The sequence below is a fragment of the Merops nubicus genome, unplaced genomic scaffold (genome assembly GCF_000691845.1).
Source record: "Merops nubicus isolate BGI_N331 unplaced genomic scaffold, ASM69184v1 scaffold422, whole genome shotgun sequence".
Lineage (NCBI taxonomy): Eukaryota > Metazoa > Chordata > Aves > Coraciiformes > Meropidae > Merops > Merops nubicus.
In genome coordinates, this window is record NW_008591333.1 from 18,499 (window position 1) to 85,677 (window position 67,179).

At 39.1% G+C, this 67,179-nt stretch overlaps 1 protein-coding gene across 1 annotated transcript; it reads right to left on the reverse strand.

Moving 5' to 3' along the window:
- Positions 1 to 26,048: 26,048 nt before the first annotated feature.
- DISP1 (dispatched homolog 1 (Drosophila)) lies at positions 26,049 to 59,481 on the reverse strand. The gene is made up of 7 exons (XM_008950208.1): positions 58,976 to 59,481; positions 42,592 to 42,621; positions 38,630 to 38,753; positions 37,263 to 37,390; positions 36,726 to 36,823; positions 34,547 to 34,644; positions 26,049 to 29,693 (listed from the first exon to the last, which is right to left on the reverse strand). Exons 1-7 carry the CDS (start codon positions 59,479 to 59,481, stop codon positions 26,049 to 26,051), a joined length of 4,629 nt encoding a protein of 1,542 aa, XP_008948456.1.
- Between the last annotated feature and the right edge of the window lie 7,698 nt (positions 59,482 to 67,179).

Here is a 67,179-nt window from a genome sequence, read left to right on the forward strand (position 1 = left end):
GCATGGGTCTTACATCCTGTATATCCTCTTTCATTCTTGCAAGATTTTTTAGTTGTTGCTGATAAATAGGATCAGCAAAACTACAGCCTTGACTGCAATGGAATAAGTTGAAGAAGTGACAATATGAAGATTTCCCATACAGGCAAATTTATATCAGCAGTCCTTAGAAGGCCTCTTCTGGTTTTGATTCCTTTAGGCTGCTTGTCAGTCTCCAAGCAGGCATCTAACACCTTTGGGATGCCTACAGCTCATTCTGCTTTTGGATACAAGCACTTTTGCATATAGAGCTATTAGTTCCCTGTTTTCTGTTTTGCCCTTCACAAAGATGAGTGAAGCACCTTGGTCTTCAGTCTCACTGTGCTGCTTCTGGCAGCCACCAAACATTCCATATACCTGGAACAGAACGGCAGGTGCTGCTCCACCAGTATTTCCTTCAACTAAGCAAAAGCTGCAAAAGGCAAAGTTTAGAAGCCAAGATTTACCTGGAAGGCCACTGTGAGCACTGACTGGAACTACAGAGAATGCTGGATGCCAGGCAGGTACCAGACATTTTAAATTCAGCCTTGTAAGTCAACCTTGCATCATATCTAGGCCTTACTGTTGGGCCAATCCAACTCCTGCATCATTCCTTCTTGCTCTTGGTACAGATTGACAGGAGGCTTCTCATCCCTTTCTAACCTTAACTATGCTTTCTGTATTCTGTATATACAGTGCAGTGGGTGCCAAAAATAAGCCTACATTTCCTTTCCCAATGTGCAAAAGTCTGTATAGGTATGACATGAGTTATTTCATAGCGCAAAGACTATCTATTCATAGCGGACTCTGTTTGTTTCAGATGTGGTTTTCCTTCCTTTTAGATAGCCTATTGTTTGTCTTTTCCATTTGTATTAAAAATAAAATCTTTGAAAACTGCAAAGTAAGAGAGAAAAATATATTTCTTCTGAAACTAACAAGTCTCCAAACAGGAAGGTTAGCTTTTTCCTGTTTAGACATTACATTCAAAGAAAGGAAGTCGGGATTTTCAATGATAATAATAATTACATGGTATGTAAACATCAGTAAGTATCAAAGAAGGCTTCACTCTTTATTTAGTGTGTCCCAAATGCTACACTTCTGCTCAGAGTATCTTGATCTTTACCAGTTCACCAGCCTCTTACATCAGTGGATTTATAAGCAGTCATTGCACTGAGCTGATCACCTGTATGCCTGCTTCCACAGCGAAAGAACAGCATTATCAGGCTGCCTCAAGCCTGCATGGAGAGCAACAATGGAGAGAAGTGGAGCAAACAGAGAATCCTCATACAAAAGAGCAGTTTGATGTGGCAGGGTTTTTTTTTTGTGTGTGTCACGACAACACATACCAGGTTGTGTAACCTTTTCATGTTGCCAGCCAAAGCTAAGGACTTCAAGCCATGAAGTCTGTTGACACTGCTCCTAAAAATTGAATTGGCAATGTAATTTCAGCCTTGTGATAGGTTGCAATATTAAAATATAGATATTGGGCACATGTGGTACCTTGTAATAGTGAAGCTAGAAGTGCTTTATAAAGATAAGTTTCCTTTACTCTCTCCTCTTTAAAGATGGAAGAAGAGGCTGGGAGAATGAAGCTACGTACCTTTTGTCATGGGCAGCACTGGGAAGGGACCTCAGGTTTGGCAAAGGATAAGTTATTAACTCTGTTTGCTCTGTTTTGTGGGAGATTTACAAAGTGTGGTTTTATTACTTTCGAAACTAAAGTCTTGCATTTATCTGCAGAACTAATTAACAATGTAAGGTCTCCACTTAATGTGCCACCAGTTTGCCTGTGTGGGGCAGAACTAGTTTTACAGGGAGGAGAAGGTAGCTGAAGATTCATTGAGGGTTGCCAACTTGAGTGCCAGTGATTTTGGGATGATCTGAGGGTACTCAGGACAGGAGCAAGAATTCACTGGGCGTTTCACTGGGAGCTGATAACACTTCTCAGGTAGCCATACTAGCTGGCATTTCTGAGGAGGGTTTTCAGATTGAGAACAAAAGGAAAAACAGTGGAGGACACATGGCCTAGTCCAGGTAAAGATGCACCTGTAGGAATTCCAGCAACAGAGCAGGGAGAATAGGGAGAAGCCAAAGTACTTTTAAACACATGAATTTTCTTTTGAGAACTCTTAAGAGATACTATTATTTCATCAATGATCAAGAAAAAGCTTTGGAATGACCTATTTGGATATGTTGTTTCAAAACAATGAAGTCTAAGAATTTGATGTGAATAAGGGGAAAAAAAGGTGAGACAGCTAATGGTAGTAAGTATAAGAAATGAACAAACATATCCCAACTATAACCTCCTTTTTGCAAAGATCTGATGTTCTGGAATTTACTCCCACAGCTGCTCATCAGAAAGGAAAACCCCAGGCCCATGCACCTAGTCTTTGGGATGGTGAAAAATGCCGGCGTGAATAATTTATTTTATTTTAAGAGTCTTAGCACCTGCAGCTCTCCTGACATTCAACATTCCTGAAAAACAGGCCTTGAATTTCTCACTCTTTTCCTAGGAAGAAAGGCCATCAAACTGCAAAGTGAACACATTCCAATGGCTCCTGTTGGAAGCATCTTGCAATACTCAGTTTAATTTCAAACTTCAGCTGCTTTCTAACACCTTTTTGTAACCTCCCTAGTTCCACACTGTCAAACATCCCTGGACCATCTTTTGTTGCAAATGGATTTCCACCGAGGAAAGGAGCATCCCGTGCTGCTGACACGTATGCTGCATGGCAGGAATGTGTGTGCAATTAAATATGAGTTAGGAAAGAGCTACAGACCATTTTACCGAGGTATGTCTACCATACTCACTACCCAGATTTCTGAGAAAACTGACGGATTAATCACAGCCCTTCCTCATGTCTCTGAAGTCTGGGCTGCACTTTCCCTGACAGAGGCACGACTTTTTAAGATGCTAACTCAGCCTTCAGCTGTAGCAGCCAGTGCTGCCCCTGACAGACCTCATAGCAGAAGAGGAAACAGAAGTTCTTGTGGAATAAAGAGAAATCCAGAACACAGTACCTTTACAAAAATCCCTTGATACTCTTCAGGGACACATCCAGCAAGAGACAAATGTAGAATGTCAGCTAATACAAAGCTAGTGGTATTTCACTTAGCTCTGTCTTTATAATACTTTATCAGGAGTAATTTGGAGTGACTTGATGGAGAACAGACTCAAGCTGGGAACAACAGAACTTGGTTAGTTTAAATAATGACGGAATTTCTTCTTTTCTGTTCCTAAAACTTGAGACATGCTTTAGAAAAGCCCATGCAGTTTTATGCCCTGTTTTCTATTTTTGTGCAGTTCTTCTAGCCTGGGTTCTGGCTGAAGATGGAAACAAATCCTTTCATGAAAGCAAAGACAGGTTGAAAAAGATCTACAATCTGATTTGAAAGAGCTGAAGAACCCAGAGAAGCAAAACAACTACCAACAACAACAGCTGTGCGAAAATTATATCTGAAGCTAGCAGGAGTTTCCAGTGTGAAGAAAGAGGAGCTGCATTACCAAAGAGTTGTCCCTGCCAACTCCCCATCTATTCGTACAGTAGATGCAGGGACTAAATGAAAGGTAAAGAATGGTATGAGAGGCCAATAACCTGAAATAAATGAGACAAATTAAACTTTTCAAGTCTTGTGCATATCACCCTCATCATGCCTCACTTCTTCATCTTTTTTGTGAGGGGACTAGCAGAAGCCCACTACCCTAAGGGTGCTGTAATTGTAAATACATTAAAATTAAGAGACATTTAACCACCATGCTGATGGAACAATGTAAACACAGAAGACAGATAAGGCCTTAACTTTTTTAAACTTAGCCTCCTCTAAAAAGAGGAATCCATAGGCTTCCCCTATGGAGGTGGAAGTACACTGGCACTTGTCTTCACACCCAGGAGAACTTTCACTGAGGACAGACGTTATTCAGTTTTTTTGCTATAACTGGAAAAATCTTTCCTATTTAGCACAACTTATGAAAAGAAAATAATGTAGCTCACTAGAAAGTGGGAACCCACTCCCCCTGGGTGTTCTTCCTTTTGAGTATTTGCTCATACTTCTGTGGTCGTTTTTGCTAACAGTGTCCTTTTCATCAATGTTCTTCTCTGAAGAGACTCATTCATAATATTCTCACTTGGGTATACACACATTCACCCCTTTGACACTTCAGAAATCCGCAGTTCCATTCATACCCCAGCACACACATCAGAAGGCTGTTTAAAAAGCCCCAGGAAGTTTGCTCAGACGTGCTATTTTAGGAGACTTGGACTGGATCTTGGAATTTTACAATATTTAGAGGATTTGGCACCGTGACTATTTCCACACCAGGACGTGTGTGCCGTCAGAACGTGTACCATACACCTCTTGAATAACCTACCTGCAAGCTAAGAGACAGAGAGGAAGGCCTATAAAATGCTTGAGAGTAGCCATAGTAAATAATTTGGGGAAGACCAACCCAGTCGGCCAGCAGCCTGACCCTGAAGAGAGAGGCAGGCCAGGGGCCAGCTGGCCAACCAAAATGCACACGCTGGAACCCCTCCGCCACCTGCACCATGTCCTGCAAGGAGGAAGGGCCACAGGACTCAGCACGTGTTAAGTCTGCCTGAGGATGGGTTATAACATAACTCAGTGTTAGCTGAAGAACTAAACTATCTTATTTGTGTCCAGTGCTATGAAGTGTGTAGCTACAAACCTGATACTTCCTCTGCACAACTCCACTACAACAGCGTATGTGGTATGGCCCTAAAATCGTCAGAAGACAAAAGGGCTGCCCAGTCATGTAGAGCCTAAGGAAGAAGAACAAACAAGATGCTGCTGTTTTCTACACAGCTCCAACATGCTGGCAGCTGCCAAAGACACCTTTATGGCAGAGGTGCCCAGCAATGGTCCATCCTGCTGATACTGCAGTGGTTGCCAGACTTAAGAAGCTACTTAAATCAAAACTTTAAACAGAATGAGGAGGTGGCAGTGGCCAGTCTACCAGCTTCATCCTTGTCTTTCAACAGGCAACCTGGGACACCTACTCACCAACTGTCCTCAAGGAGCAGCATCAGGGACACTGTTCATATATAACAATTTTTTCTGCCACTCAGTTAATCTCCGTGGGTTCCTTGCAGGGCCCAAGTTTTAGGAAGGATCCCATGACTCACCTCAGTTTGCATGTACTCAGTATTTGCAAGCCCTCATAAAAGAGGCCTGGCACTATAACTTAGGATTGTCTGCAGAAAAATTGTACAAGTAGGTAGCTGCAAGTAACCACTGTGTGTGGGCTGTTCTGCTGTCTCAAATTTCAGAGAAAGGTGGTGGTATTTCTCATATGTCTGTCCTCTCATAGGGCCAGGCCATTTATCAAGAAACTGGCCCATACTTCACGTATATGAGACATTGCAATGGCTGATGAAATCCACTGAACAGACCTAGAAGCTTGTAGAAGCACAACAGCAGCTCTTCTCAGCAAAGCCTCACCCTTCCTTCTGCCATGCTGTAGATTCTGCTGCTTCTCAGATGACCTCAGATTACAGAGTTTTTGACTTAATAACTTACTACCCTCTGACCTCAGCTTTACCCCTTTGAAGGAAAAAAACTAAGCAAGAGATGCTCAGGAGGGATACAGCTTGTACTTCACATACAGAAGGAGCAGCTTTTCTTTCAGTGACCCTTTGGTAGCCCTTACACTCAGGTTGGAGATCTCCCCACATCCTGTTGACTGTATTTCACTGGGATGACAAAGCTGCACATCCTGCTTGAACCTATGAACCTTTGGCCAGACTCGCATCTTCAGGGCTCCAGGATACATGCATTAATAATGCCTGATGAGCTATCATGATGTGCTTGATGCCTTAGTCACCAAAATTCAGCTTTGCACAATATCATTCTGTTCTCTGGGGACGTGTATCTGAAGCCAGAATCTTTGCTAAAAGCTGCTATGCTACAAAAATACCATCCACAGCAAAACCAGCAGAGATTTTAGACAGAAGCTGTTGGATTCATTCCTGCAAAGGCTAGAGATGTATCAACCCTCAGTTTTCAAAATAGCATCTGGGATCAATGCAAACCTCTGTCACAAATGGCTCAAGGTGCAAGACTCAGGTTTGCCTCCCACGGAGCTCCAGCAGCTGCACAGATTCCTGACAGACTGATAACTGTTTATGCGGTAGTAAATATTTTCATACTCCATCTATTTATACTTTTATGTCACTACAGAATTATTTATATTTTTTTAAAAATCAAAGATACTAGGGAAGCTGTATAATTCTGCGTTACTTCACAGTTTGATAGAGAAAACAAGACCTAGGAGGGTAAGAGTCTGAGAAGTGAGATGTGATTGCTTTAGCAGGAAGGTTAATTAAATAAAATTCCTCAAGATCTAATCCCTCCTGCCTAGCTCCCACTTGCCTTTTGTGACTACTCTGCACGTTCCGATCTACCCACTGAGAAGTCCTTGCGGGGGATAATGGTTGCAGCCTGCCTGCCCTATATCCACTGACTTTGAGGAGGATGGGAAAAACATCTTTGAGCAATTTTGTCTTCAGTACTAATACACTCACTAGAAATAAACCAAATCAGTAACATGGTGACTGATTAATGGGTCCTTTGGCTTTGATGAATCAACTGAGATGAAGGCCTGAGAAATATATAGATGGTTGTAAACTGCCTGAATTGGGTTTGAGAAGTCTTGCATAATTGTATTGCAATAAAAGGAGAACCAGAGACCATAAGGCAGAATAAAGTAAAAGGGCTTGAAAATCAGAGAATTCTAGAGAAAAACAAACAATGCAGAGAAAAACAAATGGGCCTTTTACATTTTAAACAATCTAAGATCTGACCCAGTTTCATCAATAGAAAGATACCCAGTGAGTTCCATAAATCTTTTAGCTTAAAAAAAAAAAAAAAAAGGAATTTTTACTACATCTTCAGTAGGTCACCACAGCAAGAAGTATAATCTGTTTTCCAAAATCTTAGCCCTTCTTGAGAAATTTTTAAAACAGTATAAGATCTTGATGGGGAAAATCATATGATCTCAGCACTGGACCAAATTCTGATTTACAGCATCCAAAATTATCAAGATTATTTTTCTGCAGATGTGGCCTTAAGCATTATGCAGCTGCCTACGAATTCCACATCTATAAAGGAGAAGTTACAGAAAGGGACCACCGTGGTGATTCACTGCTCTCAAATCTCCCTTATAAAAGAGATGTCTCTATCCCTTCTCAAAATATGAGTCACAATTTTCTGATGTGCCCTCCAATTCTCAGAAAATAGTGTGTGTATAGCATCACAGTAGCTAATGGTTCAGGAATTGCAGGGTTTCTTTGAGAAGCAGAAAGGGCTGCTACACGCAGGTTGCAGCAAATATCATGACCCCTGGAGAGAAGACATCCTTATGGATGAACATGGGGGTGAGAAAACAAAGATAGAAGGATTGCTCTTGACAAGGCACAATCTCTGTGTTTTCCCTGTGACAACCACAAACTTCCACAGTCATAACAGGAATTCATATGGTAACAGAAGCTTGTCAATATGTATTTTAAATAATTCCCTGGTTTTGACTCCTCCAGAAAGCTCTTCAAAAGATGCCTCAGCAAATCGTCAGTATTTAGAATGTCACTAAATCAGAGTATCAAGCACATGGGGAAATCAGCTACCCAGGAACTGTTCTCAGCAGGAGTCACGAGCAACATCTGCCCTGGTACATTACCTTCTCCATTAGCCTTCTGAAATTAGATTTGACTTTGTGAAAAGGAGTGTGCAGGTACCCTTGTCAGCTCTAAAGGCAGGAGGCAGGAATGGCACTTTAATGACCCACTTAAAAGTAATGAAACAGCCATTTATCCTAATTGGAGGAACACTAATTATATCAGAAAGTGGCACTCTTAGATGGCAGAGTGCAAATGCTATCTAATCAAACTTAATGAATAGGTAAAGTATCCTGACAGAGCATCTGTGCATCGCTCACACATTCCTGCAAACAGTAAAATTAGCCTGTAGGGAACTGATCTGAAAATGGAGGTTTTAAAATGGAAGGTTAATTATGGTAGTTGAGTACGTGTGCTTTATCTAAAACCAAGTTCACATCATGAGCCTTAAGGGATGTTTTCCTTTTGAAAGAAATGCAGTTAGTTGAAGGGTGGCTGAAACACGTGAGAATACCCAATGTGGAGGGCCTGTGGTAGTTACTGGGCTCATGTGAGGGTCTCCCAGTCTGCAGTCATGGGATAGAAGGAGGAGGTTCAAGACAGCTTTTGAGTAAAGCTCCTCACCACTGCTGCTAAGCCACAGGGGTAAATCTTATGCTGAGCTGTCTCTGTTTTCTCTCTAATTGGCTCCCAGCGAGCAGAAGAGAGAGGCCTCTGGCACTGCTGCTGGGAGGGAAAGGTCAATTCCAGCGTCTTCCCAGCCAGTCTGGAGTGCAGCAGAAGCTAAGTGTATGGCTGGCATGAAGCATCTCACATCCTTCAGCCCTAAGGACTGAAGGGCTGCTTACTCCAGGCTCTGAATGAGGTCCCCTTTGCTCTGCATTATCCAGGAGAAGGGGGTTGGCTGGGAAGGGACATGAAACAAGGATCAGTGAACAGGTTCCAGAGAGCCCAGCACTGCTGGAAGAGGAGGTTGTTATTACAGGGGAGCTGTAGGGGTCTTGCCTTCAGCAATCACATGGATAGACTAATGCATTTGTACGGAAGTGAGCTGGGCTCTCTATGAGCTGTTCACTGATGGGACCCCAACAGCTATGAAAAAAGAATAAAAACTTTGTCACCTCTTTTAAAAAAAACTCTAATGAGGCATAGCAGTGAATTGACAAAATTGAAACCTCTGCCAGTTAAAAAAGCTATCAAAACTTCATCCTATGAACAAGATACAATGTTAAAGTCAGAAAACATTTACCCTCAAGCTACATTAGTCAGAACCTTAAAATATTAGCAGAATTGGGTGCATGGAAGCCATGCGAACAGCACTGGTTTTATATACTGAAGATGCCAAGTAAACACAGAAGTCTTGACCAAACAAATACTGCACTGACAGCTCAGCTAAAAAAAACCCAAACAAACAAAAAAAAACAAGCAAGCCATGAGGGATGTAATAAAACTCCAAGCAAAATGTGTTCACAGCCAAAAAAACAAAACCAACCTCAACAACTCAGGATAAAAAGACATTCACAACCTCTGAATGCTTACTGAGATTAGACATAAAAGCCTCTTCAATTTATCTTGACTTGTACTTTCCTCTTAATGTCAAAGGGTACCCTGCCGCATAGGGAGATGTTTATACCCTCTCATGGGAAGCCAGAGGCTTCAGATAAGGGAGTGTCTTTGGAAGAAGAGAGCTTTAAAGGCTCGGGAAGATAGCCTTTATTATCAGCCAACCCTCTATTAGGTTGGTGAGATTCCTGTTTGATTTGGCTGCAGTCTCTAGCCTCAAGTCCTGCTCCAGCTTTTAAAATAGAACAAGATCTCCCAGCAGCTGAAAAAGGGTAAAGGGTGGAACATGTAAATAGCAATTAAAGCAAAAATCTTGTTTTTAAAAAAACCCGCCTCTAAAAGATACTCTGCTCTTCCTTAGTGGCCAAGATTGGCAGGCTGAGAAAGCCAAATGTGCCACACAAACCAGTTCAAGCTAAATGTAACTTGCCCAGCTATTTCAAACTACAGACAACAACATAGTCTTGACGTCATCCTTCCTTGCTCTCATCATCAGAGCCAATTCAGCCAAAAGACAGACTTCTGGACTGGGATACATGAGTGCTGGGGGCTGTCCTGGCTTCCCCAACAACCTGCTAGGTAATTACCTTGGGACATCTCTATTGCCTTACCTTTCTGAAGTATTTCTGAGAGCTATAAATAAGAAGTTCTGGATTAGGTATTACTATATGTTCTTATTATCAGCTGTTTTTTTTTTCCATGTAGGCTGGTAAGACTACATAGAAAAAGAAGACAGCTCAGCAAGCCCAGCTTGGTTTGGGGAATAAGAAACCCTCATATCCTTCCTTACCATCACAGAGCAGCCCTGTCTGGCCTGTGCTTCACACGAGCTGAGTGTGCTCAGTTCCCATTTACCATTCATGTTTTTCACTGTACTGGTATAAATCATGACTTTCTTGTCTCTCAGCATTTCAATCAATATATAAAATGTCAGATCAGATAACTGGTACACTCTCAATGCACACTAATGTAATTTCATAATGCGATTTCATTTTTCAGAAAGAATCAGAGAAGCTATTACTGGAACAGGAAGGACTGGGTAATCGATCAAGGACATTTTAAAGGCAAAATTATTTGACTTTTGAGTACCACATTTGGCTTTGGATTATACATGAGTGGCTTCTGTGACTTCCACTCCATTTGCACATGCTACAAACCAAAACTATTTCCAAAACCTAAGCATATATAGAGCTGACATAGGACAAAATGGATTCACAGGATGGTGAAGTGCCAGTACCTTGAGAGATTGGTTAAGTCATAGAAGTTTTTCAGCATCTATAATTTCTTTTTATATAGCGTCAGTATAATTTGCAAGAAGTCATGCTCCAGCTCATTGTTTTCTTTTTTGTTTTCTTTCTGACATACAGGATGAATCTAAGCTAACACGTACCTCCAAGTCTGACAACACTGTATAGAGATCTTGAAGATCTCCAAGGTATGAAATGGAATCAACTACAGAATTCTGGAGAATAACTAAAGAATTCATATGGGGGGGAAAAAAAAAAAAAAAAAAAAAAAAAGACAGCAACAAAAAAACACCAACCAAAAACCAACCAAACCAACAGAAGACAACCAACCAACCAACCCACTCCAGAATTCATGGTATTGGTTTGAGTCTGTGGTCCAAGAGAAGACAAATCCAAACATTCAGTCAGGAGCCAATCTCAGCTCTGCTGGCTTTGGAACCAGAACCGTGCAATGACAGGATGAAGTTCTGCTCAGATCTCTGCACATTTCCTCTCAACTTGCTCATGGCCATATCATCTCATCTGTGTGTCAGGAGATGATGAGATGTTTCAATTTGCTTCGTAGGGAGGGAGGTTTGGTTTAAAATTTTAAGAAGTCATTGCACTGCACAGTTACTCTTATAATGCCCTTAATTTCCAAGTACCTGTGCTAAGCAAAATAACATGAAGTTTCTGTGTGACGCATGGAAATGAGCCAAGAAGCAGAACTAAATACTCCTGAGATAGACTAATTTGAGATTATAAAAGAAGGAAATTGCAAACCAAAATTAAGGTACATAGCAAGGGAAATTGGCACAACACTGTATGAACACTTTGATGAGAATCAAAATCTCCGAAATAACCTCACTGAAACCAGAAAGTGATCTCTGATTTTTTTTTTTAAGCACTCAGAGGCTGTGGGGATGCCAGCACTTGCAAAATGTAACTTTTCCTAAGAGAAAAGAAGAAAAGAAGATGAAGGATTCCGGAGATCCAAGCATCTCCACATAGGAAGTTCAGCAATATGGGAGAAAGTCACTTTTCTTCAAGTCCTACAGTGCTAAAATTAACAGGCTTTCAACCTTCACTGGAGCTGGACTTCATCTGTGGTGTCTGTGTGCAGGGATTCATGTTGCCATGCCATTAGGCACACATGGCAGAGCTGAAAAGTCTGGGCAGATACTGATTTTAACCAAGTTACCTGAAGAAGTCAGTGCAGAAGGTGACTTTACCTCGAGGTGACAGAGATAAGACAGATACCTTGGAACTGTTACACGGAGGCAACTTCATGTCAGCCTGTGCCTTAAAGCAGTGAGGGTTATGTGGGCAATCTGACACAGGCATACCTGACATTCTTTCCAAATTGGAGTGAAAAGACCGGCCTGTGATTTATACAAAGGGGAGACAAAGCTGCACAAAGGCCAGGGGCAGGAAAGAGATCAAAGTTCTTAAACAGAACAAGCTTATTCTTATCAGATTGAGGCTTTTTTTTTCATTTCAGGAAATATTTAAAATATTAATTCCGAGCAAAAATCTTACCCTCAGAATCATCTTTCTGAAAAATGAAAGCTTGGATTAAAGAAGCTACAGTTTTCTTGTCTCTTTTGTGTGGTTGATTTGCTTTATCACTTTTCCTCTTTTTTCACTTTTTCAGTAGCAAAATAGAAAGATTTAGAGAGAAAAAATTTCAAGCAGCCACAAAGAAACCTGGACATTTTCTATACAAATGCTCTTAATTTCTATACAAATGCTATTAATTTTTGAATTAATACAGCGTTCATGCTGATGCAAAAGCCTTTAAAGTGAAAGCACTTTTAAAGATTAGTTTTCTACCATAGTTACTTCACAAGCTCTAAAGTAACACTGTGAGTCTTACAAAGCACTTCTGACATTTCAAGATTTTCTAACTGCACTTGAATAAAATCATAATAATAACAACAGCTTAAACAAAGATCAGCCCTGGAGGTCTGAGTCTCTGGATTCGGGTATCACCCAGCATCAGTTTGAAAACAAAGACCATAACATGACTGATTATTTCTTATTCTCTCTCCAGCACCTCTTTTTAAAGACAGCATTTACATGGGTACAGGGCTCACTGGTTCTTATTCCTGCCTAGTGTTCTATGGCAAGCAGGACAGAACTAGCACTAGCTACTGCCAATCCATGGCCAGGGACAGCTACAGACAGTAATTTCAAGGGCTGATAAACTTGGTCTACTTCTTTAAATGGCTGAATTTCTTGTATTTGTGTTTCTCTTAAGAGTTTTCTAGTTCAACCATATTCTGAGGTTTTCACTTAAAGCTCAGGCCTCCCAAATACTGAGATTTCTGACAACTCCACACTCATTCCAGGCCTGTGATTCTGTTAATTCTCTCCAGGCTGCTGGAAAGACAAGGTAGAACAGCAGTCAGTCAACAAGACACTCTTATTTTCATCTCTCATGCAGCTGATATCTGAGAAGAACATCTCAGTGAGGCCCTAAGGGCAGCAAGGACTTTGATTTACTCCAGAAACTGCTTTTAGACAAGTTGCTCTCTTGGCAAAATTTAGAACAAATTCTTGAACTACAAAAGCTCAGGGAAGGTTTTGACTTCCTGCCTCACTTGAACAGACATTGTTTGCACTGTATTTTCTATGATTCGCCCCTCCCCAGCCCCCTAGCAACAACACTTAAAATTTCCTGATAGCATGTCAATACACCACGTTTAAAGACTTCATTGTTCAGAATATCAATAATTATTACACAAACACAATATTGAAGAATTATTTCAAATCCTCATTAACTTCAGTGCCAAGAGGAAGAGGAAACTAGGGCAGGAAAAACTGCAATTGCTGTTATGCATTCCCAGTAACATCAGTCACACCGCATCAATACACTGTCTTCCTTGTTCTCCATCTCTACAGCTCGGATATCCTCTGGCAGAGCCAGCCCAGAGAACAAAAGCTGGATTAGACTTTTGTATGAATAAGAATAGTATCTAATATTGCCTGAGCTAATGAAAAATGTCCAAAGATATCAACCGTCATGCTTCAAGGGGATAAACTGATCACCAGCTGAGGTCAAGAAAAAATAGCTTCCCCACCCTCATCCACACAACGCTCCAGTGTAATCACGGTGGGAACACAATGAGCATCTAAACCTTTTTTTGAAAGAGCTGCAATTGGAAGCACTGGAAAGAAAACACTTGACCAGACAACTCACTCACCTCAAAAATTCCTATAGCAGTTCAAAAACTAGGCAGGGTAGCAATCCCAACCAAGGTAATAAATGAATTTTGGCTCTTCTCTTGAAATGCTGGCAGATGAGCTACATATGGCTGTTTGCTACAATTCATGCCAACACATTAATGAATGCCTGTTAAGGCACTATACTTACTTCACAGCATATTGTCTGCAGAGTCACCAAGGACCCATATTGCAATTCTGCACACGCTGTTTAATTCTAGCTGTTTGAATCACTGGTCCTGCAAGGTCAAACTACCTTCATAAGTCTGGCAGGTCTTCCTAACTCAACTCAAGTGCATTAAAGTCCACTACTCAACAAGACAGTAACAGACACTCTCAGAGGCAGATGTACAACTTAGGCTCAGCTGCCCTGTCTCTACATATGTCCCTTTTATTCCTTGTTCAGCCAATATTAAATACACCTCTGAGTAGCTAGTTCTGTCCTTGTTTTATTTACCAGACAGAAGGAGAATTTATCTGGCTGCCAGTATGGTAGATTTTACCCATCACTGGAGAATTAGGCTTGTCTTCTTCATACAACATTTGAGTAAGAATTATCATGCAGTCACAGTGGAGATGTAATTTAAGAGATGGTGCCTTCTTCTGGCCCTGTGCAAATTCTGAATCAGGAGTAGTTAATGTGTATATTAATTACTTGGCTCTCCCTAATTCTTGCATCTACTCCTCTCTGGTAATATCCTTGGCTTCCACAGTTGGCCTCTTTGTTATCCGTAAATCCTGGAACACCCACAAAAGGCTGGAGAAGCAATACAGAACTAAAAATGCTGGACAATCAAACTATCTGCCTTATTTTGGCATCCTTTTCACTGTTGCCCTATCTGTAATAGTGCAGAAATAAAATGGATACCATGTAGTGCCTGGCAGGGCCTGACCTCTTGAAGGTCAGCATTCATTAGGGTAAATATTTTAGTAGAGAAAGGGCAAGTGGAAGAAGTTTTAGTCATACAAGAATAAAGTTCACAATTTAAGTACCCAAGTATATGCCTTCTAAGGAAGCACTGAAATGTATCCTCAGGGAATTCTGATTCTAGATTCATCTCATATTTTTAGAGATTTTTCCTTGTCAACCATCAAGAGAATTGGTTTGTCTGGGCTGCCTGTCTGGTGTGCATCAGCCACAGTCATACATAGATTAATATTCAGCTTCTAATGTGGCTGCAGCTTAATCCATTTATTGATTTGAAAACTAGATCATTGCCTTACACCGGTATTGAAACTAACTGGGAAGCAGCAGACAGCAGACTTTAGAGGCCCACTGTGGCCTGAAGCATGGGGAAGGCTGGCGGGAAAGCAATCACACGCTGTCCCCACTGAAATCTGTGCATCATCTTCAAACCCAGCTTTAGATACAACAAATCACAGTAACACAACCTGGAGGGGATGAATGAATTGGTATAACGTGGCCAGATGCTGTGTAAGAGAAGAAAGACCAAACATTCTTAGAAAGCTAGAAGTGAAAGACTACATTTTTAGAAACGTGTGAACCTTAGCTTCCTCAAGTAAAGTATGCTGATGTATCTCAAAGCTTCAGCTGGCCTAAACACCATAAGTAAACACTGTAAGAACAAGATCTGTTTGTTTTGGTTTTTTTTTTCAGTGGCCTCAACCATTATGACCAGATCTAGCCTTTAAAGAAATCTGGGATTATGCCTGCTTATTTATTTTATATTTTTATACACACAGTTGCATATAAGTATATGATGCTGGAACTTTGCCAGAAAAAATATTTCCCACTGGAAATTACTCACCTCATTTCTTCTTACTAGAAAGGATGACTGTAAATTCCAGGGTCAGAGAGGATTTCTTTAAAACCTAAATCAAATGATGGTTCCTATGTGTAAGTAGAGAGGTGTGTGAGAAAACTGCTCATCTGTAAGAACAAGAATAGATCACCTGTATTTCCTAGCCTCTATATTTACACACTGGAAGACTGTGAACTGGAAATCCAGTATTTTAGTTTAAAGAAAAAGCAGAAAAGATTTATAACTTTTTATTAATATACATAATGCACACAAAGAATTACTACCAGGTGTCCTTGGTGAGTGCTGTCTGCTGCCATATACTAAAACCCACACCTTCTCCTGTTAAAACCTACACAAACAAACATATAGGAACAACAGATTAGTCAACTGAATTAAAATCTCCCAAGCTAGCACACAGCTGATGGTTGACTGTTAGCAAGAAGATGAGCTGTATTTAAAGCATCAGCATAGGGAAGACAAGAGACAAGCTGAGCTCAGAGCACTGAGCCCAGGGACTACTATAACCACTGATTCTACCCTATCATGAAACAGGTAACCAGTTACCCAGGAAAGGGCTTCCCAAAAGGCAACTACTAAAGACTATTGTAAAGGATAACTTCCAACAGAAGTCAATATTGGTTTATGGCTTAATTTCCTACTGAAGACCACACAACAGCAGAGATACATGTGGTGGCTTGGGTACTGAAGGCAGGTTCAGCAAGCCAGGCCAGAGCTTGTGTTGTCCCAGCTCAGTTCCTCTGGTGGCTAAGGGGAGCGGGGCAAGTATCTCAGGTAAGACTGCCAACCCTTTCCTTTGCCTGGTCAAATAAAAAGGTTCACAGAAGCAAAGTACCCCCTTTGCCAAGCTTGCTGCCTCAGAGAGGAAAGAAATATTTCACCTGTTCCTGTGCTTGTCCAACTTCCCCACATTATTCCAGTTTCAGGTTTCAATATGCTTGTACATTAGTTAACAGGAAAGAAAGAGACTGTCGTGGATTATTAGCCAAAACAACCTCTGGAAATCCTCAGAGAGTGATGTTCCAAGTTAGGTACAATTCACTGCTCCTAAATTAAGATCTCAGACTCTCTGGACAGACTCACTGGGAAGAGACCCAGGTGCTACCAGAAAGTTGCACCTGGATTGGATGTCTGAAGAAGACAGTGAAAGTATATCTCAGATTGCTCTTACAGAGTCAGTAGCTTCCTGTCTCACACTGAATTTGGAGGTTTTCTGCAGTGACTTCAGGCAGGATGCCACAGCCCAGGATGCACATGCTTTTTCTTTAGTGGCTGCAGTCAGCTCTAGGTGCTGGTGTACTTACTGTCTGCTGCTTCCATACCCAGGCAAGCCGGAGCTCTCAGATCTCACTTTACTGAACTAATTCAGCATATGGCAAAACTTGGTAGCTGGGAGCCAAATTCTCAGTTCAGATGATCAGTGCCAGATCAGCCACTGTCCTGCAGAGAAGGGATGGAAGGTATTGAGAATGCATCTTCTGACACAGTTCCAGTTTGCTTTCCCCATTTCCCCTCCCACTGTAGGAGAGGTTATAAACCAGAGTTGCGAATAGTTCAGTACTCTGAGATACAACTTCAGACCCTCTGAAGTAAAAACAAACCAATCTGAGACCTGAAATAGCTTTGAGGAAATGTACATGCAGTCAGGCAAACCTAAATGCGAAAACATGAAGAGGCTGTGGCTTCCTCATTGTCTGGATCCACCACTTCCCTAAGGAAGGGTGGACCCATTTCCAGATAGCAGGGACTTGGGTGGAGGGAAGGAGGAAGATACTAGCAGCAACAACATCTGAACACAAATCTTTGTTCTCGTAATCTTAAAAATACAACAATGTGAAACCAGAGCGAGTGTGAAAGCTGAAGACTCCAGCAGGGCTTCACATCAATCAGGCTTTTCAGGCTGAAGTGAATCAAAACACAGGAGTGAGACAGCAAACATTAGATGTTGGGATGATTTCTGAGCTCTTGCATAGTCAGAAGGCAAACCAGGTTTAAATCCATAGCCCTTAGATTTACAGTCCACCTCAGAAGCTCACGCTGCCCCTGCGCTCTTCCCCGTCCCCAGGTGGGAGAGGAGGTTACAATACAAACAATAGCTATCTTTGGGGCAAGGCCACCTCAATGAGCCATGCCAGCTCTCCTCCATGGACAAGGGGCTCCAACAAGCAAAAGCACACAAGCAGCAGGGGCTCCTTCCTAAGCAGGGCCTCTTTCCATGCAGCAGCAACTGCAAGGACTTGAGGAACGTGAACACCAGGAGGGAGCTGCTCTCGGTTGCCCAAAGGAGGGGGAAAAACTTGCAGAGTAGCACAATGACAATGCACAAAAGGCAAATTTAAACCTGATATCAGAAAGATAAATTGCTGAGAGTTCTTATGACTGGAGACTAATCCTCGGGGATTGCATGGCCCAGTGCCCCCCTGCTGCATAGGCCATCCCACCTGCTCTGCTGCTTGAGATCAATCACTCCCTCGTGGTCAGGGAACCAGGCGAGATACAATAGTGGGTCTTATTCAAGCTCCGTGTCTGAAAGCAGGCACACAATGGCACAACTGCAACCCCTCCAAACTGGCTGGCCCCTTGCCGTATGACAATCAGCTCTTGTCCTTCAGGATTCACGTTCACACACTGCAAGGAAAATGGAGCTGAGCTGGAGAGGAGAACTTGAAGACAGAACAGAGATGGAAGTTGTCTTGAAAGGAGGGTTGTGAAAAGGGCAAGCTAGAATTGAAGCATGTGTATACAGACTTGCTAGCAATGACGTATATTGGGCTTTTGTTTTACTATTATAGGTCAACTGTTTAGTCTTTTTTTCCCCCAGCTGTTTCAAGCAGTTTTAAAGCTAGCTGTAGGCACTTTGAATAATCTGTGAATCCAAGCCTAGCATTTTGAATTTATTATTTTAAAAGCATCATGAAATACAATCACAAAGTGCTACAAATGGTAAATGAAAACAGAGTTTATATGTCCCTACAGTGCTTTTATAAAAATACTGAAGTAATGATAACGTTAAACATTAGTTTTCATAATACAAGTTTAAGACTAGGGCATATTATTCTAGATTTTATATATTTAAAATAAGCATGAATTTAAACATAAGAGCATAGCATTTCTTTGGGAGTGCCAAAACAGAAACAGATCAAGCCACCTTCTACACTTAACCAAGGTGAAATGAAAAATTAAACAAGCAATTTGTATGTCAGTAACTTCTTAGCTACAAAAATCCAAGTATGTCTCTGGAATACCAAAGAATCCAAGCACACACATGGACAGCTTCAGCTATGTGTACATAGCATCCCAAGGACTTAATTCACCTTTTGAGTTCTGAAACATCTAGGCTGGTTGAAGTTATCAGCTTCTATATTCAAGGGAAAAACAAAGTCCAGGTCTCAACCTCCCTCCTCCACTGCCCATAAAAGTGATACAAGCCAGTATCTGGCAAAGAACAAACAGGCACACTCACAATCTGCTCTTACAGATGGTCTCAGTTTTGAGCTGCTTGATCAGGAGGCTGTTCAGTTTCCATCCACAGTCCCGCCTGGCGATGGCCAAGTTCGCTGCGCTGATGTGCCCATGAACCTGTGTAACAGATGCAAAGTAGAGTACATCAGAGTTATAGTACTAAAAACTATTTGGATATACTGAGTTCCTGGTCATCTTGAGTAAGTACAAACATGTATTGCAGGTTCATGGAACGCAGCCTTTCTAGATATCACTGATTTTAAATGAAGATAATTTTACAATTCCCTAACTAAACATCAATCACCTTTTACATGCTACTGTTTGCAGCTCTGTTTAATGCTTTTTGTTCTGAGATAAAAAAAAAATTATTGTAGTCTCAGTTATTGTGATTCACACACACTCTGAAGACAGTTACACCCTCTGTATCATGTACAAGGGTATTTAAATGCAAATAAGGATTTAGGGCCCCTCTCTCTCCCACCCTGTCTTAACTAGACCAATAGAAGGTTATACATCTAAGGTACCCAGTGCTCCTACTGAGTTGTCTCAGATTCTTGCATACAGGCTTGAGGATTGTGCAGTTAAAATACATGAGTTCAAGTTGTATTGCTTTGCAGCTGCAAGTGATGAAAATGCCAGATACAGTAACACTTGAATGGTAGTCTTAATTTTGACACTTTATTTTGTTAAATCTTTCCCTGGTGCTGTTAAAATTATTTCACATATTCAAACTTCTCTGGAAAGTGATACTGTCTAGAGATGTCAGAGAACAGTTACTTGAATTCTTGTTTGATAACAGTATGCTGTTCACCAGGGACATATTAAGCTGAATGGTTTAAAAAGTCCTTATAGAATTGAGAAAATAGCAGAGCTTACCTCGTGGCTAGCCATTCGAAACCTAGCATTTTCAATTTTATGTTGTTTTGTTCAATACTTCCTGAATTGCTTCTTTTGAGTTTCTTTCTGTGAAGACAATGCTACACAAAAGAAGGTGAGAGTAAGTCATTATCTGTCATTTATGTCACAAATTTCATAATGCCTGTCTTTGTGAAGATTATACTTCTTCAGGGCTATGCCAAACAGAACACCTCCAAATCATTTAACCACCTACTGTTAGGAGTATTCAAGTTAGTGCCAGTGTAGCACAGCGCTATTTATGCCTTATTTAGTAGTGTAATATTACTGAGCAGTTAAAAAGCTGACACTTTATACTCCCCAAATGTAAACAAAGCTTCTCTAATAGGAAAGGATGAAAGGGATTATGCTACACAACTACACAAGTTGTATTTCAAAAACTAAAGAAGAAAGGGAATCAACAAATGAGAGGAAAGCTTTCCACACGCAGTTTTATGAAAACATGAAAGACAGAGAAAATTGTTTACCTTTAGTGCATATTAACATCAAAATGAGCTAAAATTGGCATGTAACAGATTCAGAATTGTCAGGAAAGAAATTAATCTATTAGGGCATCTAAGAAAAGCCCAAAATGTTAGAGTCAGACGAAACAGAACCCTAAGAAGATAGAAGAAAGGGTGATTAAGGGTCTTGGACACCTTTGCTGCTATAAACCACAAATTCAAGCTCCATTAGATTGAAAAGAGCATATACTAGGGAAAAGGTTTGATGTTCAGACATGCCACATCAGATCATTTGGAAAATATCTGGGACAATACTATAATGTATTATTGAAAACAAAATTTAAAAACATAGATTTAAAAAACAAAAAAATTCAACAGACTATTTTTTGTAAGAGAAGTGAAGGAGAGTAACTAACCTTGTACTGCAGGATGGCACCTAGGGAGCTCTTCACTCAAAGCACTGCTAAACCCATCTTGCTGTACTGCAAATCTTTTCAGCATTGAGTTAATGTGTCTTCAGTCACCTAATTCTGTTCATTTTTACCTTAATTCCACATTTAGGTAAAACATCCATGTGTTCTGCTTTTGCACATACACATGCCCCTTAGAAAATGGATTTAGGGCCAAACATTAAAAAGTATTAGGAATTCCTATGCAGAGCAAGGAACTCAGTGGTTGTGATATATCTCTGTCTTACAACAGCACAGCTCCAGTAGCTCAAATTAACTTACCTTAGATTTATACCATTGAAGTGAGAGTTGAATTACTGTCCCAGCTTGCAACACACAGGTTTTCTTATTACAAAACAAAGAACTTCCCCAGTAAGAGATGGGGAGAAGAAGTGGCTGGTACAGTTCTTGTCCCAAATGCTGCTGTTACAGTGAGTTAATTTCAGAAGACCTGCTGCTAGGGTTGGGTGAGGGCAGACAACCAGAGGTGTCACCTCATTAGTCATCGCAAGCCAAGCTGTCCTCACATGTCATTCATTTGTCCTGAAAATGATTTCAAATATATGTAAACTCAGTAATGATCTCAGTACATCATCCATCTTAAGATTTAAATGATGACATTTCCTATTATAGAATACTATTCTATTCAGAAGACAAGCCTTAGGTCAGATTTTTAAGGGTCTGACATTTCTTGGTTGATATTTTAAGTCATACTGTTTTCCAAGGATCAGGGCACTATAATATAGTCAGCATTACTGAACAGTCAGCTATGAATAAACTGCTCCCTTCCTAAGCCATGGAGAAATGTGCTAGAATTGCTATTAAGATAAATCTACAGACAGTTTTGGTTAAGGCTTTACACGGGTTTAAGAAAGTTTGTTTAGGCCTCAAAGCAAAGCCATCCATCTGCTCTAAAGACTCATTGCTGGAAAACTACAAATTCTAACACTACCATCATTGTGGCCAGCCTGCAACAAGAGAACATGTTGTCCCTGCTGCTTTTAAGAAGACAAATCAGCACCAGTTTTAATTTTTAATGGGTTGGGAACTAGACTCAACATACATTTTTAAAAGAATTTAAATAACAGCAACAACCAGCTGCTCCTCTGGAATACGTCTATCCATTCACAGGTAAAGTGACATTTACCAAAACCTAAAATATGGAATCCAAACCCAAGCTGGGCATAGTACCTGTAATATATTTCAGAAACCAACTGAAAATTACATGTCTCCATGAGGGACCTGAGTCTATGCAACTTTATGAAGTGGAGACCTTAGAAAAAACACTGGATACAAGCTGCTGAGTAAAGGGAAACAGCACAGTCAGAGTCCTTGGTGTCTACGACTACTTTGTATTCAGAAGTTATAGCATGGTAGTACCTAAAAACTGCAGCCTCTCTAAGCTGTGCACAATCTATTTTACAGGCTCTCCGGACCTCAGAGACGTTGTTCTGGTAAAGTGAGTGAACCGGAGAGCTACACAGAGGTGGAATGATTGATGCCAGGTCGATACTATGTACAGAATAAACAGTCCAAGGATAACGACGCTAAAGAGAGGGCACTTCTGCCATAGTGACACTGGATCCAAATTCATGAGTCTGTGGAGATCTGTTATGAACTCAGAGAAGTTATTGCCTTGCAATCTCTCTTCTTTCTACAGCCTGAGCTTTTTTTTTTTTTTTTTTTTTGCAAAAGGAAGTGTTGTTTCACGCTGTGGAAATATGCAATATTTACTAGCATGGTGTCCCAACTCACCGTTGTAAATCAAATGCTAGGTGTACAGGCACTTCAGCTATTATTGGCAGAAGTAAAATTTAATATAGCTCGCTAGCATGTGGAAAAAATTTAAGGTCTGATTCAATGAAGTCAGTGTGATTTAGGCCTGAATCACCCATATGCTACCTATATTAAGTAGTGTAACATTCTCGATATAAATAAAATATATTCAATTTTGATCACATTTGACATTTCTTGCAGTGCTAAAATTTTTGTTATTTGTCAACCTGTGTTTTTAGAGTTCTTGGACTGACTGCCAGGGCTCCGTTTGCCAAAATTAGAGGTGTTCCTAATCCAACGCATTTCAAAGCAGTTTTCCCACATTTGTTAAATTCAGATCAGATTTAGGTCATTGCAAGTGACTGTGAAAAGATGGATTTTATGTTTCTTAAAAAACACAATGAAATAGTAACTTAAAAAGAACTTTCATGTTACCATACCAGCTAACTACCCTTCTACCAATGCTTTGTATGAGGCTGTTGAATTCAGAGTGATTACATATTAAGCCTGGTGTGCTATTTTAAAGGACTTACAAATTATTGTACCATTTTTTGTTAAACTCGTCACTGTATTACCCACACTATAAATGTGATTGCAATCTAAACAACAAAGACCCTAAGGACAGTACAGACAACTAAGGTATCTAATATGTTACTTTTTTTTTTCCCCACAAGAGATCACTCCCACAAACAGATCACTGCCTTCTGACATAAAGTCTCTCTCTTCTCCTTTGGACAATCAAAGAAGTGACACTTTAATGTCTCACTGCACATACAAGCTACAGTAAAGTCTTTCCAAGACCTTGAAAAGCCAGAAAGCTCATCTGTCGTGTCGCAAGCTACATGTGTCACCACTGCCAGAACAATCACCAAATACCATTCCCAATTTGGTAAATACCCCAGCATGGATCACCACCAGAAATAAAGCTCTTGGCAGTCATTGATCAGTCTTAGGGATGTGTCTCAGTGGGATGTAATTGCCCTTTTTAAGATTTCTCTAAAAAGTGGAACAGAATCCCATCTCTCCTTGCTTGCTCCAAGTAGACTGTCAAAACTCAATTATTAATATTTAGTTTTTTCTCTCATGAGTTTTCTGGGGATAGACTAATGCATAGACACTTCAGTCTTCAACTGTCATTGGAACCAACTCCTCCTCTCTTCCGCTTCCAGGATTTGTACTGGCTTGGATTTTAGTCTGCGCATGAATTGACACCGATGCTGCACACACAGAGTGCTACATACATAAACATTGAACTTCTCTATTTCAATGACTGCTCTTTTTCCAGCTAAGTAATTTGGAAAGAATAATGAAGTTAGCAGAGAGCCAATGGCAAAGTCACAAAATGCAAATACAACAGTGATACTTTTCGCTAGCCAAGTACATTAGCTCATTTTAATCTTTTCTAAGAGTACATTATGTCACAACTCCTTATCTGCCCCATTTTTTTTTACTGTATCAGCCTTGAAGAACATATAAAGCTTAAGGAAAATACAACATTATCACTTACTTCATCATTATAAAGGCAGTTATTAATATAAGCAGTTGGTAGGGGTTTCCTTATCAAAATACAGTTGTGGAAAGCTGGCTTTGAAAAAAAGCTCAATTTTGAGCTCACCAACTGAAAACATCCTATGTTCTGTCGATGCATCAGCTGGGGACCTCCCCTAAGGCCCATGTCTCAAAGGCACAGCTGTGAATGACAGCTGATGTGACAGGCCCTACATAAGCATTACACACTGCTTTGGCAAGGTCTGACTGCAAGTCAATTAAACTATCATAATGTTGTTTTTATTTCAGGAACGATTTATTGCTTAGTATGTTACATACACCCCTCACAGAAACTGCACTCCAGCAGGTGCGGTGGCCAGGGAGCAAGCTGGACAACAGCAACAGCAACAACCGAGTTTATTTCTTATCCCTTTTGATTTCTTTATAGGGCTAGTACTACAAGTTTTAGCTCTTTGAAATTAATGGCCTCTGTGGTGCACAGAAAATCCTTGAATGGCTCTCTTTACAAATGTTTAGAAAGAATCTGTCTCTGAATAGAGTTATGAGTTTTAAAACAGCAAAAAGTGAGTTTCATATCTAAGAAAGAATACTGCTCAAACCACGTAAAACTATTTTAGCTTTTTCTGTGGATTCCAATTTCTAAGTCTATTCCTGTCACTGGGATGTATAAGCACCACCATCACTACTGCCAGACAAACCAGAGGGGTTTGTTGTATGATACTAATCTTCTACGTCCCTTCAATGTGAGCATCAGAACAGAGACAGGCTTTTCCTCCAGTGATACATAACACACCAAGTACATGATGTCACATCCGTCCATGAAATCTATCTTCTGTCATCTGCGTATAGCAGCTCGACACAATCAGCATAACCAAACGATTATGTGAAGAGAGATTTATCAAGGTGCATAGCAATTACGATATACTGCACGTTCCAGCTCTCAAATCCACTCTCCCTGAATGACGAGACACAGCAAGTATTCCCATGACCAAAACAGAGCTGTCAATTGAGTAAACCCTGTATTTAATGCAAATGCAACGCTTGATATCCAATGTCTTGGCTACATGGTTTAGTACAGTATTTGTAACTACATCTTGGAACTTCTCCAGTTAAGAAAACTCAGAGCAAAATATTTAACTTCATGTATTGTAGCCTTTTGAATTTACTTAATTTGATACTATTGACAGTAAGTCTAGAACATGCACATTAACTATGCCTTTCTCCACAAGATATACTTCTAATTTCCATATTTCATGGGAAAAAGATCAGTATTGCAAGGCACTCCATGTTCAATTTTATAACTAACTCCTGATTTTATATACATGCACATGGTATATACATGAACTATACTTTTCTTGTCATCACTGACAAGTAAATAATGTTCACTTACTATTGTTTCCACCTGCATTCTCTGGTAGTTAATGGTAAAATTCACATGGTAACTGCCAGAGAGGGAGGTTTAAAATGTTTTACTGCACTACACAGACGTGCAACAATGGTGGTGAAACTGCTGTTGACCTCCAAGAGCTTTTCTTTGGATTTTGTTAGGATAAATAGTTAAAAAAATTCCCAAAACAGGCTACCCTGCAGAGCTGGTCTTTCAGAGACATGACTGAACACAGTTATAGCCCCACTGCTGTTTCAAGCCTGCTCAGGCAGGAGCAGACTAAAGGTAAATGATGGACTCCAAAAACACGCCAATCTCGGTCTGCCCCAGACGTTACCAATCTCACAAGCTCTGGCTTCAGGAAAAGGGAGAGTTTCTTTGTAACGCTTTATTTCTTGAGATGGTTTATAAGGAGAATTCAAACTCTAATGCCCTGGGACAAAAACTAACTTAAGCATAATCCATTTTATGAGTTACAGCAAAAAAACCATTCTGGACAACATCAGGTTTTACAACACGTAATGGCTTTATGGCATGTGTAACGTTACTGTTCTATAAAATACATTTTTCATTCCAAAATGCAAATTCTATTTTTTTCAGGACTTTCCCTTTTAGTGTTTTAAACTTCCTCTTAAAAGAAAGACACAGGATTGCCAAGTGAAAGATTTATTATAGTGTTTTTATTAACAAACTTTCGTTGGAAAGTTCTGGGCGCATTAACATAGGAGGCACATTGGCTTCGATGTTTGGCATTTGACAGTCAACAGAATTGCACTTCACTGCGATAGCCTTGCTACAACAGTGTGAATTTTCGTGGCAACCCTCGTAGTGAGCCTCTCGCGCTGACCTGCTCAGCAGATGGTTTTTATCATTTTGGTCAGCCTTCAAAACCCGGTCATTCTGCAACGCCTGCTGATCTGTCTTGCTCTCAGCTCTCTTTTTCTGCTTTGACAGAGAGCCTTTCTTGCTTTCAACCCCATTCGCTTCTGTACCACCCTTTTCATCACACTTGCCTGCCTGCTGACAGAATCCCTTTGGGTTGTTTGATAGGCTGTTCTCACATTCGGAGCAGCGCACTATTACAGGCCCTGCATTTCGGCAGAGAAACTGTGAGGAGCTCATCACCTTTGGAACAGTTCTAATGTTTTCCTCTGGGCTTTGGTGAGCATGTGAATCTGTCCTGTTTATTCTTTGATGTGCCTGAAACTGTTGCACAGACTGCAGGAAAACATTTTTAGGCAGAGAGTTTTGCGTCATGGTTCTTTTGAGCCTTCCTTGAAGGCAACTGCAGTGGAGGACGTGCTGGACTGGATGCACGTAACCTTCAGCAGCTTGCTGTAAAGCATTTAGAGGAGCTACAGAGCTTTGGATCTGTACGGTTCCCGGTGAAGGAGAACACTGGTAACAGAAGGTGTCACTTAACTGTTGACATGAGTGTGGACTCCACTTCACTGCCACTTGCTTATATGCATCAGGACAGCTACACTGCCTGTTTTGAGTGAAAATGGGGCATATGGCGTGTTGGTCAATAGATGTCTGTAGCATAGCTGAACTAGCAACATTTTTAATGCTTTTACTCACTTCACTGTTATAGGCTGAATGCATAGGCATGCACGTGTTTTGGGGCCTGCTGCTGAAGAGCTCTGAGCAGATATGAGTTTCTTCATAAGTCACTTTCTCTGCAGGGTTACAGACACCAGTTTGTGACGCCAGAGGCTCAAGCTCATAGTGCTCATGCTCCATTTCTGGTTTTTGATTTCTGGAGTCCAGCTGATACTTGCTAATAGGAAGTGATTTATTTTGGCCTCTGCCTCCTTGGGCTCCTGAAAAGGTCTGTGAGAAGGCACTACACCGCATTTTTTTTGGTAGTGGGATCTGGCCACAAGTGCCCTGGGGTCCAAGGCATCGGCACATGCACTGGAAGAAGAACGTTGCAAAAGCCCAACTAATGCACATTATAAGCATCATGAAAGTGCCAAGCTGCGTGTATGCCAACACTGTAGAAGGCATCATCATTGCTCCAGCTACAAATGTAGTCAGTGCAGCCATTGCAATGGCGGAACCCATACGGCTTAAAGAAAAAATGACTTTTCCCTCCCGGTCGGGGTCAGGGGCTAAGCGATAAGCCACTCCATAGTGAACAGCAAAGTCTACAGATAAGCCAACAGCCACTGAAATAGTGACAGATTCTAACACATTTAGCTCCCATCCAAGAAGAACCAGAGATCCTACAGTGACAAATATAGTCCCTGCTATTGAAACTATTGCATAAAGGCTTATAATTATATTCCAAGTTGTAAGAAGCATCACACTAAATGCAACAGCAACTGAAAGACCCATGGCAATCAGAGTGCCATCAGAAAGACTGTCCTGAAGATCATAAAATTCAAGGTTACTCACAAACCAACCATTGTTAAGACCTTCAGGAGCAGAACTAAGCTCACTTGAAATCCACGAGTCCACCTCTTTGTAGAACTGATGCATTTTCTCATAAGCCAGCGTGAAGAGGTAGGTGCTTTGGAACTCCAACACCACTGCCCTGATAGTGTCATTTAGGTCAAAGCGAGGCCCTGGGGTTTTACTATCTAAATGGTACCCTGTGCTTCTTTCTAGCTCCATTATAGCTCTCTTGATACATAACTCAAAAACTTCCTGTTTGTATGGAAAGCTCCAGTGGCTGCAGCAGGGGTAAAGAGATGGCTCATCGCAGTCTTGATTTTCCATCCACTGCTTAAATGTTTCAATGAAGCAGCTTGTGAAGTCTTGTTCTTCAGTCTGGTAATAAAATGTTTGATTTCTTAACTTCTGACAGAAACGTAAAATCCAAACCTGTGAAGCGGGGCTAGCAATATTAAAACTGCTATCTAGCTGCAGCTTTCCTTTACTTCTAGGGTTTAAAGGGTCACCGTTATCCTCAGGTGTGACACCCCAGATTACTGTAATTGGCATGTGGAGCTCTTCTCCATGGTGGACACGTTCAAACATAAAAAGCTTTTTGTACTCTGCATCATATCGTTCAAATGGATGAGAAGACCTAAATACCTGAAACTCAGAGAGCTCCAAGGATGGCAATTTCATCTTTGGATTTACACACACAATATAAGCCCCACCAATCGTTAAGGCAAGGAACCAGAAAAGCCAAATATATCGAAATTTGATAACGATGCATGGCAAAACTTTTTCAAAAAATATCCTGGATGCTTCTGAGACTGCAAAAATAATCTTGTGGAACATTTGGCACAACACTGTCCAGCAGTTTTTGTTGTTGTATACCCTCTGCTGAGGTTTCTTAAAGCAGCTGAAAATATTGAGAAGATATCGTTCATGTAATACAACTACAGCAGGTAGCCATGTGACCATCAAAACATAATTGACCAAAATGGCAGTGCCAGCATAAACACCAAAACACCTGATCGCTGTGATATTGCTGACATAATTAGCATAGAAGGCAGCAGCGGTAGTAAAACTCGTGACAAACATGGAAAGAGCAGCGTGCTGCAACGTGATGCTCACCGTCTCAGAGGTTCCAGCATGAGGTTTATCAAATTTAGTGTAGTTCCAAACATCACATAAGACAAAAGCATCATCCGCTCCGATCCCGACCAGAATAATCAATGCCGTGAGATTCATGAATGGAAAGAACTCAAAATTAAATACTACCCGATAGAGAAAATAAGAAATAATCAGGGAACTAATTATTGCAAACATAGTCATCAGCGTGATAAACATGGACTTTGTGTATACGCACATGACTAATAAAACAATTACAATGGCTATGGCAGGATACACAGTATCCATCAACAGGTAATCTTGAAACAATCTGTGTTTTATTCCAAACTCAATCCCTGTGACGGTTGTTACACCATCGGAAGCGTTCCAGTTCTCAAAGTTATCTAGGTAAATGCTCATCATGCTTTCCCCTTTCTCAGTCGGAGAGAAGAGCATGCTGTACTTTAAAGCTGGTAGGACATAGTCAGCTGTCTTTGGGCTCAGAAAATCCTTGTCCACTAGATAGTGAAGGATCTGGTAAACAGCGTTGTACTTGGTACACTTGCGAGGCACATTCGTACACTTGAGCTGGTCCTTCCTTTTGGCATTCATGTCCCAGCAGTCCGGCCCCAGCGTCCCGTTGTAGTAGTATTTGGCACAGGTACGGAGCAGCTTGAGGGTGTGAGAGACATCCCGTTCTACAATTTTTTGACACGATGACCTGTTGTTCAGAATAGCAATATAGTTGCCCAGTGTCCAGCTGGGACAGCACGAAGCAGCAGTGGCTCTCTGGCAGAGATCACCAAACTGGGAATGGGATCTGATCTGTATAAAGACAGGCAAGGCAAAAAGTCCAGTTCAAAGCAATAGTCTAGATTATTTGCAACATTCACCCTCAAAAAAAAAAAAAAAATTATCCCAAATTGATGAAAATTCAGCTTACAGACCTTTTATGTTAAAATTCTTATTTCCACACACAGTTTGTGATCAGTATGCAGCAGATTAAATCAGCAGTAACTCAGGATATTGACTTGTTACAGCAGCATAAAACTGGCAGAAGTGTTAAGAATGTTGTAATTCTGCTGTTTGAAGATGCATTGTGATGGTTTTGCTTCCAGCCTGAGGACTGCTAACTCTCTTCTGCTACCTCACGCTATCTATACTACTGAAAATAAACAATCAGCCATACATCACTGAAGTTTCATTTTGCTTGGAATCACATACTGAAGTTCCTAGGAGAGGCAGGGAATTACCATCCCTAAAGAAAGGATGTGACAGCTTTACAATGACTTCCATCATCTGACCTCTCTTCTACAACCCTCACAGACTCTCATGAGTCTTTTTTAGCTCTTGTACGGCTGACAGACATTTTCCCCAACCAGGTCAGCCTGCTCCCTGGGCACCGTGTGTCCCTAAGTCACACAGGACTTCCAAGGCACAAGTACAAGATAATTCTCTTGTGGGATAAAGCATGCAAAAATAGGCCCTGCTGCAGCGAGGCAACGGTCATGCCTCTGAATGCTGCATCTACCATGGAACAAAGTCCCAAGAGTTGACTCAGGAGTGGAGTGGAGGAAGATGCAGCAGCAGCAAGGCCAGAGAAGTCAGAAGAACAAGCAGGCACCAGAGGCAAGTGCAGACAGGGCACAGAGCTGGGTCACGGGACAGGATGGATGTTGTTAGCTCAAGTGACTGCCCAAAGCCTAGGAACTCCCACCAGAGAGCTTTACAAAAATGATAGCAATTTTAACATTTTGGTTAAGGAATCTCCTTAGCTAAATGAGTGTTAATTCCTTATGTGAATATTCTTTTACTTCAAGAATATTCCAGCTTTAGTTGAAGCCAATAGGAGGCAGACTTAGCTAAATCACCATCAGGCACTTGTAGGCATAACTGAAAGTCTCTATGAAATAGAACTGAAACCCTAAAGTAACAAGGTTAGATTACGGAAAATTTCTCAAGTTGGGGAAATTCAGTCTTGATAGGGCCCAGGGGATGGAAGTCTTAAAAGCCAGAACTTCTGGCTTGCTGTATATGACAAATTAGAATTAATCTTTCAAATAAGTAGATATATGTAAAATTTCAGTCCCAATCAAGTTACACAGAATGAACACATATTAATACAGTCACATTAATAAAGCCATGTAGCTTAAGAGTTTATATGCTTGGGCCCTGAAACCATTCCCCATGCATGTTTTAAATTTAGGTGATCTGAAATACACCACTTTGTCTTTTATTTTATTTTATTTTTTTCTTAGCAAAATTGCACAGGTTTATTATTAGCAATCTTTCATAATGCAGACAAATAAACCTGCATTTGGGGATTCTCATGGCAGTCATAAAAGCTTTATTATGGACTTAATTTTGTCAACTGGTTTCTGAACAATAACAAACTGGCATTCCAAAAAAACAGGATAATTCACAGTTGATTGTTTCCAGATAAAAACACTCACACATGCAAACTCAGGAAAAAACGAACAACCTCCTAAATAAAAGGAAGCACTGGAATAGCATATCTGTATTTTTCATGGCACATCTCCAGGTTAATCCTATGAGGATATAATAGGCAAATTGGGAGGAATGGATTGTATTGTGTTCTCTATGTATTCAGGTTCAAGATGGGACAATGAAGTTTATATGCTGTTCTTCAACACTTGCTGCAGGCCATAAACATTCACTGGTAAAGTAACTGCTGCCAAAGATAAAGTAACATGAGCCAGCAGCTGGAAATGAGAAATTAAAATACAAAATCTAGCTCCGGATAACTCATTAAAATACTCCATAAAATGTTAATATATTGTAGCACTGGGCTTTGTTGGTGATCCAAAGGAACTGAAAAGGCAATTTTGCTGTTGCCAGACTTGGTCTGCCACTGGCAAAATTTTCACTTATTCTGGAACAAGTAAGGAAACTAAGCTGTGCAACCTGCACACACGCCATATCTGTGGGCAGATCCGCCCAAACGGATCTATGCAGTGACACAGAATCACAAATACAGTTTTGGGGAGATCATTAAGAGTCTTTAAATTTTATAAAATAAACTGTTTGCTGTTTAATGGGAAAACATTTTGCAACTAACAGGTGAAAAAAAAAAAAGACTGCTCTTATCCAAGTAGTAAAAAAATTAGAACATCTCCTATAGCTATTTTGTGTATAAAGTTTCCATGAAGATTACAGGACTACCATATGCTGAGCAGCTGCAGGATGGAGCCCCTAAGTGTCAGTAAAACATACAGTTAAAGTAGTTACAAGCAGATGGGAATACAATTAACACATACGGGATATATTGTTAGTTCTTACTAAAGCAAATACTAGTTGGTGCTGAAATCCTGCTTATCATCAGAAAAATAAAACTTCTAAGGCTTGCATCTCCAGAAAATAGTGTATGATTTTCTTGTCTTTGAATACAGAAAGCTTTGCCCCTTATTTCAACATAATTGTGGCTCTCAACAAGCAGGAATTCCACAACAGAAATAACTACAGCCAGAAGAAAGTCTGTAAGACCAGAAGGTCACTGAAGTCATCAATTTCTTCCGATAGCTGCAGTGCAAGTCAGCATCCTCCCTAGGGACTGGCTGCTAGCAGAACTTAGCATTCACAAGTGGGTCATATCACAGCACTTCCTGAAGTTCTAAAGCATTAGAAGTGCTTAGGAATTGTTAGAAAGTGTTAAAATTGTTTAAAAATGTTACTTTTATAATAAGCATTTTAAAAAAATGAATAAAGCTTCAGCACTTTCTGAGCACTGAACATCTAATTTTTATTTCTATGCAAAATCTAACCATAGCAACTTGTTTTGTCTGCTAACTAGCTATCATGATGCACCATCGTTCTTCTCAGCTGAGATGTTCCATTGCTATATTCTTAAATATCTAAATTACAAAAAAGATCCACAGAAACATTATCTGCAACAATATTCTCTATAAATATCTATACAATTGTGGGTGTAGCTGAAGTAGATATTTAATTTTCTGAGGTGTTCTTATTTCAGAGAAAGAGCTATTTTTATGGATACAAGATGTGTGATGTCTGAGTTCTGAAGTAGTTTCATCCTTTCCTCAGAAAGTAAAGCAGTATTTGAAACAATATATTTTTATCAGTGTGCATATAGGGAGGAAAAAAAATTCCTCAGTAATAAAGCAACCATTACAAACGTAATTCATTAACTGTCTTTTTTTTTTCCTAACTCAGACTGCACTGCTTTGCAATGCTCTATACTACCTGGGATTTACCTGCGTCAGCTGTGACTAAACTTCTACAGTAAAAGGCACAGATTAGCATCTCCTCCCTGACTCTCAATTTTCACCCTTGTAAAAGGTTACTCTCCACTGTATCCCCTGATTGACCTGGTGATATGGTTACTCCCTTGCTCAGTTCACTCAAAACTGAGCTGGGTTCATTTAAATCCTGCACTTTACTCACCTAGCTCATTCTGATTGAAAGAGATAAAGGGTAATTGCACGAGCCATCCTGTTGGTGCAATAATCTCTGACGGGGAAATAAGGAATATTTCATGAGCATGTGAGGACAAAAACCACTTGCACCAACAGAGGCCAGCCAGAACAAAATGCCTGTCAGCAGACTGCCAAGGAAGATTCATTACACAATTTTTCCCTAACATTTTAAGTGAGCAAATGCCAGCTATTAGGGAAAACAATTTGGGAATTCTCTAAATTGATACAGTTTTCTAAAAGGCAATGACAAATTGAATAGTGAAAATATTCCTTATGAAATAAATGTGCTATAATATAAAGTTAAGTATTTATGATTGTTTGTGTTTTGGAGGAGAAAAAATTTGAAATAAAAGGATCATTATTAATAGAAGAAAAACCTATATTGCTTTATTAAATACAAAGTCACCAGAATTTTGAAAAATTCATGGTTACTCAGCAGTTCAAAGGAGTTCTCTCCAGCAAGTGACTAGCTCACCATACGAATGCTTATTTCATTTTAGCCTTTGCCAGTTAACTTCCATTAGTTGAAACCGAACATCAATTTCAATCCGAGTGCTAAATTTCTTCTAACACACGTAAAAGAAGGTGCGCCATGGCTCACACAATAGCCTCTGAGGCTGGCTGTTACAATGCCTACTTGGACTGTGCAATGTACTGAGCGCAAGGAAAGCCAAGAAAAATTACTGTGGGGTCAGAGAGAAAAGGCCAAAATGTCTTATTACTCTGCAAGCATGTCTATCCCCATCTAATTAACTTGTCTATATTTCTAGCTTCCGAATCTATGGTCCTTTGATGTCCATCTGCCAACCTATTCTGAGAAGACTGAGCCTGCTTTAAGGATCCAGCTATTTCACCTGAAGGTGAAAAAGCAAGAAAAATTAATTATTTTCTGGGAAATAAGCACCAAAATCCATGGAATATTATTCTAAGAGGAAACATACTGTGAAACTTAAGGAAGTCCTTTCTGAAAAAAACCTCTTGAAGCAAGCATTCCAAAACCTTCCTTCATCCCATTCTGGATGGTATTAGTAGCAAACCCAAGTAAATTTCCATATATAATCTGATTTACAAATAGAAAATTGTTTTTTAACCTTGTCTCGCAAAGGACACAAACAACGTGAAGTCCTCTCATATGCTACTGGATGGCCATAGGCAGTGAAACAAATTTTCAAATATGCACTTCATATCTGCAAGTTAAACAAACTAAATGTCATCTTTACTTACCCTCAAGTTATCTACATTGCACATTGACTTAATTGCATTCAGATTCCATAAGTTCTCGCCTTCTGCTGATGTAAACACCACTCGTGAATAGCGATCACCTGGAATTACAGGAGGGGGGTTTTATAGATTGTTTAGGTGTGTCTGGTATCAAAGGCTCGGGCAAAAATCCCACCATTCAAATGACACAGACGAAATCTTTATCAGGTTATGGGAATTCACCTCCTTTTCAAGATAAGCTTTTTATCTGTAAGACTCAGTCCACATGAAAGTTTCGGTTTCCTTCAAGTGCTTATAGTAAATATGGCATCTTCAATACTATATGCCACTTAGAAGCTCTACAGACATCTATTCAAGCAAAATATCTTCTGAGATATGACAAACAAATAAAAATCAAAAGATCTAATCAGCCAACTATGAAATTCTTGGCACAGCATAATGGTAGCACACAGATAATAGTAATCAAAGGCTGATTTAGTAAATCACTTGGGAATATAAATAATAATTATAAAGCTGTTTCTTCAAGAATGTTTTTGCTGTAGAAGCAAATGATTGCAGTGGAAATTGTTGTGATATCCTTGAGGCCATTTTTAGGAATTCTACAGTTTAGATACACAGAGCTTAAACTACCAATTAAACCACGTTTATTAGAAGACAGCTTTTAGGAAAGGGAAGAATTACGTAGTGGCAGTGAGATCTTTAAGCATAGCTATCAAGAGAAAGATAGATACACACATAAAAACATGGTACTGTGTAACACAATATGGCACTTTGGGGGTAAAAAATATTATCACGTTAATTACAATAATTCCAAAACCCAAAAGAATTATTTTCTTCCACTGCTGTGAATGTGCAGAATCTTTGCCTTTCACCAGACCATAATGAAAAGATTCAGGGGTGGTGGTTTGTGATCTCTGACCGTGCTTTAGGACCAAGGAAACTGAAATCTGCAGATCCTGGAGCAGACAGATACCAGGAACGACAAAAATGGGTCGAGAGGAAATCAATTGTTTTCTTTACATAACTGGCTGGCAAACTTCCCCATAGAAGTGCAATTCCTTCATGACTGCCACAACTGAGACTACACAGAAACAGCAGTGGGAAGAATAAGAGTGAGACTATGCAGAAACAGTGAGCAGGATAACAGGAGTTAAATCTGCTTCAAGTTGCAGTTAATGCACAGTAGAGTTTCAAGTGCACTTCCCCTTCCTTACACAGGATCTTCTCAGTCTAATTTGGTTCTGCTCACAGAAGCAGAAATTATGACCTTGCTCACATCATCTAACTTAGATGTAAGACCATAACGTCACTGGAAAAAAAAAAAAAAATCATAAATCTGTTTTTCACCCCAGGTTTTACTGGTCATTACTCTCAGACCCAGTAATATAAACAAATAATTTCACAGTTAGATTTTTGTGCTCTGTTATCAGTCCTCACATACTGAAGTGACTGCAAAAGAGCCCAGGTCATTATATGAACAAAGGCAAGATTTACATCTGTTAATGCATGTTCTCTGCCAGAACAGGACTTACCAAAGTTTTGCAGTATGCCTTGTAAAAATTCAATAAAGACTTCTTTGTCTTTTTTGTCCTCTAGTTTAACTTAGACAGCTTCATAAGCCTCCAGTACTTTAAGGTGGGGTAGGGGTTTTTAATTATTTTTGTTTAGAGGGGTGTGGTTTCTATGTTGTTTTTTTTATGTATAGGGATTTTGTTGTGTTTTTTTTTCTAAACAATCTCCTAAATTCTGTTCAAGAAAGGACGCATGGGCATCCTTAGGATATATATAAGAAAAGTATTTTGATTCAGTTCTTTTTAGAGTTAATAGCACAGACAAAACAGAACTTCTTCCCTAGTGTGAACTAAGTGCTACCTCTATAGTCATATACAAAACACTGCTTTTACAACAAACAGCATTACCAAGAACTAATAAAAATCCAGGAAATAGAACCACTTAAAAAGGAAGCACTTTAAGTAAATACAGTTGCTTCCTAGGAAGAACCCATAGAACACAACATTTCAGCCTGATTTCTTCAAAGACTTCAGCACACAGAAAAGAAAGTGCTTGTTGTGAATACACCAAGCAAAAAATACTTTCCTAATAAAGCATACAACATACAGAAGAGCTCAGAAATCATTCAAGTGGCAGTTTTCAGCCTTCCTTGCATCATTACTCCACTTACTTGGAATATCACAAAAAAAGGTATCTTTGTGGAAGTTCCAGTCTGCTTGCCTCTTCTCTCTTTCGTAGTGATCATCTGACCATCTGTCATCTTGATGACTAAAACAGAATAAATAGTTTAAACTTACCTTAGCAAAGAGACTGTTAATAGGAGCATCCAAACAAGTCACATATCTTAATAGCTCTTTCATATGAGAAAACACAACTTTACCAATGTGACTTTGATATACAAAACCTGAAACATCCATTGACTATTTGTTTAATTTAGAGACTTCAAAGGATATGACACTGAACCCAATACTGAAAATATCAGTAATTCAAAGAGAAAAATCAATTATACACTTTTTTACAGAGCTTGCAATGGGAAATATCTAATTACACATGAAAGATCTTGAGTGTTGTAGATAATCAGATTTCATATTTATTGAAATCAGTGGTAGTATATCTATTAACTTCAGAAGGTACTGGAGCAAGCACCATGTACATACAAAAAAAAACCTCCAATAACATAAAATGTATTTTTAATACAAATTCTTACCTTTTAGCTTGCTCATCTGCATATTTGAAAGGATAGTTTGCAAGTGTTGCTTTGTATCCTGTGTTTTTCACCATGTTGTTCCATGTGACCAATCTCTGTCCTATGGCTGTCCCTCTTGGTTCAAAACCCTAGGAGCACAGCATCACAAAATTCCATTAATACTTCTCATTCTTTAGCTCAAAGAGGAAAGTGGAAACATGATCAAAGTGAAGGATAGTTTTCATTATGAAGCACAGTTACTTCAGGCATCTACTTTTAAAGATAAAACGCTTTATGACAGGTCAGACAAAATAATGACCAACTGCACAGAGTGACAAGGGATTAAGAATTCTTGCACGTATCACATCTCTCCCTCAGAATAAGATATTATTTAGTTCATCAAAGATTCAGCAGTTTTCAGAGCAAGCGCATTCTAAAAAGTCCTCTTCTGTATCTCAGTTATCACTCTCTACTGATTAAATATATAAACACTCAAGTGTTAAATGTCTTCACTGTTTCTCCAAAAATAAGGCAAATCTTGAAGTAATTTTGAAAGTGACTTTGAAACAATTTGAGTAACTTGGCTGTTTTCAAGAAACATCCATTACATATGGATATGTACAGATATATGCTACTATAATATAAAAAACACTAATAGGATCAGTATATTTTTATTTGAGGATAATATTTAAATAAAATACTTTCAGTAAAAGTCCTGAAAGTGACACATGGATAAAATAGCTCATTAAAAGTAAGAAATGAGTACAGTATTTAATAGAACCTGATAAAAATTACTTTCAGTCTTTCAATGTGGATATCATTTCATTCCCAGAAGGCACTCAGAATTCCCTTTCCTTTAATAGACACTGGCCCTCACTCTTTGAAACCTGATTTAGAACGTATGGTCTGTGCTGTACATCTGAGACTAGGATGAATTTACATTATTCAAGATACAGCAGTTCTGTTGAAGGACATATGACCTCTCAATAGTAAAATGCAGAAGGAATTTAAACTAGAGGATAACACTCTCTGATGGTAACCGCATCTTTGTATCATAGTTAGCTGCTCCAATGTCGAGACTGAAAACTTTTTTTAATCAGAGAATTACAGGGCTCTTCAACAACTGATTTCCTTCGTGGATTCATTAGTCAGAACTTGCTTCTGCAAGCTTACTAGCAGTTGAATCTCTCTGGAAACTGATTCCCAATCAGATGTGCAGTACAGGGAAAGTTTTCAGGTATATTGTCATTTTTTTCCTCTGGGGAGATCTCAATTTAAGAGGAAGGAATCAATTGCTGTACTTGCATCTGCTGTTCACTGGTATCACTGAAAAACACATCAAACCAAAAGTACTTATTTGACAGTACAACTGATTAACATCTACCTACCAATAACGGATCAGAGAAATCCGGAAGGTCTGGCACTAGTATTCCAACCAGCGCACACACCACTATCAGCACAGTGCACATGCCCAGGACCACCACCGGCCAGTCGGCTATCAGCGCAGCATAGCTACACGGAGAGCAGCACAGAAAGAAGATGTTACAGAGACAAAAGTTATACACAAAATCAATCCACACTTCTCTAAAGAACCATGTTGAAACATCAGCCTGTGTCCTTTGCCATACTTAGCAAAAATGAAGCCTGCTATCATAAATGGGTGGAAACCATTTGGAAACACTTTATTTCGACACTTCTTTTTTTTTTTTAAAGAAAACAAACAAAAAAATCCACTTTCTAGCAAATCTTCCCACTGAAACTTTCTATTCTTATATAGAAAAGCTCTTCATATCAGACTGTCATTTTTTTCCACAGGATTCTGACAAAAATGCAGGCTTGATCTTAGATTTTCTTTCTGCTGCTACAGAGGTGATTAGCTATGGGCTACCGAAATAGACACGTATGTTCTTCAGCATATGCTCAGTATTCAAAACTGCCATAGCAGTAATTTACATAAAACTTAACTTTGGGCATGGATATTAACCATGGTTGGGGACCACTAGAAAAAGATGCGTTGTTAAAAATTTAATGATAGAAAACACCACATTTTCTTCTCTGAAAGTTTAAGCTTAAATAAAAAGAAAAAATTAAAAAAAAGGAAAAGTAAATTTTAAAGCAGAACCCCAAAGAAAATATTTCTTCTATACTTAAAACATTAAAAAAAATAAATACCCAAACCCTATATACTAATGATGGATGAAATCTGTTGTAAATTCAAAGGTGCAAGGGAGTTGTGACATGATACCGAAACTAATCAGCATTGTTTAGCCTTCCAATATAACACATATCCCTGGATTTTAACTCCTAGTTCATTCTAAATTTTGAAAGTGTCAAGAATTTTTATGTGCAAATCTAATTTTCATAATTTTAATAACTCCTTTTTGTTAAATTGACAGAAAAGTATCAGAAAATAAAATGAAACCCTGAAATGTTAGTTTCTTAATAATTTTTCTTGAAGACTTGAATTCATAGAGTTTGTTTTATTGACTAATCTTGGGAGTAAAGAGATTATAGGAAGTCCCAAAAAGTTTAAAAGGCTTTAGAAAAATAATTAGAGGATATGAATCATTCTATACCGATAGTCTCTGTACAAACTAAATATTGATCAAGAAGATCTACACTCTTATTTCCTCCTCAACTTAGAGGCAATGAACCTGAAAGTTCCTAGCAGAGTGTTCCCTGACTTATTCTTTCTATCTTAAAAGATTACGGCTCTTTTTCATCTTCAGAGCAACTCATTATCTAACCAGGGTTCAATTACTGGCTCTACAGAATCTTCTGTCCCGTTGCTGAGAAGGGAGTCAATTCCCAGCTCCTCACTCCAGCAACAGCTTCCCAGTTTTCTAACTGTAAAATCAACAGCAAAGAGCAAGCTTATTGCTGATTTTCCATAGCATGTGGAATTAGGTACGGCATAGTGGTCTAAACACAGCTGTAAGGAGCAAGGCAGTCCAAAGCACTGGGTGTATCCCAGCCTCTCATTAGGTAAATGTGGAATAATTCTTACATTCTCACACAAGAGGTTAATTAGCAAAAGCTTGAAAAGAAATCTGAAGCATAAGTTTTTATTAAAGTGAATCACAAAAGGGCAGCTTGCCAAATGAGCAATCGTACAAAGTAGAAGTGAAGGGAAGTAAATGACCTAATAGAATTTTCCTATTTATAGGACTAAATGTTTTCATAAACACCAAGCTAGATTGACTAGCTATTACAGACATTTGCTCTGAAGTCATAAAAACTACACCCAAAAGATTTATTTTCCTATTCATCACTAGTGCCAGATTTACCACTTTGACATGCTGTCTCTACGCTTCCATTCTCAGCTGAGCAGCTCTTAAATTGGTTAAATTCTTCAGCCACTAGCTGTAAAATAAACTACATCCTAACCAAAGTGTTTAACATGTTCGTAAGTCACATACAGAAAACAGTGACTGCTTGTTTACATCTGCAAATCTGTCCTGCTTCTTGTATCACATACTGAAATTCAGATAAGCAAAGCTGACCCGGGCTGGAACATCAAAAACTACTAATCATGCTATATTTTAAATTTATTTGAGAATTACTTGGTGCTGCTGAGGGCTCTCACTCCAACCAAGCTGTCTACAGCCACCCTCCATCCCAAGCCATATAAGTAGCTAAAGAGATGGCAGTTATTTTACTTTTCACCCCTTCAAAAGCCGTAAAACGAGTTTAGTTACTTTTTATTTGCTCTGTGAAAAGCCACTGCCCTGACTTAGGTTCTGTGTAAATGACCACTTGCCTGAAAATGTCTAAGTTCAAGAGAAAAATGCTTAAATCAGTTCATCAGTTGAGGAATCAAATTCAGAGAGGACTTGCTTAGTGCAAGCACATCCTTTAGTACTTTTCTAAAGCAGGATAACAGCTCCTGCATTTTGCTCCTAATTAAAACTACAGTTATGCAATGAGCTGGACATATAGGTCACCTGATACATTCTCTTCCTTTTTTTTTCCCTCCAAACTATTCAAGCACTGAATGATGAATTCTCAATTACTGTGACAATGACTGAAATCTCTTTTTATGCCTCTTTCAATCTAGTTGTTAGAATGGTAGCACTACGTTAAGTCTTCTTGTACCATTAAAATGCTTATAGTTTTCTTTACCTTCTTTCCTCCTGTTTTTCACACATCTGAAAAAGGTTTTGGTTTGGTTTGGTTTTTTTTTTTTCCCCCACGTTTTAAATATTCAAAAATGCTTAGGAATACAGTGAGTAATTCAATCTATATTTATCTTGCCCATGTTGCACCACTAAAAGACTGGTTTCAAGCTATATGCCCCAAGGTGATCTAAGACCTCAGATGCTCTCTTCAAAAGGAGGTGGTAAAAAAAGATGGTGTTTACTTTTCCTTCCCATTTTAAGCTATGGGATAACATGTGGAGAATGTTAAACTTCTCAGTTCAGCACCTATATGCAGACATACTCTGTCTGAATCATTATCCAGTCTCATATAAAAAGACAGAAACATGCCATGGATTGTTTTATTATCGAAAAGAGGTCACTATGAGCAATAGATATTTATGTGATTGAATTAATATTAACAGATTTAGATAAGTCAAAATAGATATTTAGTTCTGCTCTTTACTGAAAGCAAATCTTAATGGTGGATTATGCTTTTAATGTAATTTCACTTGAGATGGTTTCTTGTTGCTGTTACTGTGGCACTAACAGTTAAGTTGCTCTGTTATTTTAATGACTCTGCCATACTCTTCCAAGCATATACAGTCCAAACCTAGTATTCCTGATTGTGTGGGGTTTCTGGTTTTAGGAAGAAGAAAAGATAATTATGATGAAACTTTCTGAACTTTTCTGTCAGGTTGTTTTATCATTATTGATGATAAAACTGAGCTGCTTCTCAGAATAACCATAAATCAAAAAGGTACCAAGTCACAGAGATTTTATGCTTGGGGAAATAGTGTATGTACACACAAAGGGAATGGCATGGATTGCAATTTTTTTTAAAAGTCATAAAATATTTGAAAAAAAGGAACATTGAAATCTGCATAACTTTTAAAATTCTGGACTACTTGTCTCCTCATAAGTAAAGCCCTTCTGTGGCCTATCCCCTGTTTATTTAGGGACCCATTGTAGATCACTTCTTCTAAATGTTGTTTGAACTTGCTGGTGCTACTTGCCCCCACAATCTCCTGCAGCAGTTTCAGAAATTCACTGTCCACTGCATAACAAAACACTCTTATCTCTTAAAATCTGCTTTAATTTGATTGCCTACTGTTCTCTTTGAACATTCCTTACTCTTCAATGTGCTTTGCCATCATCTCATTTACTGCCTTTATGATTCTGCAAACTTCACATGTGACAGTATTGGACCTTACCTTTTTGGTAACTTCAATGGTCTGGCTGGCCTAGAAGGAGGAAAAAAGAGAGCAATTGAAAATACACGAAACGCACATGTACATGCCAATTAGTTTCATTCTTCCCATACACAGAGAAGTAAATAAATTATAAAAATCAGATTATTTCAGAATATGAATTATTTTAACAGGCGTACAATCACATTCAATTGAGTCTTTGCAAACAAGTCATTCAGAGAATAATTACAGCTACAAAGACAGCTGGGTTTTCAAAAGTGGAATTGCATGCAGCTGATTTTTGGGATTACTATTCCAGAGGCTTTTCCATTTTTCAACAAGAGATCAAATAAACTAACATGATGAAAATTCGGTACCAGTGAAAATTATGACAAAGTTTGCATATGATGGGACCAGACAACAAAAATGCCACGTTCTGATGCTGCAATTCACAAACTTTCTTAACTGTCCTTTGCAATTCCATTACAAATAATCATTTTAGCCATAAATTCTGCCATAATACAGGAAATACAATGACAAAAAGTATCTACGTAAAAAAACTTTTCTATGTCAGTTTTTGTTATTTACTAAAAATCTAATATAACAACATTATTTTGATGAGGAGATAGCAAACCCAGATGCAAATTATTCTTATCTGTCACTGGTTCAATGCCTCTGCAGAGATTTTCACAGAAGTTTAAAGCTTCATTCAGTGGTCAGGAATGAGATTTGTTCTCCTTCAAAGTGTAACATTCAACACAGTGGGTTGAAATTCTAGTTCTGGGGAACCAAAACATTCTGGCATAATCATCTCAAGGTAGCTGCCACCATGCTCACAGTAGGTGTAAGCACTGCTTAGACTGTATCTAACTCCGAGCAACTGTAAAGGTGATGGGGAAATAATCTACATAAAACTGAGCCTCTGAAACACAACACAGCAAATAAAAAGTACAATCCCACACAAATCAGGTCTTAACAGGGCAACAGGCCACTTCAGATACATATTCAAAGCATCACTAACTAACACGACAGCAGAAGGGTGATGGAGATGTAATTGACAGCACAGAGTAATACAAATGTGACCATTCCTCTCATCCTTTTCCTCAGCAAGAAGGATGGAAGAACAAATGAAACTAGCAAAGCTAGCTTCACAGTGATGCTAAGCCCTTTTTTACTCTTCTACCTTCATTCATGGTAGGTCACAAACAATGAAGCACATAAATATAACTACGATGGAACATTCCATTGAAGAAATACAAAGCCATTGTATTTATTTCCTCAAGAAACGTAAATCCATTTTAATTTAAGTGTTGTAAGAGACAAGAATTCCATAGAAGCAAATTTCTCTCAGCTGTAATTCATTGCCATTTGGACATGCTCCAACCCAACAAATCAGTAGAGCTGCCAACTGGGACATGCCCGTAGGTAGTACATAATAGTAAAAACTGCTCCTTACAGCCACAAGGAAGCTGGAGAAAAGGAGGAGAGAAGCAGAATAACCAATCAGCTGTTGCAGTAACTCAACAATTAAAGAAATGTGCAGACAAGGATTTTCTGTAAAATCCAGCCACAAAAATTAAGACCAAATTCATGAAATGCCACCAACTTTCTGACTGTAGTCCAAGATGCAAAAATCTGACTTTCATAGGTACTGAACATACTCAATTTCACAACTGATGCCAAAAACTTCTGGTATCACCACAAGAGCAGCAGACTCGTCAGCAGGCAAAATGTACAGAAACCCAAACAAACTGAGTTCTGAAATGATTTTGCAACAGTAAGTTGCCTGAGACTGAAAAGAAGTTGTGGCAGGCTTGGAGAACTGTTTGCTGTCCCAGCTACAGCCTCAACCACAAATACAACCTTTCTCATCTAAAGCTAGACTGGATGATAAGGAACAAGGTACTGAAGACAGAACTCACTAAACTTGAATCTGTGGTTAGAACTAACAGGACAGGACTCTGCAGGAAGAAAATGCTTAAACAGACAAGCCCTTTCATGGACTCATTTGGCACCCACAGAATCTGAGTGTACTTCCGTGCCTGTATGGAAAAGGGAACAGACCTAAAGAGTCAGCTCTCCCAGCCCCTTCTGCAAGCAAAATGTTAGTAGACAAGCATGGTTTAAATCTCTCTCTTCAAGCTTTCCTCTGTCTTTCAGTCAGATCTCTGTAAATGTATGTCAAAACAGAGTTTCTCAACAGAACACAAAACGTGTTTTAGACAGAACTTTCAAAAATTAACTTTGCCTAATTTGGTTTACACAAAAGGTGTAAAAATACCAACACAACCATTCCTCCTACTCTCCCTTTCCCATGAAAACCAAACTACATTTCCCTCTGTTTCTTCCACCTGCAAAATATATTCAGTGGTGAACAAATGATGATGATTAAGTCCTTCAAAGTTAGGGAGGGTTAAAGGTCACACCTGCTATCAAACTGTTTTGTTTCGAAAAGCATGCATTAAAAAAAACTGTGTACAGCCGGGTGAATTCCAGCAGTGTAACCAATCCCTTGCAGCTGTTGTGATGACTCTATTATATCAGTCAATAGGAAAAGTTATCCTTGAAAACTATGCCCAAAAAATTCTTTAGTTATGCTCTAAAATACAGAAATGCATGGCAAAACCAGATCCTTCCCACTTAATTAATGCTGCTGTATCTAATTGTGAAGTATTATACTTTTGTTTAGGCAGTTTAAATAACACCACTAACCTTAAAAAAAAAAAAGTCTAGACAAAAAAAAAAATACCCTCATCAGTTTTCATGAGAAAGAAATAGTGAATTCCATTATTTTGCTGGGATAAAAGCCAAGCTGATCTGTGTATTAAATTACCTCTGTACTTAGTTCTCACAAGTTTGATAGCGGAAAGTGACAATCACAGTTGTTTGTGATGTGACTAGCACAACTAGGTTATTATATAAATTACAGTCACTGGGCAAAATCTAACACATACTCTGCAGCAAGGGGGGAGGGAAGGACAAGTTCTGTTCTACCACCAGTTACTGCAAGTCTCAGCCCCTATTCAATAGATGCTTTGCTTCATCCTGTCCTTTCCTAACGGCAAGTTTAGACCGTGCATCATACAATTAGGAATTACCTAAAGAAAAGATAAATAGATTGGCTAAATACCCCAGGCATTTCTCCACATGAAATGCATCTGGTTGACCAGCATCCTTCTGTGCAACAAAAGGAGGAGCGGTGGTTTTAAAAAGTGTTGCGATAAAACCTGAAAGTTTACTGTAGGAAATAACAAGAGCATCAGGGGGATAGCTTAGGATGCCAGTCTGGACTGGACAACTATTGCTATAACATTCCCTCGTCCAACCTAAATAAGCAGTTAACTTCAGTGTCTCTACCAATATTTTGAGTAGTGAGGTAACAGAAAACATTTGTGCCTTTGTGTACCTACCAACTTGAGCAAGGGCCGCTCCCATATGTTAAAGAACTACTATTGTTCTACATATTTTTCAATTGGAGAAAGGTGACGACTGGTGCTCCGGCTTCCTGAAGGGAAACACGTCATGCCACTCAGCCACATCCGGCCTTCAGGTTCTCAATGAAGCCAAAGTTTCCTTACAGTTAGAGCACTGAATAAGTTTTCTCATGAAAGTTGAGAGATTGGCGTGGATAGAACAGAGAGGGAGTTCAGTCCTAATTTCAAGAACCACAACGGAAAGTAAGCATTTGGAAATCCTTAGCATTGTTCAATCTAGTTTTATAGCTTTCGTGTCACGTGGACAGTACCTGGCACAAATCAATTCATGAACAAGTTCCTCGGTGTGGGACTGTCAAAATTAATTTAACAATAATAAAGTTTCAGACAGTTTACTGGTTTTGCAGTGTATTTGTTTCAGTAATCTAATGCATTTCAGGGGACTACAAACATGAATGTGTCAGGATGATAAAAGTACCTAGATATTCCAAGACATTCTTTTGCACTGCTTCTTCACAAACCTCAGTTGTGAGAAAGGTATCAATTTAAGTAGCCCCATTTGCCTCGCTCCAGAAGGAACCAATGCTAGCTGGTGCAAGAAACCCTGCAGAAGGGAGCCATGAAATAGAAAATTAGGAAAACAGGCTGCGTTTTGAAGTGTATTTTGAAGAGAGATTTTTAGCTGTTGGGGAGGAGCAACCAGACTTAAAAGAAAAAGTGTTAGCAGCATATAATCTCAATAATAACCTATAATAATAATAAACTAATAACCTAACCAATAACTAATAACCTAACCAATACCCTAAAAGGCTGAAAGAGATACTAACATGATTTTGAAAAGGCACATTCCTCCATACATTGATAATAACTTTTTTTGTTTTTTAAATCAGTTATAAAGCACCAATACAAATATATATGTTTGTACTAACTTATCCAAACAATAACTTTATAAACCATTTTAAATTCCTGTTATAATTCTGGATATTGCCCTGGCTGACCATTTGATTTCTGATTTTTTTTTTTTATGCCACTTAGAGACAATTAATTTCCATTTGACAGTGTGAAGATGTACAGATTGAAGCTCAGATGTAGAAGGGCTTTCTCCTTTTTTTCCTTGGAGGAACAACAAACCAGTTAGACTATGATCTGAAATCAATGCCTGTGGGCTACCGACCACCCTGACATGGGTCACTGCCTGGGATTGTTGTGCCTTCTTCTAAGGTGTAAGGAAATAAAATCATGGATGAATCCAAAACTGTTAGTACAGGTGCTTCTCCTCTCTTCAATTCCTGGAAGAGGTCATCTAATGGAAGCAGAAAGCTGAGCGCCCAGCAGCAATATCCATTTGATTCTGGTGCTTTGCTGGAGCTGAATCATCTTCCAGCACTGGTTGAAAGGTACCACCTCTTAGCTGGAACCAGCACAAACTGGGGAAGCACTCGTCTTCTTCATACCACTGCCTGCCATGAAGCAGTTTATTGTGAACCCCCAGCTGACTGGACTAGAAGCATCTTAAAAAGATACACACCAGTCTTTGCAACCACATTTCCTACTTCTTTGCAAGAAGTGGTCTCAGATGAAAAAATACTGACTGCTGATAAATGCCACCCCTTAGCAAATCCAGCAGAGATCTGTGCTCAGAGGCACTCAAATATGAACAGTGACAGCCAACCATAATTTCAGGGCTCAAACCCAGGCACAAAGGTAGAATGGAAATGGTCACTGACAGAAACTTGAGAGATCAGGAAAAGCCCAATTTTCCAAACAATCACTCAGAGAAAACTAACTGGTCAGGTGTCTAGTGTGCTTCATTCCGGCACTGAACTGCACAGAATTTTTAAAAGAAGCATCTAGCGTACAGCTATTTATCATAAAGTAGCTGTTACATGGCTGCAAAGGATCACTAATAGTACTGCAGATAAAACAGCAGCAGAAGGAGTCATGACAAGTGCTCCAGCAGAATGGGATCCAGAAGTAATTAAAATTGTAGACACTGCAGTAGACTTTTAACACCTTCAGTTTCTGGCAGTATGGACAAACATTGCCTGTTTCACATAATCTTAATTCAACTCTCCTCATGCAGGTATTCATAAAAGGGACGTATTATTTCTCTTGATAAAAATAACATCACATCCATGAAACCACACAGCATATTTGTGATACAATGTACTCTTTAGGACACAAACTATACCTTCTTTCGGAAGCACCTTGTATACCACAGACGTCTAAACACAGTGATACTAAAAAATGAACCATTAAAAAGTCAATAGCAGAAAAACTAATTTTGCACTCTTGCCTTTCATTTAAAGATTCACTTGAGTTAAAAATGCTAAGTTACAATAAATAGCTGTACTTACTAGGGGGGAGGAAAAATCAATATATAGACTCCCCTGTCCAGGATTATGAGGTGTTTAACCTCAATGCTTTACTTTGCCAGAGGGAAGGTATTCCCTTTGTTGGTAGATCTGGTTACAAGAAACGATAAAACATAGCTTTTTGTCATTATTACACTCAAGGATAAGCTAAATCCCTCCAGGACAGATTGAGATATGCATCATATTGTACACCTTCCATTAGAGCATATAATACAAACTTAATCCTAGCAGAGGAAGAAAATCCTCGTGTTTTCAGAATGTCATTGACCCATGAGAACAATTTTAATTGCTCTTAAATATCAGGCTAGCTTTTGCTGCTGTATCAGGTATAACACCTATGTGCTCTATCACTTTAACAATCACTGCAATCATTCAGACAACAAATCCAACAGATTAAGTTGCCAAAAACTTTTTACAAGCCTCCCAATTAAATTTTCTTCAAGTCTAATATTGAGCTCTCTCCGGAGGAGTTTTTTAAACATGTATAATTTACTGTATTTGTCTGCACTTAGCTTTACTTATTTACATGTATAAAGGAAGAACAGAGCAAACCATAGCAGAAAGATGTTGTAAAGATGACAAAGAATTCAGTTTTCTGATAAATTGCTTTTTTTAAGGTTTTACCGAAAGCAAGAAAAACTCAAAGAATTTTCATAGAATGGTTTGGGTTAGAAGAGATCTTAAAGATCATCTGGTTTCAACCCCCCTGCCATAGCCAGGGACACCTCTCCACTAGACCGGGTTGCTCAAAGCCCCATTCAACCTGGTCTTAAACACCTCCACAGCTTCCCTGGGCAACCTGTTCCAGTGTCTCACCACTCACCTTTTCCTGTTCTCTCCCACATAAAATGCCAATCCAAGGAACAATCTAAAAAGATTTTATTTTTCACTTCTACATTATCTGGGTGAGATGATCTGAAACAAACTGATATATCAAAAGCGTGAATTCTCAATGTTGGAGCTTTGCTCAACCTTACATTTATAAATTATTCCTGATAAGACTATTCTCTAAGCATAAAATTAAGCAAGATGAAAGTATTTGTAGTAAAGACACCAAAACCCAATATGTTGTCAACTGTGTTATAGATCTCAATTACCACTTTTATAGGTCAGATACCAAGCTTCATAAATGTTCTTGTCTGCTCTTCTTCTGTTCTTCAGTGCCAACTAAGGATCTGCTGTGTTCACAGCAAGTATGAGCAAATAACACTTCCCTTCTGCAAGGAAAGCAATTGTAAGGAAGGTGTTAACAATAATAAACTCACTGTCTGAGAGATTCTGGCTCTGATTTAAATTTAGCATAAAATTGTATGCTTTACTGACCTACACCAGGCACACTGGGTAAAACCAGATTCCTTGAACGTCATTGGCAAACCCCATATACTTAACTAAGCCAAGGTTTTGCTCACTTTCTTTCTGCTATGAAATTGACATTAAACTTTAATAATCTACTTCAAAAAAGTAACAGGTTGTTTTGACATCACCAAATTGCAAAGGTTAGGCTCATGACAACATACAACAGGAAAATGTCTCAGTAAAGAGATGGGAAAAGTTTGATGCAATCATAATGTCATCCTATACATACATATTTTCATTTGGAAGTTATTTTGGCAAGCTAATATCCCAATAGGATTCATTATATGTTAAATGTAAAACTTTTACATATTTATAGCATACAGATGACTTGAGATTGAAACGCTTTTATAAACATCTCCGAGGTTTGGGTTTTTAACTCCTCCCATCCTTTTCCTCTTTGCTCCATGTATACATGCAGGAACCCAGGATTTACTTATAAACTTTTCAGCTCAAGGTTCCTCAGTACCTCTTTCATGCAATACTGACTTCTAATGACTTCCCTCATATCTTCTACATGTGACTAAATATTATCAACTACTAGGAAAGCTGGTTCTTTTCCTTAATAACATCTACTTGATTCACTTGTCTTGAACAGGAATTAAATCACCTTCTCTGTAGGAAAATCTTAACAGGCTATGAAGGAGCCAAGTAAATATACACCTTACAAGGTTCTTTCATATATTTTTTTGCCCTAAGCTTTTCTCCAATGGGTGTAGGCAATTTTAAACACAGTTCTCAAACTGTCAATACGAAAATTGACATCAAACACACTTTAACTGGATTGTCTCAGCTTTAAATGGCAAAGGTTATGCATAATTTAAAGTATATTCTTTTTCCAAAAGTTTAATTGAAGCTCTCTCTATATATATTCCTTTATAGTTCTGAAGCATTAAGCACAGCACCACATATACCACTGCCTGGCAAGTTAAACAAAAGTTCTGAACTATTCAAGACAATAAAAAAGGCTTAGTAAAACACCATCATGAATCACTATTTGAAAACAAGCCAACAGCTAATTTGGAGCAGACTAATATTATTTCAAGATCCTTCACGAGTCTAAAACCATTAGTCTTTTTTCTTTTCTTGGTAATTACAGTGAAATTAACAGATATGTTCTGGGATTTAAATGATGACTAGAGTAGATTTTAGCATTTTTACTGGTGAAAAAAGTTCCTTCCTTAAAAATACTTTATTTCAAAGTTGTTTTTATTACACTTCCCAGTTGAATGGAGCAATGCAAGGTCATGGTCCCCTCTTGTATTTCTCTGACAGACAGGAAATTAACATGATCCAAGAAATCACAACATACACACAAGAAAAACTCCATCCCATGATACCAAAGAGAATGAAAGAGATGTAAAAGAGCACCTTTTTTTATCAAGGTATTTTTCCATGAAGCCTGATATCCATGTTCTTAAAGGCATCAATAATTGACACTAAGCATATGTAGGTTTGACTCTGAAGCAAGGAGATTTCAGACTGTCATATATCATGCTTCAAGTGGTACATGCTTCACTCTTCCTTTGCAGATGTAAGAATTTGTGAATCTAAGTCACCAGGGGGTTTGTTTTTGCTCTCAAAAAAACCTCCTTTGACCAGAGAGCTTTTTTGAAGATAGACAACAAGGCCTTATAATTTCTCCAAACTATTGGACTGACCATGGGGACAAATACTAGTTTTCATCTTTCTACATATTTAATCTCTTGCAGCAAATGAAAATACTGTTACTTAAACTGTATTTCACTTTGAACATATATTTTGGTGTTGAGCTGCAGTTCCTATATCTGTGAATTTACTCACTCAGAACATTGTAATTTTTAAATGATGGCACTTTAAATGACAAGTGTATTTTCAACACAACTGGAAGATTTACAAGGATTTAGTAAGCAATTACATGAAGAAGAATCTTCAGCTTATGCTGACACAGACGAAAAACTGTACTTATGCAGTGTGACATCACCTTTGGTACCTTCTGAGATTAAATTTGTTTTGGTTGCTCAGTAAGAAGCAAGCAAAAAAGGAAATATTTATCGAACACTTAAAGATTTTCAGTATTGTAGCCAAGATCCCCAAAGATGCCAGATTTCTCAGGCAGCCTCTCTGCATTTTCCTCTTGCATTGTGTTTGACTTCATTTTGTTTTACTGTTCAAGCACCACTATTTAAAAAGCATGCACATCAATTACTACTTACTAGAAGATAAAAATAACATTGAAATATCATCAGAGAGGAAGAACAAATGATTCTAGAAAGAGCTGGAGTCAGAAACAATTATGACAACTTACAAAGAACCTTCCAAAGTCGATGCTCTGCACTGTGCACTCTCCCCTTATCATAAGGAAGCCTGAAAACTTTGAAGAAGTTGGAATTCCCAAATCTTTCAAAACCCATCTCTATCTCTTTAAGAGTGCTGAAAACTGAGACTGGCCACGTTTAGACTTTTGCTCTTGGTCGTCTAGTGTTGTCTTGTTTCACATTTGAAGCTTACCACAACCTGTTATTTTAAAAATCAGAAGTGCAGGATAACTTGGTTAAAACATTCCAACAAACTGTCATCGTTTTGGTTGTTCTGCCACACGTTTTTTTCTCTTTTCTAAATATGTGTATGTAAATGCTTAGTTTTGAAAGTTGTCTCAAAACCCACATCTATTAGTCCTTTTCAGGAATGAAGACAGCTGATGCTGGTTTTCCAGTCAATTTAGTAGAAAAGAAAGGAGCCATGGGTTTTACCATTTCCCTCACATTATCAGCTTTATGTCTTCTGAAGACTGCAGTTCAAAGGTCCAGCAGACTGGTAGTTAAGTACTAGCTCTTCTGGTGTTCAAGGAAAGGTGAGGGATACAGGGCACGGGAAATTCATCTTCAAGCACACGCAGAACCTGGAGTTTGTAAATGGCAGAAACTAAAGGTCAAAATATGGCCAGGCTGATACTCAGCTGCACTCAGACCAGAGCAAGAACCTCCCGAGTCCCTTTTTCCTATTGCAAAAATGCTTGCTGCAAAGCAATCTGAAGTCCAGAGAAATACTAGGTTCTTAATTAGTACAATAAAAAGCCTGTAAAAATCCCTTGGAATTTTTTTTTTGTGGTCACTCTGCATGTCAGCCCTTTGCTTTCAGCTCTGTGCAAGACTAACAGAAAGGGGAGCACGTGGATCGCCTACAATGCACAATAATTATCACAGGAACAGTAAATTAATTAACACAACCAGAACAAACCTCTTAAAAGGTATTACACTCAGAGATAATGAAAGTCTAAAAGTCAAAGTGAGTAAAGTGATCAAAAGTGAGAGAGCACAGCTCAAATTATTGATTGTCATGAAAAACTATTTCCAAGAAAGAAAAAGAACAAGTTCATTTGTCTGGTCACATGGAAAGCTCTTCCTCCACACTTGCACAACAGAGAATCCTACATTTGGACTCAGATTCAGAAGGACGCATGAGACTGTTACACACTCCCCTTCCTTTCCTCAACTATATTGAAGTCCCCAAGTATGCCACCAGGCTGTTAATGCTACGACATGAAAGGGAGCACCTAGTTTGCGCTTCCCATGTGCCTCCAGCCTATTCATTCTGGGAAGCCATTGGATAAAGAATTCCTGTTTTAGCACAGAAAAAATGCCTTAAATGTGAGCAGAGCCAGAATTTGTACTGTTTCTGTACCAATTACTATCACATGGGAACTCCTCATCTACAGCATCAAGATACTTGCAACATCCTGAACACTGGATGAAATGATGGTGAAAGCTTTTGGTTTATAGTTGCTGAAGGTTAATAAACAACCTTCAGAAACAACCTTCAAAAATCTGACTTAAGGGATGTTTTTTAAAGATACCTATTTTCAGTCTTCTTAGGGAAAAGGATAAAGTCTCATTAATTTATACCAGTATATACGTATTTATTTTGAACAAAAGACATTAGTAGACATTTCATATAAAAAGTGGAACAAAAACATCTTTTAATGCATCAAATACAACAGAGGCTAACAACTTTTCAAAACTGGAAAATATTTAGATAGGTGGAAAATACTTTGTTTAAAAACTCCACGTAGGAGTTCTTGTGAACAGTTAATGCTGCTGAAATAAGAATATTTGAAAATACTATATACATGTGTATACATATAATCAGCTCTGCAAGCAATGCAGAATGTACTAGATAACAATTAATTATCCTTTTCCTGGAATCAAGCAGGGAGCTGTTTCATAACAAAGTCTTGTTATTAAGATTGGTATTTGGCAAACATTCCCTTACTTTTTCAAAAAACAAGAGCTTTTCTTTCTGGTTCTAAACTTTGTGCCAAATACCTACAAGGAAAATATAAAATGGGTAAAAGTCAGCTATAATGTTCTATCCTCACTTCACAGCGTTTTTTCTTTTTTACAGATCTCCTTCTAAAAGTATTAATTTAAAGCGTTAGTATCCAAGTATATCTTCAACACTGTTTAAACAGTGTGTGGCACAGAACTCCCTGAGATACAGCAGAACTCAGAATCCCAGAACTATCACATAAATCTGCAATGCCAAAACAGTTCAAAAGAAGGATTAAATCTAAGTGAAAGGAAGATGTACAATAAGTCTGGAGATATTAACGCTTTACCAGTTTCCTGACTCTGAAGTACTATGGATTTTGCCTTGCTTAGAATATAAATTGGTCTAGGAAGCAAAAATTTTGAATCCAAGCTATTCAAACTAAGGAGTCTGGTGAAGGACAAGGAGCAACATAGACATAACCCAAAATCTTAAAATTATTTAGCCAAATTAATTATTCTGTGAGACTTTAAACTGATTTTGTTTTTGTGCTCTAGTTTAAGATGACTGCATGATCATGAAGATCCTCCCACAAGTCCTTTTAGCATGTCTTTTTTACCAGAGATAATTGAGATGCTTTTCAGAACAGTTCTCTTTAATTACCTGCTTTAGCCAAAAGTGTTAACAGTATACTCTCGAAATGTGAATAACGGTAGGTGATACAGAGCAGGTCTACTCAGAGCAAGGAGTACTTGCATGAATTATTGGTTCAATATTGCAGAAGTGCAAGCCCTCCATGCACTGGCAGTTCAGAGCATTTTCCTCATCAGCAGCGCTGTCGGCGCTTTTGCAGCTCCCTGACCTCTTCTCCCCTGCCTTTTGTCTCAAGTTCTAAATTGGATCCCCAAAGAGAGGTTCCAAAAGAGCTGGCACCAAGATTAGCAAGGATACAGGTACCCTTTAACTGGTGTTTTCCCATTAAAAAAATCACATACAAGTCTGAGAGAAGCAATTCAATTTGGTACCAGAGACAACAGCCATGGACAGCACTGTTCCCCCAAGTCCTCCACAACCCTGAGATGACTTACTGAACAATCTATGCACATTCTTCCTCTTCTGCTCTTATTTATTACAGTCACAAATTCCTATATAAATAATAGGTTTTGAAAAATGCCAGGAATGATTTTAAGGGTTTACTGGCTTTACATTTCTTTACTGTCATGTTTAGATCTGCTAGAATATGCAACCTTTTGTTATTTATTTTTTCTCCTTTCATCCCACTAAACGTGCTGTTGGGCTGCATAGTTTTATTCTTCCCTTGTGACTCCTAACTTAGTGTTTCCAGTTGTCAAACATCAGTCTTCATGCTTCTTCAACTTCCTCAGATTATCAGCCTTACTTGGCTTTTCTCATTTCTACTGTCTACTGCCTGTGAAGGTTGCTGATGATTACAGAAGCAGATGGAAGCAAAGGAGGGGCAATAACCACCCACTTTCCAGTGGCTCTAAGCACCACAGGTTTCTTGAGATACACAAGTGCATTCAGACAAAAAGGGTTCCTTCAACATGAATTCTCCAAAGAGGCAGAGTAGAAAAAGATCTAATAGTACCTGAAAAGAAGAAATCATCTCATGGTCCAAACAGGTAAGCTTAGAAACTGTTTTGCAGAAAGCAAACAAAGTCCCCGGACAATTGCACTCTGATATGGAAAGATGGCTAGAGTTTCCCAGGAAGTGTTCGTGCAGTGAAGTTATATGCCCACTAAAACGCAAAGGTATGCGCACGTTTGAGTGAACTACATCTTAAATATGTGCACAACACAACACAACAAACTTTTCTCAAGGCCTTCCAACCACAGAAAATTATCTAAAAATCGTCAGAATCATTACAACCAACAGTTGACCTATTTTACCTACTTTTACAATAGATTTTTTTGCCACAATCATGTTATAAACAACCAACTGCTAAAAATATTTTCTTTCATGCTACAAGCCTTTTTTGCCAATCTAAAAAAATCACCAGTTGCCCAGCCACTCAAGCTATGATGTATAAATGACATTTCCATGTAATTTAGTTTAAACTTCAAAGCTGAACACACTACAAAGTTCCAGATCCAGTCAGCTTTAAGAGGACAGGACAAGTGCAGCATTATTTCGATCTGTCTTCTTTATAGACTCTAATCTGCAGTGATATACCAGAGCCACATTCCTTTAATATTAGGTCACGGATGAGCGTTAAGCCTTGGGCTCCAATACCTGACAAAACCTGCCATGCTGAAACAGTTGGTTACCTGCCCAGAGCTGTAAGCATTAGCAATACAGTTTGCAAAAAGTGTTCGCCCCTCTCTATCTAATCACATCTTTTTCCTCTCTCTTAAATGTAAAATTATAACAATATTTCAATGTATTTTTTTTAAAATACATAGAACCCAAAGGAATGCTATTTTGACTACACACTGAATTTAATTAATGCATTGTATCAGAATCTGCATTTTAAATAACCCTGTTAAAACACGTATGTGCTATAAAGCTGGATGATTTCCAATTAGCCTTGTGAGAAAAATATCTGGAGAAGAAGCTGTTGTGCAGATTATAGGCTCAAAATGTAATAAAATTAGAGTGTGGAACAAAGGTCACATAAAAATACCACGTAATTAAGTGTTGATCTTCTGTGTACTGAAAGTTATCTGAGAATGTAAAAAAGGAATACACATTTATTACCTAGTCTCTTTAGCATTGCAAAGTAACTACCAGTGAGAGAGTCTGCTTCTTCCTGAGCATTGATCCATCCACCTGGAGGGCTGTGTTCAGCTGCTCCCCCTTCTTAACATCTATCAATATGTTTTCATGAACAATGGCATCTCAGTATGATAAACTAGATTCACAGTGTAACAGGAGACTATGACATTTAGACAGGCCTTGTAGACTTGAGCCATTACAGAATCAGTAATTGTTTTTTATCCAAGAGAAAAGACATCTTTATTTCCATGCTAATAACACAAGTGATACAGTCAGACATATACATTGTCCATTAATTCAGCTACAGCCAGTTTAAGGAATTAAAATGCATACAAGAAGCCCAGCTTCCCCATCATGGCACAGGACCCGAGTCCTGTTTAGCACATGTTTAGAGCTGAAAGAACAGGTAACAGCTACCAGAAGCTTGGCAGCTTTTAGAAGATGGACTCATCTCATTTGCTGACCTATGAGGCATATTGCAAGTATCTTCTTGCTCAGAAAATTCAGTTGCCTTAGCTAGAAACAATTCGAGAAATGAAACACTAACCACTTGATAGGCATATGTAGAGTATGCTAACTTATCTAGGTGAGTAAATAAGTACAGGTGCTTTCCAGGTCAGATTGTATCCTTATTTTGACTGCTAACAGTCAAAGATGCACATTCATCATAAATCATTATTTATAATTTACATACATTTATGTAAAATGTACACCACGGTGCAGAAGTGCAAGATGAAAAAAAGCATCTTGGCTCAAGACCCCAATTAGAGCAGTTCAAACAAAATCTTTGGATTTGTGAAATGCTATGGAAAACATAATTTTACCATATCTGAAAGAACTTTTCACTGTTCTTTTTCCTAGACTAAGAACAGAAACCCAGATTATAGATCACAACTGTTCCCTTCCTCAAGACTGTGGAATGCAGATGAAGTTTAACAGTGTTGCTGCGCAGGAAGAAAACCCGTGTAATCAGTGCACCCATTCTGACAGTTTGAAAAAGTATGACTGACTGATTCTGTAATGGCTCAACTTCCTCCATACCTTTGCATACAAAAATATATACATTTTTCATCTTTACTTAGCATTTAAACAAGTATAGGGTGAAAAAATCATGTCTGATTGTACACAGTTCCAACAATGAAGATTTTTTTTCTGTTTGTAAGAGGAATCACTAGCAGGGGAAAGCTGATTTCCACTTTGTATTGTTATCCTTATTTTTGTTTGGTTTCACCTTAAGGAATAAAGCTTTATTCACTTTGACTTTTTCCACATTACATATTTGTCCCAGTTTGATATTCTCAGATGTTTAAAATCAGTTCATACATTTCATCAAGACAAAATCATTGTAACTGACTGAGAAATACTTCTAGCTCCAAGTTTTCCAGGAAGGATGCAAATGTTGGATGACAGAGGAAAGTGTAGCTTTTATTACCCCCTGGAAAATTCATCCAGTTTGGCCCAACTGCAATTCAGAAAGGAATAACATTGCATAAAAGCTCAGAAGTGTCTTACTGCAACAGGGAATTTGGTTTTTAGAAGTTTGCCTCTTGGACTGACCACAGTAGGCTATATAAGTTTTTCCTTTAGATTGTTGTTCCTTGTAGCTGAGACTACTGTCGCTGGAACTCCAAAGCTAACAAATACAAAGATGTAAGTTCATAAGAAGCGGAGGATAGAAAGGATTAAAACTTGGAATGACCCAAAATTTCTCAGTCTGACCATAACTTTGACATGTATCAGATACACACATTGAAAAGACATGGGGACAACTCACTGAACCAGCTGACCTGGCAAAGAAAAAACACCCAGTACACTTATGAACAGAATCCTCACAAGTATTTTTCAATGCATCTTTTTGAGGAGATGGATTTGGACTGAATTATGCAGACATAGCAATTCTTTCAGTGTTTTCTTAGGCTATCCCTGTATTGGTTTTTTTTTTCCACAGATGTACATTGTGTCTTCTAAAAGAGTTAATGAGCTCCTAATCAACCCTCCAAAAGAAGGAAACACAGCCTTTTTTTCCTCCCAGAAAGAACTCATTCACTAAGGAGCATCAACACAGCCCATACAGTCACAGCCCTGACTTGATTTCTGAAAAAAATTAAGTTGGTAATACATCAAAGATTAACTTTTAAAAACATGGGGGAAGAAATCTGATTTACCTTTCTTTAAGAATTTTTGCTCTTGTAAAAAAAAAATATATAGTTACAGTAGAGGTTCCTCATACTGAGAACGAGCAAATCATACAATCTACTTACCTTATCCTGGCTATATGTTGCTGCACAGGCTGATGTTGAAAATGGTCAGGCCACTGATGGTGAAGGCAGAAGGATGGGGAGGGCTGAAGACAGCAGGCAGGTTGATATATGGGAGTGTGTTTTTGGCAAATAGATGCTGAATACTCAGTATGTGGCTGCATGCAGCACGAAGTTATAGGAGATGGTGCTGAGCTGCCAACCACTGAATGACATTCTTGCTTGTTATTATGGCTACTTAAAGAATGATGGTATGGACAAGGGTGGCAGCATTGCGACAACATCTGCTGAGTTCTTTGGTTGTCTAAAGGCAGAAAGGACGGTTTGATTGTACCATTGAGTTGCAGGCAGCCGTTTGGACTCGCTTTTGTTCTTGGTGTTTCCTTGGATGGGAGCTGTTGGATTGCAACGTCTCCATCATTAGCCGCGACGATACCTGGGCCGGCAGCATTGGACAAGATGCTGCCATTGCTCAGGACCACAGAGTCACTGACGTTGCTCATAGCCATGCTCCAAGTTCTCGACGGGTGCACAATGTTCCTGCAGAAACAAATAAAGCAAAGTTCACAGAGCTGTGGTGTTTTCAGACGCTCAGAAATAATCATAGATTAAAATGAGTAAAGCTCCTCCCTCATCGTCATCTTTCGCAACACGAGGGAACAGAAAGGAGTCAGGCACACACTGCCAGGAATGTTTTGAAGGAGTTCTATTTGTTCAACAAAAAGTTAAGAGTGGAGTTATGTAAAAGTTCAGTAATTGATCCAAAATGTAAGCCAAATGAATAGACATTTGACAGTCTCTGGGTCACAACTAACAAGTAATGGTTGAGATGCATGGGAACAAGATCATTTTGCACAAGGCTAAGTAAAAGCCATTATTTATGAAAACAGATTTTGGTATAAAACTCTGTAACCATCCACAACTTGCACTGCAATTTTCCTATGTGCTTTGAAAGTCTGCAAGAGACAGGAGGACACAGCAGAGATTGTTTAAGAATCATTAAAATGCTGGTTTCCTAAACTCCTATTCTACGTCAAATTTCTACTGGAAACAAGGCATATTTGTATTTTTTAAGAAATTACTTGAAAATGCCTTGTTTAAATAAATCAAGCCACTTCAGCAGACTTCTGCTAGAATTTCTGGATGGCAGACTAGGTCTTTACGCAGAAGTGCAAAATGAACTGTTATGGATAGTAAAAAGAAAAAAATAAAACCATGTATTTTTCCCAAGCTTAAAAAAGAAATAATCCCAGGATGTAATTACTGATGATCGAGAAGCTCATACTTCAGAGTGACATGTATTCCAAAGGCAGTTAAGAAATACACTGTGCTGTAAAAAAAAAAAATGATGTTAAAGATTTTCTTCCAAAGTCTTGTCTTTTTCAAGCAAAATGTAAATAAGTGAAAACTATTAACATTGGAAAGCTGACTGAGAAGCTTGGCTCAAAATCAAAACTTGTCTCAGGTGATTCCAGCAGCCAATTTCCCCCCTGTTAACTATAATTGTGTTTTAATAAGATTTGAAAATAACTTGGAGATTATTATTTTGATAAATAACATGAAAGGTCCAACATTACACTTAGCTAAGAATTTGTTTCACAAGTTACATGAGGGAGGAGGGAGGAGGAGAAAAAAGAAAGAGGAAGAAATTAGTACACTAATTATGTACTATTTAGAAGAATAAATCAACACTTGCTTAAAACCCAGAATCAGTTAATTACAACTGCTTTGACCAACTTCATGTCTCCTTTTTAATACTGAATTTAATCGACAACATTCCACGTCCAAATTGCGAGGCTTGCATTACAGACACTGAACTTTGCAGAAAGACAAAACATACAGATTAAGACAGATAAGCGAGGAAGTTTCTGACTCGTTTTCTTCCCCCGATACCTTCGCTGAGTGCTCAGAGAGCTAAGCTTGCCCAGCCAGCTGAGCTATTTAATTGCCTGAATGCTAATTCTGAGCAGAAAGTGCTTTGCAGAGTGGAATGCTACCCCCGGCAGCCCCGCCCCCCCCGCGCAGCATCTCCCCTAGACATAGCTAAATCCTTCACTTCTGAGACGAAAATTAATCCTCTGCTATTTGTTCTAGATCATGTGCAGAGCCAGATGCCCTGGGAAATCACTTTCATTTAGATAACCGCTCAGAACAGAATATGCTGCTCGACGAGCGCGTTTTTTTTCCAGCCTCCAATTCCACACATTCCTGCCAGGGACCCCCTCCCCTGGCCCAAGCAAGTCAAGCCCATGGAGGACTTTCCACTGAGCACAAGAGAGTAAATTCAAGTGGCTGGCTAAACTTTGGTTGGCTTGGAAGAGACGCTCTGGTTAGGTGAAATCCTGCTGTGTTTGCACAGCCCCGTTTTCCCTCATGCCGCGGGCAGCTTCAAAGCCTGCCCAAGTGGTCAGAGCAAGAGCTGGACATCAAGGCACAGAAAGCTCCTCTCCAGGCATCTGGCAACCTTTTTAGGAATTTCTGGCTGCTCATTTTCACCTTCACTCAAGTGAGAGACAGGCTGCACGGTGACGTTGTTACATTTCTTAGTTGGACACATCCGTATCATCCCTTGAAATTGCTGTTCGTCGATCAAAGTTACTGCCCTGCAGACTGTTATAACTGAAAATAAGGTATGGAGATACTGCAAATATCTACCCCTTCAAGAAAACAGACAGACACCATCCTTTTGCTTTAAACCCAGGACATCTGCAGCGTGCAGCAATTGAGACAACACGACATAATTTTTAGTGGCTGTTTCGAATCACTTTATGAAGGAAACCAGGCGTTTAACACGCAAGGCACACATGTGCCAAACAGAGGTACAGGCTAACTCGCACCCGGAGAACCTGGGTGATCCCAGCTGACCAGCTTGGCACCCCCAGTGTATCTGTGCCCCTCGCAAACGCTGACACGGGAATTACAACTTTTGTTCCAGGCAGCCCCGCAGCCTCCGTTTAACATGATCAAAGATAAAACACTTTCTTTCCAACAGATGTAGAACCTACCTGCACACCTTTCAGTTTAAAGGCTGTCTTCAGAAAAGCTCTTTAGAATCCAGTAAATTCAAAGAAAAGGCAAAGATTGTCATCATCAGTACCGCAGTATATAATTCTGCCGTTGTTCTCATGTTGAACAGGCTATTCATGAACTATTTCAAGCTATAAAAATTTTAACAGATTAAGCTGATACATTCTCACTTCCTAAGCCTCGAGAAATTATTGAGTTCTGTCCATTTTCATGGAGTCTTTGAGCCAGGGAATGGAAGCACCTGCTTACGTTGAAGCTCTTTCAATGCCATATTTAAGTAAGACTGCTTTGCATGCTTAAGTTAGCCATCTGAATAAATATTTGATTCAGTCACAGCGAAGAAGAACTGAGACTCAAATCAGTTTTCCAGAATATGAGTTGAGGTGTACATTTTCACTTGGTTTCATAGCTTTTCTTTTTTTAAACAAATGAAAGATGGTTGATGTCACTGGACAGGTTCAATGTTACCTGAGCTTTGTTTCACTCATGTTTGAGGGTATTAAAAATTATGTTCTATGAGACCTCACGTATGTCACGCTCTATACACACAACTGCAACTCCATTGACAGCAAAACTTCACCTGCAGCTGTGACCTCAAAGTCTATTAGATTATATTCTTATTTCTGTTGTATTTTGTCTCTGCCACAACTACAGCACCTGAGAACTTACTGAGAGATGTGATAATGACCCAAGGAAACAGTTAACCAAGAATTTCTCCTTTAGGAGATGCGCAAATAAGCCAGTTAAAACGCAACAAGTAAAAGCACAGTAAGATCATAATAATTCATAGACATGGAATACTGAAGAACTTGTTTAGCATGAAAAAAATCTAAAAATAAGAACCTTTGAAAATGCAGTCTTTAAGAATTCTCAATTCTTCCAGTGCTGAAGCTTATTTTTGCTGCATTCCTCAGAGTGTTTTAAGATTTGGTGTTCTCCAGCAGAGGGGGAGTTTCAGACTTACACTGATTTACATCTGAAGGCTTTGATGCAGCCAACAGGTATTCTGCATAACGAGGCTGTAGACAATAGTGGTTGTAAGAGAGGCAGCCCTACTTAACCTAAGATTAAATACAATTAGAAAAAGTGTTAAACTACATGTTTAATACATCACACTCAGGTATCCATCTCTCTAGCTGGACACAAGGTATTTTAAACATTAACATCTATTCAGAAATTATGCCAGCTGCAGTGCTAAGGAAAGGAAACTAGAATTTTCTTTAATTACTGCATGCTTGGTAATAGCAACTGTGAAGAAAGCAGCTCAAAAGCCATCCATCTCAGAACAACAGCTTGGAAGAGTGTCATATCTGGAAAGTACCATGGCTTGTAGAGGCAATGCTACTTAGTGACAGTTTTATGGAGTAATCCCTCTATTATTTGTGGAGCTAACAATGAACACAAGCTTACCCAGCAGACATCTGCCATCTGCATTGCAAGCCCTTCAGAAAATAAAATAATGCTGTACCACATTGAAACTATGTAGGATTTGGTGTTCTCTAACTAGCGTGTTCTTTTTAGACTTGGATTAAGTTCACCTGTTCCTTTGGCTGCAACTTAAAGAATTTTTCTTTACTTTAAAGGTTTTTTTTTTTAAAAAAAAAAATTTAAAAAAACATTGGTTCAACAAACCCCATCTGGACTCATAATGCCTGCAACTGAGAATGATAGGAGTGCAAGTTCAAAAAGGAATGATGTAGTGGAAATTTAGCATAACCTAGTATATTAGTACAGACAGTTTATAGATCTTTAGAAAATGACAGAGAACAGCTAAGTGTTGAGGGTTGTTCTAACCAGGTAAGAAAGGAAAAAAAAAAATTAAATCCCCCAAATCCATACCTTGCACTTAACCAAAACAAAGCCAATTACAAAACTTTATAATTTTAATTTAAGGTAGGACAAAATTCAGATTTCATGTAAAAGTTATCTAAAGCCTTACAGGTATAGTCTGCATCACGCCACTCAGCCAGCTAAACCCGTCCAGGCTTCCTGGACCTTGCAGACCTGTCAGCTGCAAAGCATCCTGGTTCCGAGGCTAACATTATGTCTGAAGTAACAAAACCACCTTTTCATGTCAAAAGTTCATCTAAAAAAGTTGGATTCTAAAAGTAGTGCATTCTTGAAGTGAGCAACATGTAACAATCCCAGCACTTAAAGTCTCCTTCAAGATGAAATATCACAATGGCCTTGTAGTCCCGTAAGACTCTAAAATTTTTCAGTCTGGCAAACAGGTTACACAGTCCCCACCTGTAAACTCAGTTAAATCCTCTCCAGACCTCATTTGCTGTGCCAGCCTGTGCACAAACACTCTTAGGGAGCATTTTCTCCTCCTTCACATCAACAAAATTCTTTGAGTCTTTGCTCTTTCTCACTGCTCACAGGAGTAACAGGTGGTGCCCGGTGTTAGATACTGGGTTTTATGGGAGATGTCTAGTTATCCATCACTGCAATGGTCTTTAACAAGTCAAACAGCTTATTAATGTTTTATGGTTGTTGATCTCCTTTTTGGCTCTCAGCTAGACATTTCTCAAATTCTCTAGCTCGTACTCCTATGCATTCACACGTGGTGCTTGGTTTCTCTCATACCCTGAGATTCTTACTTCTCCATTTCAGCTGTTAGCCACTAGGTCTTCCCTGAAAAGTTTTCACGACACAAAACATACTTACTACAACAAGCCTTCCCCTGCCTTTTCCACTTCTTTTTCAGGTATTTAAAGTATAGTTTAAATACATGTCTTTTCCCTTCAAGAAGATTCTTCGATTCTTATTTTATCAGCACACAAGTTTACCTGATATATTTATTAACGCAACTCTTTCACTTCACAGTGTAGCTTCTATTTTTAAGAAAGGCCATTACAGTCAGTTTGGGTTTTGCATTCTCTATAAATACCCATTTTCTTAGCTAACGTCACCCATTAGCGAGCAGCTTTTTGGCAATCTAAATCCATGTACCATGCAGGAGTAGTTAGAAGAAAATTATGAAGCAGAGATGTTTTACAGAAGGAAAATTTCCTTCCCTCCTCCACTTTGTACCACACGTTTCAAGAGCCAGCTTGCCCTTCCATTCCTCTCCACAGCCTGAGAGGTTGAGCTGTCTCGTCCTGAACCTGAGACACCATGAGCTCATTTCCTGCGTCGCTGGCTGGCTCAGGAATTGCAATTCCTGTGACAGGGAGTTTCCAGATGTCACGGTGCCAGGACCACAGCTCATGCCACAGATGGGCACTGGCAAACCAGAGATGCCAAGCTGGCACACGAACTGACCAACCAGGGACAGCTGTGGGGTGAGGGAGCTGGGAAAGGCTGCAAAGGGTCAGAAAAATAGTGTTATTCAGAAGTTCAGAAATAGATTTTGCTTTGCTGGTAAGCTAAAGTTACTTCTGGCACAAACAGTAGAACAACAGGAGACCATTTAGAGAAATCATCTGCAGGGCTTTGACCAAAGAAATCTATCAAGGTACTTTAGCTGCAAAGTCTTTTCAAAGTCAAAATTCACAGTAAATGTAATTAAACTATAAATAGAAGCACCAACAAGGAGTCCTGAAAGTTCCAGAACTTTTGTACAATCCTAAAATTTTATATATAAAAAAGAAGCCTGTACATTCAGGGGAAATGGAAAAAAAAAGTAGCAAAACCATTTGAAAAAGCTTGAAATAGTCTGAGATTTGGAAAGAGGTACAGCTACAAGCACACATTGGAACAAAACATAGCACCTCAAGAAAAAGAAAAAGGACATAGTTTTGGAAAGCAGGTATACCTCAGCACAGTTTAAGAGCATGTAAAGCTGTTTAAAAAAAACCAAACATTGCATACAACAGTGACACTGTCATCACACTAAATCTTATTTACACAACTTACTGACTTTCCATTACCATATGAAAGACATTTAAGTTTTTGTAATTGCAAATACTCCAATCCAAAATAGCTCGAATCCTGTTTACGAAAAGGGAGGGAAAACCAAAATATGTCTCTTTCTGGATGTAAATTGAGTTACTGCCATGTAAAGTTCTGCAGGTTTTTACTTCAGCATGCTGTGGGATTAACATTTAAATTATTACAGCCGTAAAGGGACACAAAAGCAATACTCTTCAGGACACAGCTCCAGCTATGCCTACCATCATCCCAACTATGTTAGTGTTATGTGAGAACTTAAGAAACCTCTCCATCCACTGTTTAGAATCGTTGGTTTGTTTTTTTTTTTCCCCCCGTCCAAATTTAAAAGCTGTGTTTGTACATCTTTAAAGAATCTGTTACTAATGCTAGCATTTTTTTCCCGGACATTCTAATAGAAGAACTAACATAATTTTACAAACGGCAGAGCACATCAGGCAGGTACACACCGGCAGTCGCACCTGTGCCATAAGCACAGAGCATTCTTTGCACCTAGCCACACAAGACAGAGGAAAGCGGTTAATTTAAAAGCTGTGTTTGTACATCTTTAAAGAATCTGTTACTAATGCTAGCATTTTTTTCCCGGACATTCTAATAGAAGAACTAACATAATTTTACAAACGGCAGAGCACATCAGGCAGGTACACACCGGCAGTCGCACCTGTGCCATAAGCACAGAGCATTCTTTGCACCTAGCCACACAAGACAGAGGAAAGCGGTTTCACACTGCCAGGACAACAATCATTTTCCTCGAAAGCTAAACGTGTCAGAACTGATTTTTCCCCCCCGCTTCATTTCCTGAGGGTACGTTGATTTGATGTCTTCCATTTGCTGAGCCACGCTCTGAAGGTCAAACGCTAAACCTCACCATATACCGCTTCTATAGCGGCGCACCTATTGAAAGAGCCGGATCCCTGGGCAGGGGAGGGTGGGTGCTTCTCCTCCTCACCAGGCTCCTCAGTGCTAGCAGGGTACCGTTCTAAGCTCTCGGACATTTCTACCCAGCCGCAGTCTTTTACAAGCCTCCCTGCATGACAAAGCAGCATTTTGGAGTAAATAAACTGCAGGTAGACGAGAGCTTTCAGAGAGTCGGAGTCGTTCCTGCTGGAACGCGAACCACACCACGGCAACGCGCGGCCGGAGCCGGAGCAATGCCGCAGAAGGCACCTCGTCACGCTTACCAGAGCCGGGCCGGAGGAGAGCAGCAGCACCAGCAGCAGCGAGGGGAAAGCGGCCCCGTCTCGGTGCAGGTACCGCAACCACCCGGGAACTGAGCCGAGCCGCGCCGC

Bases quoted from the DNA above. Each gene is read 5' to 3' on its own strand.
- DISP1 (XM_008950208.1), bottom strand. From the start codon at position 59,481: ATGGCTATGAGCAACGTCAGTGACTCTGTGGTCCTGAGCAATGGCAGC. The intron at 42,622-58,975 runs GTAAGTAGATTG...TCCTCCTTCTAG, and splicing joins CAACATATAGCCAGGATAAG to GCCAGCCAGACCATTGAAGT. The intron at 36,824-37,262 runs GTAAGAATTTGT...ATTCTGTTTTAG, and splicing joins GCAGATGAGCAAGCTAAAAG to TCATCAAGATGACAGATGGT.